Source organism: Penicillium canescens (genome assembly GCF_028828765.1).
Source record: "Penicillium canescens strain IBT 15451 chromosome Unknown utg000004l_segment0_segment0, whole genome shotgun sequence".
NCBI classification, from domain to species: Eukaryota; Fungi; Ascomycota; class Eurotiomycetes; order Eurotiales; family Aspergillaceae; genus Penicillium; species Penicillium canescens.
Genome location: NW_026703966.1, coordinates 5,896,681 through 5,968,769, shown reverse-complemented (window position 1 = coordinate 5,968,769; position 72,089 = coordinate 5,896,681). Strand labels below are relative to the sequence as shown.

Here is a 72,089-nt window from a genome sequence, read left to right as displayed (position 1 = left end):
AGGGTTGATACAGCTAGAGCAGCTAGTGCGGACCAATGGGTGCAGGGGCAAATTGTCAGGCTGTCTGATCTGCATAGCAGTGACGAAGGCGAGCTTTGAATATATCCGGGCTGGTACCGCAAAAGCCCCCGAGGAGTATGGGAAAGGACATAACACGGAAAGAGGGAGCTAGAGTTGTCGACTACATGAATGAAGTACCTGCAAATTAGTACGTCTTACATTGTTTATATCCGGAAGGAAATTTCAACTGCATAGCGAAGAGGCCCTCTTCTTGGCCGCCAAGTCCGATACTTGGACTCGAGGTGAAATCCCCCGTTGTAGTCTCACCCAGACCAACTACGGAGAAAAGGATTTACGCATTGCTGAATTGATATATTGGTGGGCCATGCAATACGATAAGCGCACAGAAAGCGTAAAAGGGGATGCATTTTAGATGTTAGCAATACCCGTACGGTTTAATCCAAAGTGTTGTCGCCAGCCAAGGATAGGGATGTAACAGAATATTGTATACGCCAAGACACCATCTACAATTGCTGATAAATTGTACCCGTCATAATTCAAACATAGTGCAATCTATTACTATAGAAAAAGCGACATATGGTTTTCACACAGCCCAGGAAACTATACCTGAAGAGTAGGTCCACCTAAAACAACGACAGGCGCAGAATAGACAATATCACGTGGGTAGGCAAGGCAATCGGTCGATTAACAATGCAGCCAGCTCCGGAATGTCTACCAGGTTTCCATCAACCGACCTTGCATTCCACTTTTGGAGATAGTGCTGGATAAAAAACAATCCAACTTGGTATAAGCGGTCTGGGATAAAATCCAGCTCTGTGGGCTTTTGCTTGCACATGATTGTCTTGATTGAACTGTTTCCAGATAATGTCCGATCTTCGAGCTCGGATTGTAATACCGACAGCTGTGCACGGAAGAGCAAAACTCGCCTTGAAGTGCGATGAATAACTCGACTCAGTCGCTTCAACTTGGGCCAGTCTCGTCTCTTGAAGCCTTGTAGTTTCGTCAGAACTTGATTCGTATCCACCCGCTTTACTAATGGTAGCCGATCTTGTTTGAATGGAGTTGTTGCTTTTCCATTTGCCGTCTTTCGCTGCGAAGCTTGTGCAAGCTGTGTTGGAGTCACGAGATTCGTTACCAGGGTCATCTTATCGACTCTATGACCCATGGGTGAATGTCGAGTTTTTCGCAGTGTGGCCGTCACAGTATTTACCGAACGCTCTGCTCCATTCTTGACGGTCGTGATACTGTCTTCTCGGGTGTTGTGTAAAAGAAGTAAAACCAACACGATCATACATCTTATGTAATGTTCATCGGAGATTTGGTTCCGCCTATCTGACGGCTTTGTTGTTTGTAAAACGTTGCCGTGGCTTTGGCAGATCAATTCATTTCCGGAAGCCATGATCTGGGCGGCACAGATTCGGATCTTCCACACGCGCTGTAGATTGTTGGAATTGAGCTCGATCGTGGGTAATTGGATGTACCGCCACTGACGTAGGGGAGCAGCAATCTTAAGTAGTCATTGACTATGCCACGATAACACAACGACGTGGGGGCAGCACATTACAATATGATGTCGGTGAGAATTGCCAATTTTTTGAGATGACTGAAAAAGTTGCGGGCTTCGGTTCAATCAGTATCATGATGGTCTTTATGCCAACCAGGGGATTTGTACGCTAGATAGCTCGCCCATGGGGATAGCACGGCTCTCTCCATTCCGGACTCAGTATTAGGAAAGTGCGAACTCACATTCTGTATACCTGACCGAACCGAACTACGTCGCGTTCACCAAATTTTCCATCTTCGCTATCTTCACCATCATCACCGTCTTCATCGCCATCCGCCGAGTCCCATTGAGTCAGGTCAGGTGGTGTGCACGTCACAGTTCAATGATCATTCTTACTCAAAGCCGAACTGAAAGACCTCTCCGCGCTTCGGGTCATCATTATCGCAAGCTAGCTAAAATTCTACCACTACAGTACATGTGCGCGATTAGGGAAATCGAATTTTCAGAAAGAACCATTGGCTAGGATTATCAATATCAATATCTGGAGAGTTATTGCAAATCGTTGCTGAGAATACGGAGTCACCCAATGCCAAAAAAGATGCCTTTCAAGTATCCACAGAAAAGTGGGAAATTTCCGCTCTCTGAGCTAATCCCTTGTCACTTTTCAGATGGGAATCTTCGGCTTCCGGTTGGAAGACAGAGGTAGATCGCCAAGCGCGCTTACACAAGTGGCGAATGATTAAATAATGTAGAACAAAAATCCCGATAAGAGCAATACTGCCCCCAAGGGCACTGCTGAGTATCAATACCATTCCCTGTTTTGAAAGCCATGCTGATATGTTACTGCCATAGATTGCCGTGTCTTGCCATTCATGGTTTGAGGGTTTTGTGGCTGATGTTGGTCGTGTCATCGGCGAACTATTTTGAGGGGTGGCCGTTTCTGCCGACGTCCTTGGCATAGTTTGGCTTTTATGAGTAGATATCTCATATATAGAATGACCCTTCGTCCCACTAGTACGACCGGCAGTATCAGACTGCTCGGTACCAGAAAGTCTATCGCTTGTGGTCTCCTTTTGTGAAACCTTCCTCTTCCCAGTTTCCCCGCTCGTACCATTTTCGGCATACTCCAGGCTCGTCGAATGATCTGTAGGCGCTGGGTAAGATTCCGATGAATAGTCAGCGTGCAATGCATCCGAACTCTCCAAGATTTGCTGATGGGTACGATCGAAGGAAAGCGGCGAAAGGGTGATTTTGCTAATGACATCCTGAAGCAGGGGTGTAGCGTCGCTCTTTAAATCTCCTTTCGTCGAGAGGCTTTCGCTACTAAATCCAGTGTCGATGTACTGTTTGCTTGTGGCACTATTTGATAGACCTACAGCAGTAGCTCCTTCAGCGTGCTCGAGTTCCATCGCAGAGCCAGATATGCTGGGTGGAGAGCTGGAGCATGATAGCGAATCACCAGAACATAATGGTCGGTGCAATATCAGTGAGGAGAATTGTTTCGAGACTGATTTTGTGTGAAGTGGTGAGTTTTTCTCAGGTAAGACCTGGCTTGTCCGAGGACCAGTGGCTTGAGTCAATAGAGGCATCCGTGAAGCCAGCGTCGGCTGCAAATCCTTAACAGTCAGCGATGGTGACCAGAGAAGCAGAGTCTAACCTCGGGAGGCCGTGGAAAACATAATAACGGCGGGTATAGAGATATGATTCATACTTACGATTGCTGAGGGACAGTATTCTCTTTCCATTGCAAGTAGCTTCACAGCCTGACTGTGCATCAAGGATGGGAAGTCCAGAGGGTATAGTATCTCTCCGCCTGATATAAATTGAACTGATATTAGGTCTGGGGTGAACTTCTGATACAATTAACATCAAGGGTTATGGTAAGAAAAGGACACATGGAATACTAATATTGTTGTCTCATCTGGCGATAGAAAATGCCAACAATGGCACGTCAATTTCGAGCCGCATATTTTGACCCCTTGCCCGCACTTTTAGTTGTAACAGGTGAGGATCGTTGGAAATTTCTGGGGATGTGGTGTTCGTCGTTGAAGACGCTAGGTTCGACGATTTGCCCATAGCAGATCTCCAACATAAATAAATGCTTTAACCGGCCATGGCGGGCCACTACTTTGGTCGCAGCAAATTAGTCTAAAAATGGTGCCCGCCCTAAGCCGTGTCAAGCGAGAGCAACTCCGCAAGCGCCGCAATAATCTGTTACGGCGCCATAACGAATTTTGGCTTCTGTATGGGATGAAAAGCTGGCTTATTATGGAACTGCCTGATGGTCAAATCTTTACGTATCACTCTCATCCCGATGTCCTTCCGCCGTCCAAGGAAGATATGGTAAGACTATATTCACATGAGATTTAATGATTGACCGCTAATTGGCGAAAGAACTCGCGCTCCAAGCCCACTGTCGTTCGAACACCTCGCGATTATAATTCCACGGCCATTGCTCAGTCAGTCGGAAGAGACCTCCCTGTCCCCTACGCTCCAACACGTGAAAACAAAAAATGGGACGCTCTGGCGCAGCACTTGAAAAATTACCGTCGCATGGTCTCGTAGTAGGACGCACCTTTTCATTGCTGATTGGTACATGTTGGGGCACAGGGGGTTCCTGGCCCATTCCGAGCATTAGCAGAGCAGACGTAGTCGCCAGAACCAAGGAACTCGGTTCAATATAATGGCATTTCACTGTCTTCAGCCATTTTCGCAGAACTGTTATGGCTTCATACGGTACATGTATTTTGTGGGTGTAGTATTAAAAGACAGGGACAGATTGGGAACCCTTCGTCACTCTAGTAAACCGAGGAACTCTCAATCTTAAAACACCTCTGTGTGGCACATAATAAAGACCAAAGCTATTGACGGTGCGTAATCTGTACTTACGTCCACCAATTAATATCGACTTCACTATGCGTCGCCTCAATTAAACAGGTATCCTTCTACCAGGTAGCTATGTCGAAACGCAATCGTTACGGTACACTAGCACGGGCATAACTAGTTGAGTACTTGAGAGTCTAGTCTAAATACTACAGCTGCAGAATAAAAAAGGGGGTTGGAGCTTGTAAGGTCGTCGAGAGTCTGGCGATCCTATGGGGATGCACGAGTAGAGTTGCAATCCTCAGGGGAAAATGACGATCGCAGCCCCGGAAAAGTCATTTTCCCGTATGCGCTCCCACTACCTACGTGTCACGTGCCTTCGGCGATGTCCGTGGAGTCGACCGTGTTTTGCGCTTGGATCAAGAGCAACTGGAGAGGTCATAAGTGAGTCGATCTTTTGGAGAAGGGGCTGCAGTAATTACCGACAGGTCCACTAGACAGGTCGTGGTTGCGTCTCACGTTGTGGGCTGGTAGACGGACAGGCGTCTGCGTCGGAAAGAATCAGCAGGGTAAATGCTCGCGATACAATACTACAAGAACAGCATTACTTACCATTGGTTCTGTAGTGAACATGATCGCCCTTAGAGGCCTGGAAGCCTGGTCAAGACTTAGCATTTCGCGAACTCGCACTGCAAAGGAAGGGTCATACCACTGGAATCGTGACCAGCACGACGCTCAGAATGAATACCACCAGCGCAATCATGTTATTTTGTTCAGAAGGTTGAAATTATTGCGTAACAGATAATGGGGAAGAGCCTACTGCTATATAAGCGGTGCGATAGGCTAATCTAAGAAAACAAGCAAGATGGTGTTCGGTATGAAGGAGCGACGGGCCGCTGTGAAATTTCAACCTATAATGGAACAGTCCGCAATAACCTGATGCAAGTCAAAAAATGAGGAATGTCTTATACCGCTGAAACAGTCATTTCAATTCTACGAGGTCCATCGTCGTGGTTCCTCGTGGTCATACAACGATATATATCTCAGGAAACCTCCCGCACGCAAGCTTCATCTGGGTTCGTGGATCTCCAATGCTATCTAACCCACCACCAAAGGGCTGAACTGCACAGAAGCTCCGATTAGCTCTATAGCCCAGAAATATTTGCTATATGAAGGTATGTCGGATACTCCATCATTGATAACCCAGTGGCGATAAGTTAACCATTTTGGACAGGGGTAATGGAAAGCATAAGCTCATTACGCGGATTTTCGGCTGGGTACATTCCCTTTCGCGCTCAGCACCAGATCCTGCAGGTCATACAACGACAACTCGAAATTCATGCTTTCCGTTTTATTCAAGAATGGCATTTAGCAGAGTCACTCGCGGCTGGATGGACGTGCGCCGAGGCCTTAGAGTTACACAAAGTCTTCCGGTTCTTGAAAGCTCATCGAAAGAAAGTCAAGGATGAATGTTATCAGTTAACTCTGAGAGCATTGACCCGATGGCGTGGCGTGATCGCTAGCATCCGCCACGCGGCTGTTCATCGCATTCCACAGGATCGAAAATCACTACTTAAGCTAATTCGCGTTGCCATTAAATTCTCGAAATGCACTGTTGGCTTGGAAGATTCCGAAAGTCTTTGTCGCCTTCAAGCGTTCATGAAGACGGCGCTTTCAGAATTCGACCATTTGACTACCAAACTAAAACAAAAAGCCAGCCTACAAATCTCCTTGTGTAAAGCCCGCCCACATCATTTGGGCCGGCGCTTGAACTTGCTTCCAGAAGCTGTAAAGCGAGTCCTTCAGTGCAGTGAAGATGACTTGGTCTGCAAAGTTGAACAGTTTTTAAGCGCCGAGTTCAAAGATTCGTAGGAGTCTTCGCTTTATTCCTACAACGACAATAGCATTTGGAACTGAACTGTCTCTCTGCTGTGACTAATATGGGAAAACACTAAGTGAATACTCGCGATGACTTTGAAGATTCCGGTGTCTTATTGTTAACTTTCACTTGGTATAGATCTCAGAACACTCGGTCAGTCTTTTTCCTGATCTCAACTAAAATTTCTGCCCTGGATTATCTGTCCTGATTAAAGCACACAATATGCCTCAATTGTCAAAACCATCGGAGTGACGACTGTCTAGCAGAAGAGTCCTTCCACTGCTGCTTCCACTCCTGCTCTGCGCTGGCTTCCTCGGCTCGGGATCTGTCAAGACCCACCCTCAATGAAAGTATAGCTCGAATCAAGCGCGCTTCCCTGGAGGGGTGGTTTGCAGAGTTGAAATGATACTGCAGAGCCAAAGTTTGGGTTGCGTCCATTGTGGTGCTGACGGGTTTGTGGAAGCTCTCAAAACACTTGCAATAGAAGTCGTTTTCAAGCCCCTGTTGAGTATGTTGCTGCAATCGTTCAGCCTTCAATTCTGCAATTGACATCTCGGGCTGAGTTTTGGATTTCCTCAGTCTCGGCCGTGTGGTTTCCAAGGCCATTGTAGATCCGCGAGCCATAGAGATTTGGTGGTCTAGCAGATTTATCTCAGGGAGAGATGGCTTGATTTGTAGGGTAGTTGGTATGGAAGTCATAGGTATTGCATCTTTGGCCGTGTCGGAGGATCGACTATAGATACTGGAAGTGTTATCGCCAGAGTGACCGGGAACTTGTTTTCGGAATGGGTTCATGTTGGTTGCAGACGGACTACGTCTCGTATTTTTCTCCTTTACGAACTGAGGTTGGGATGGGGATGGTCGCTTTATAGAAACGGAAAACTCATTGCATGGGCGAAAGTAGTGGATTGGTGTTCTTGGGCATTTTTCGAACGTCTCCCTTTCCTCACATACTCACCGCCGTTGACGGACCCCGGAACTTGTAGTCGCAGGCCAGCACCAGCATAGTTCCAAGCTAGTCTGTTGATGAATTAGCAATGCTTTTCGGCGCCGGCTGTACTGCAATCCCAATAGGCGGTAGATTGGAGACGGCGCATGTTTTTTTTTGTCATCCAGTGACTTCGCGGCGATCTTTTTTTGCGTGTCCCTTCCTCGCGCTTTCCAGGTTTCACGAACGGGTGTGACCATAACATGTGCACATGGCACAAGTATAACGAGATGACATACCGCAGCTCGGATTAAGACTATCTAATCAGAATAGAATATATTTCAAATTGTCCCTATTCTTGCCAGAGTACTCATACACCGTCTTTCATTCATCGAGATACCCCGTCGAGATCTAACTGAATATTGTTTCTACTTATTAGCTGACTTAAACGCTGAGCTACAACTGCACCCAGCTCATAACCGCCGCCTTTTCTGCCCTAAAGTAGGCTCCAGGAAGTGGACTACTCGCTTCGACCCACGATAGCAGTAACAAGATCTCCGCCGCGGCCATTCCAGATTTTGATGATCTGCGCGACCGAACTGAGCGTAAGCCTTTTGCTCATCGAGAAATTCCTGCGCCGATTTGGGGAAACCACCGATCTTTTCGCGAAAGGTGTCATTGGCAATTTCAATTGAGAGCCTCTCGTCAAGGCTGGCGACCCGAAAAGCAACACGCTTTCTGAAGTATCCACAAGACTGGCAAATGTCGACTGGGCCTATGCTTCCTAGATCATGGTCCTGACTAGACTGAAACCTTGCGCCGGGGAACTCCACAAGAATACGCTGCAAGATCTTGGCAGGATTTGGCTGTGAACAAAGAACAGATCCTCGACAATGGAAGGAAGCATTGCCCTGCGTGGGGGACTCATCTAACTCAAAGAAAAACATGGCCGACGCGAGAACAGTCCTCACAAGCTTATCTGGCGCTGCAAAATCCATATTCGACATGACTTCCAGCCAGCACACATCGTCTAATTCAGGGAGTGTTCCATCGATTTCCTGGTCCAGTCGGAAAATATCCGGTGTCGATAGATGCGGTAGGTAATTCAACGCTTCCAAAAACCCTTGCTTTCCGTCCATAGATGGAGAGGACATCATGGCCCGAAACAGTCGAGGCAGAGCACCCTCCCAGATTCGACCCAGAAAGCCCGTTGGATCACTGAGAGTAGATGTGGAGAAGCCTGTTCCGACAGAGAGGAGAAGGTCGTGTCGTTTCGCCATGGGCCAGATGATGCCCGACTCTCGCAAAGCAATGGCGAGCGGATTGTTCGCACGGACCCCACCATCCTGCAATAGACCAAGTCCTGGCAAAGTCTTTGTCTGGAAGTAACTAGCGAGTGTCAGCGTGTTACAATGTCTCAGTGATTGGACTCACAAGGGTGCTGCAACACTGCATATCGCTCTGCCAAAAAACAAAGTGTTAGCAAAATCGACTACGACTGTTCAAGTTGGGTAGGTCGAGGGTCGACTTACGCTTCCCATACAAAAGGATTCTCCTGGTCGTCATGTGGCGCCAAGAATTGGTACGCAGTATTCGCGGTGCGCGGGCCTATTCCTCGGTAATTGGCCAATACGCAGGCTTTACCATCGGATGTGCGACTTGCCACAATAGCGATCCGGCAACCCGCAGGGCTGGCCGTCGCAACGTCGAACATGCGACGACATGGTCCAATAGCAGCTTTAAAGATTTGTGACAGCCCTTTGGAATCATAAAGTGCATCTGTGGTCAAGTTGAACGCCGAGGCAAGCCACCGGATACAACGAGGAATTGGAATTTTTGATGCACGACGAAAAATGTTTCGCGCTAGGTCCGGGAACGCATTGAAACACTGCGTGACCGAAGTTTGATTAAGGACAAGGTCAATCGCCGACAATGCCCCTGAAAGATGAGGCTTGTTAGTCTACCAACAACCATGAGAAACTCGGCCAGTGGTTGTACGTACCCACACTAGTTCCAGTGCACAGATCCGGCAGAGACGCAATCGGAACGCCAATGCGCTTCTCTAAAGCTCGTAACAGCCCTAATTGAATTAGGCCGCGTACCCCTCCGCCATCTAGACTAAGAATCACCGGGTGCTTGGTCGGAGGTAGCTGGCGAATAGTGATGTTGAACCTTTCATCGCAGATGGGGCATTGTGTAATGTCGAAATGGTACTCTCCAAGCGAACTTGAGTTCCCAAAGATCACAACACACGTGTCGCACAGTGTATGTTTGCAAGGGAGCATATGCTCTGGTGGGCGACACAGACAGACGAAACAAGTAGTGGTAGAGCGAAGTCCACCACATCTGCGATACAAGCGATGCAATGTCTCTTTTCGAATGGATGCTGATGTCCGAATAGGGCTCAACTCTGCAAAATATTGGCCGAAGCAGGATGATACGCCACCAACATAGTGTTTGAAGTCACCGTCCCAGATGCTGTGGCAGAGTTTCTCATAAAGTGTCTCGAACATCACGGTAGGCGAAAACCCTGTGAACATTAGCACTGGAATCAGGTTAGAGAAAACGGTTTTACCATGCATTCCAGGGGGATAAGCCTCCATCAAGAAAGCCGAGGCTACAAGATCTTCAAAATCCTCCTTTGAGTAGCCGGTGGATGTTGCATTCCGCGTGATTTCTCGCAGACAATCGCGCATTGTTTCATTTGTCGTAAAGTCCTTCCGGGCTCTTGCTAAAAGATCATATGGTGGTGCATCCAGGATCCATTCGTGGTTTTGTAAACGAGAGCTCCAGAAAGCACAGAGATGAGATGCTGAGAAACGTCGATAACCTGACACTTGCTCTGATTGAACTATATTGAGCTGGTCAAGGATCAAGGTATGCAGTGGTTCAAAAGCGACACTGTCGGACAGTCCGCCACGTGGGCTCAGATCGAGAACAGTGACTGTTCCAGTCTTGGTCAGGCTTTGGAGCTGTGCGCATTCCTGGACGAAGGCTTTGGTTGCTTGTTGGCCGTTGGTCACAACAATGGCTATCCGCATGGGAGATGGAATCAATTTACCGCCAATGGTCAGCTGTCGACGTGGTTGCTGCAGCAAGTTTCTTGCGGCTTGGATGTCTGAGGTGGAATCGAGAAAAAAACACAGGATTTGGCACCATGGCAAAAGAAACTGTCTCTTGACTTCTTGCTGTAGCTTTGTGGAGGACAACTTCCCTTCTGCACTCGCCACTGAGAAGGTTCGATGTTTTGCCATTGAATGCTTCAGCCATTTTGAATCGCCCAAGCTTTGGTCGAGGCAAAGACTGCTTTCAGCAAATAATATAGGATTCTGTGTATGGGCGGTCTTGGTGCTAAGATGGAGACGGACTAATCCTCCAGGACCTTTTCGCGTGATATTATTGTAGGGAAACAGAGCCCGTAAGGCCTTCATGCGGTTTGAATTTCCAGTAAAGTACAGCAGGGAGGGATATTGACATTTCGGATAGGGCAATTCCTGCACTAGTTGTTCGAGGCGGTTGGTATCAACTAGATTCCATGCTTCATGCTCATTGACGAGGTCAAGCCAGGCAGCCATTAGATATCTTGGGAGATCTAAGAAGAAAGAGTCTACCGGGGACTTTATAGGATGGCTCCACACCCAGATTAAAGTTGGCATTTTCTTGTCCCGCCTCAGAATCCGATCTGAACAGAAAACATGTCAAGCTTCAAATTCCTCCTGGCAGTGAATTTGTAGATGATGGCCGCTTAAATCAAGTACGCAGCAACTTTCGTGCTCTGGCTGAAGCCATTCGTTTTTAGCTTTGAAATCAGATCACGCATGGCTCACCGCAAGTGAAAAATGCGACTTTTCTCACAGTAGAACCTGTCGAGCTAGCTGTAGCAAGCTTTCACTACCGACCATACAAAGTGCTCACAATGTCCCTGGTCGGACTTGCTCTCTTCATATTAGCCCTTAACTTTCTCGGTCATGGCGTCTGTTGCGGGCAGCCATACATGTATGCCAGCTAAGATAGGATCGAAAAAGATTGCCCTTCTTGGATTGAAGCCCGCGCTTCTTCCATCGCGTTCAGCTTCGAGTGGAACTACGGGGCTGTGTCGAGTCAACCAGATCCACCACGCCAACGAAACTACGTATGCCAGAATGCTCAGAGAAGAAGCACAAATGGATATGCGTTTCAGCATCACGGTTGGTGTGGCTAACTGGGCGCTGCTTGCTGGCTATCTAGTCGTTCCCGGCACGTTCACATCACTGCAGACTTCGAGCCAGGTTGAAAAGACGTTGCAAACCAACAAGGCCGGCCGTACCGCTCTACATATGATCCAGAACCCCCCGTTACTCGCTATTGCGTGCATACTTTTTGTTAGTGGCACTGCAGCTCTCATGTGGCTGATGCACGTCCCAAAGCTCAGAGGAAACTACCCCTGGCTGATTAACAAAGTGTTTGTGTAAGTGAGAAAATCCGATTTGAGAGGGTGGAGAAGCCAGATCCAAGTTTAACGCTGAACTAGTCCCCTATGCCTGCATGCTGCTGCCGGACTGCTGACCACTGTCATCAACGTCTGTACGTCGCAAGGTGGGAATTGGTCGGTAATGGCTATTATAACAACTGCTGTTACTGGAGCAACTCTTCTGATCTGTTCAGCACTTCTCGCGCTTTATAAATTCTACAAATTGGAGGGAATTAGAAAGGAAGATGAGGATATCCGACGTTCGCGAGCCTCGATCACGTCTGATACTTGATATTAGAGCTTTTAGGGCTGTGAAGGGCATCTCTATCGCTATGGAAATGGGATTGCTCTTTCCCTTTATCCTTCATTTTAGTCTTACCCCTTATTTTGGTACTCCAGAAGCCCTTTTGCTTCTGGAGTCAAGTCGTGAATTCCGCAGTCTGAATCTGCATGTGGCTTTTATGTATTTCCTATATCTCGCTCGTTTACAATGTCACGCAGAATGAAGTCTTGTTTAGTTTTCCAATCCCAATACAGTGTTCAGCATACACTTCTGTCTTGGAGTCATGAAGCAACATTAGTCTGAGGGCAAATGGCGTAAAATTGCATGTTTAACGTAAAAGAGGGCTTCGTTCCGAAGCTCTGAATGAGCAGTAAATTGAAGATCGACTAAGTGGCACTTTATGACGCCACTCTTACTCAAGAGCAAAGCCTATTTATGTGAGGTTAGATGAAGTTCCGGGTCAAGTCAGTAATAGTAAAAGAGGTCATTTCAAAAACCAAATGCACACCTGCTTCTGTATGAGTCTAACCACTTGCAGGCCAAAAAACACAGGTAAACTTTGCATTTTGCAAACCGTCGTTTTGCTTGATTCAATTGCTCATTTTGAAACCTATCTAACATAATCAATAAATGAGTCCTTGAGGTCAGCACAATTGGGTCCGTTGAGCAACAGCTTACTGAAAGTCACCGCAAATGACATTCACACGAGGAACAAGGATGCTAAAAATTTCATACATTGATTGCTCAATCTTGCTCACAAAAATCCTGGCTTGATTCAATGCTTGAAGGAAGGGCGGCTCCAAAAGTGAACTTTGAGGAGGTTGCCTCCAGTTAGAAGAAGCGATCATACTTAAAGCCTGAGTTTTAGACCTCACCAGAGACGCATAAAGCGTGTGCCATCTAGCCCCTTTATTTTAAGGCAGGAACTCAACGAGCTAGAACACAAATTCATGCTCGGTTGCGATTACCATAATGCCAATAAGATTGAAATCAGAGGCCGACGCATTTACTTGTACTTCACAATCATATCCCGGCCCTATGTCGTGACTACGGTTTGATTTGATATCAGAAATGCATAAATACCTGCCATCAACCGCGTGAATTCTTTGCTTTTCACGGAAAGGATCAGGCCTGGTCCCAAAATGGCCTCCAACAGTGGAGTGAAGAAAAGCAAGGACAACAAGGACAATAAGAACAACCATTCCAAGCTTGTTGAAATGGAAGAATGGGCAAACGACAGGGCGGCCTCTTCTGAAAAGGTCAATAGCGCAGCTGCTCAGGTGGAATTCCAGCAAGGGCCTCGTCCATCCGACAAATCGTCAGACATACACGATAGCGACCAGCCTAACAACATTGATCCAACCGACCAAGCCAATGCCTCATTGCCATCGCATAGCTCAGTGGTAGAGTCTATCGAGAGAGACGACTCTCCGATGCATGACGCTGGCTCGGTACATCAGGCTGGAGAGGGATCAAGCTCGAATATTCATGAACGCCCCTCTATGGTCGGTCATCCACAAAATCGAACCGATCTGTCACCGGAAGCACGAGGTGCTAGCGAGTCCAGGGACCCAGAGCTTTTAGCCAGCCTTGATCCGTCAGAAGATGACGAGGAAACCGACGCGGTTGTGGATGGATGGGGAAAGCTGCGAGGATCAACCTTCGTCATTCTCCAGTATGGGCCTCGTCATGGAGCCAGATACAAATTCCAATACAGAAATGGATATACCAATGACAACATGAACGACATTTCTCAACGAGAGTTGCGGATTTCCCAGATCAAAGCTAGTCCACGGAGCAAAGTCTGGCGGTATACCAAACACAATGTTGTCGGGATCTACGGGATTGTCTCGGAAGAAAGAAAGAATCCGGATGAAGAATACAAGTCTGATCCATGTTCTTGGCTGAAGATTAAATGGAAGGATCTGGAGTCAGAGGATACCGACAACATGCAAAATTCTTGTTCTTGGATTCCGAGATCCGATTTCACTCGCTTCTGCAATGGCAAGCGCGCAGCAGACGCAAAAATCAAAGAGGTCTGGGACAAACAAGAAGAACGCTATCTGCGCGTGCTCCAGAGCGATGCTGGTAGAGGCAATGAGGATCGGTCTCCCACGCCTTGCCCATTGGGCTCAGCAGCGAGGCAATCACCAGAGCGACAGCCTGCACGACGTCGCAATTCACCTGCAATCCAACACTCATCTGCAGGCCAACGTGAAGTGCCCCCTTCCTCCACTGCGAATTTGCATCCGGGACCTGGGTCGCCAGCCAACCCAATCAACCTTGACGGAGATGAGGCACCTCACAATCCGGTTTCCTCCGGCGCTGCTTTGAACTCGAACACCAACGCGGTGCAGAACAAGTCCAACCTGGCAATTGGCCAAAGAGCCATACGCACGGAAGCGGAATTCATTGCAGAAAGGGAGAAAGCGGAGGGATGGCATGATCTGGATGATATGCAGAGAGAAAGACGCCTTACGGTTGCGAAAGCCATGTATGACCTGTACCGGGAGACAATTGCCCAGAATATGCAATCCCAAGACGCGGTCAATACTCCAATTGGCCAACGACCAGGAGCAGCAGTCGCTGCCCATTAAGGCCTTGTTTTCGTCTTGGCTGTGAACGTTAAATTGGGGGTTTGAATTTGCAACAGATTGGTAGATGTTAAACTGATAGATAGCCTTCTTTTGTTCCAAATTGACACTCTTTGTTTTTCAATTTAATTTCCCTTGGCAGGTCCCGAATCAAAACAAAGCGGCCCGTGAGAAATGGTCGTGCGTGACTCATGTCTCCTGAAAGTCCCTAGGCGTTTGATCTCATCTTTCTGTATATCAATACCCCTACTCCATGACTTTACGTAGCCGCTAGTTATGAAAACTACGATGACCAAAATGAGAACCTTGGCCAATGGAAGGTAATACGTTCTTACATTTGATATCAATCTTCTATTCCTATATGGAAAGATTTACCTGATTGTACTCTAGTAGTGACTAACTCGATTTCCCAAGCTATCTCGCTTTGATGCACAACAGAAGCAAACAAATGGGACGATAGAATCCACCAGGGAGTTAAGAGCCCATCATGGCAACATGAGAAGGTGAGAGTGGTGAGACAGGTGAGAGGTGACAGTGGTGAGGTGACTAGCTTCCAAATACATAGCACACAGCATAGCACACAGTTGGTATAACAAGCTCAACAACTTGAATGCACCTCAGGGGGTTTGCAGACAAAGTTCATTTTGAGACCTTCTATTTAGCGCAGCGATATAGCCTACTGTTGACGTCCATGCGAAAGGGAAAACGGTGGCTCAAGCATTTCTCCTGATTTGGTTTAGAAGTGAAGGCAAATTAACAGAAATAACAACATAAATATGAGGCCATTTTTCTTCTCGAGTCCCTCACTTTATTCTCTTGGAATACCTTTGGTTCCTCGATAATATACACAGATCACGTGAAACGCAGGCCAGTAACCAGGTTTCGCCAGAGGCCAAGGTAAGAAATTCCACACCGATTTCGTTCCCCACGATGTCTCTAACAGCTTAGGTAAGGTCTAGGTAACGAAGCCGTACCAGTGTGTAGCTGGATCAATTGAAGCTGGTGCAACTGCCCTGCTGAGCCAAGTCTGAACGCCCATCAGAACTTCTCAGCCAGCATCACATGCACAAACTCAGTAAGTAGCTTGCTGTAAGCCAATCACATTGCTATGTTCCAAAGTTGACAAGTTATAGTATCGAAGACTTTGCAGGCGATAACACTCTGAGCGACCGTACCACTGACGCTTGGGGCGGAAACAAAATGGCGACCGCTCAAAGCACGAACACAACCGGGACGATAGCCTGGAACAATGCCTTCGTGCCATTGACTTTGATAATCCCGACATTCACACTGCCAACGGCTAGTACGGTGGAGGCTGGTACAGTATCTGACTTGCCAGCTCCTACACAACTTGGTCCTACGAGACCTGCGGAAGCGTCTGGAAATGTGGCATCTTCGGCAGCAATTCGAGGACTGGGCTTATGGTATCTGCTTCTACTCATCGCGATGATTATTTGTGAAAGCCTATGATTCATGTGGGGCCTTTAATCAGTCTGCAGGATAGGACCCTACCGGTGAGGATAAAGATGCCCTGCTTCATTAACTGAGAATCAGAGTGCTATTAGATTTTCCCGAGCCTGTGGAAAAAGTGCAACTCTAGGAAACACCTGCTGCGTCTTTCTGAATGGCCAAATGCGAGTTCGTCCTATTCAAATTCCAAGAGCATAGAATTCGTCTTGGTGATGTTCAGACTTTCGAAAAACGTCCACTCTACCGTAGGCAACAGCCCCTTAGCAAGCTCGGCTTTTTGCGAATCCTCCTGGACGTCGAGATACCTCGTGGCCTGCAATTTTAATGGCATCGTTACTCGCCATCGCACCTGCCCTGCTGTTCCATCCTTGTAGTATACTTCAAAGTCCATGCACGGGTCATTCCACGGTATTGAAACAACGTAGCTGCCACAGTATCTGACAAAGTGTTTTATGGACCTGTATGTATTAGAATCTAACAGTAGTGGCTATGGAGGTGGTTAGCAGAACTCGAAGCTGGGGAACGTAAGTGGAAAGTACCTGTGGACGACCATCCAGAACTGCCAGGGCACACTCTGTCTGCTTAGCCAACACCAGTTCCTTGAATTCATTCAGGATAAGCAATTGAGCTCTTTGCTGCAACACCAAGTCTGACAGCTTGCCAACCTCGCTCGAGTACGCATCGACATCTGCCATTAAGCTTTCGTTCTGCTTGATTCGATTGCGACGCCTTTGTGATGCCTGAGCCTGGTTCTTCCGCTTATTTGCTGCGGCGGTTGAACCGGAGTTATCCCATTCGAAGGGAATCCTCTTCATATTAGCGGGAAGGGCTGGCTTCTCCTCTTCAGGATCCGCGCTCCGAGTCGCAATGGCTGATTCTATAGATTTTGGGGGCTCAGTTGTCCATTGCTGCTGTCCGGCAGTTTCTGGGGGCAGCAGTAGGTCTTTCATCTGTCTACCAAGTGTTAGCGGCGGTCAGGTATCTTCCAGGTATAAACTAACAGTGCTCGAGAGATGAAACGCTCAGATGTCATCTTGGAGGGGTCTGATTGCTGCTGAGCGTATGAGATCAATCGGCTCATACGGAGCAAAAGAGCACTACTTATGTTACAATCCGCAGAACAAACCACACACTAAGTATAGTTCAGAGCCCTCCTTGTAATGCATAGACTCAGCCCCACAGGTGCTCCTAGGAATTGAGGAAGCCTTGTCGTCATCTCTCAATTACTTACTACAGCAAGTCTCCATGCTTTTGTGCTATATACGTTTATCCCCACACCATAAGAGCCTGCGCAAATAGTAACGAATGTGGGTAACATCATATGTAACCATGGTATCTGAAGGAGTGATGCTGTTCTTCGCCACAATCATGCCGATGGACAGGAGAGTGTTGTTAGCAAGCCAGGAGACCCTATGCCGCGTAGCTCCTAGGATATACCGGGCAATCCATAGGATAGTGATTCCACTTCTTAAGACACTTCGATATACACGCGACTGTATTTGACCTCGTGTAATTGAGGCTTTGGGATTCTTTTCTCTTTCTTGGGAGTAAACATGTTTGGCCTTATTCACGGCTTATATTAGGTATGTGCAGAAATCCTGGCCTTGCCATCACTTAAAGTAACTTGGACGAAATGCATAATCTTTCATCTGAAATAAAAGAAGACCAAGGTTTGAGCGCCATAAAAGACGAATGGTTGATTCGTTGGGGGCAAATACTATTCAAGAGATATTTCTTGATGCAAAGCAAACAACCCAGCAAAATTGTTAATTGTCAACTGAGACAGATATAGTCCAACAACCATAGGCTACTAATTTGAGGGGTATCACTTTTCAGTCGCACTGACGTGATAATATGATGTCGCGACCAACAGACCTTCGTGATGTGATAAGGGCTAAAGAGGTACATGGAAACCAAGCTTTAGAGCTATAAAATCCATCTTCCCCCTAGGTCTCCCACTGTACTTTCCATAATTCGCCAAAATCACACACAATGATGAAACGCAATCGGGACAAACACAGCCGACCGCCCACCGTTTGGATAGATGAATCGACTTTCCACCAAAGCCAACTAGATTCAAAATCAACTGCCACGGCGGATATGAATGCATCGCCGAGTCAGATGAGGAACGCAACAGCAATCGCCCTCGGATCAAAAAAGCCACGGCCCGATCCCCCGGATGCAAGGATTCCCCACCTTAACCAGAACCCATGGGATATTTTCGAACCCGTTGCTGCATTGCAAGATCGGTCTCTAGTATTTGCCCGACATAGGGCAAATAGAGGAACGTTGGTTCATATTCAGCAACTGGAACAACAGATGGCTCCCGCTGCAGCCTTACTAGAACTGATGGGACATATTTGCCATCCCAGCTTTCCAAAACTGCTTCAATATTACCACCATGACACATCATCTATGTTGGTGTGGGAGCCAACTGAAGTGTCAGTCGATCACATTCTAGCCTCCAGCTGCTCGATCACCGCTGATGAGATTGTTAGCATTGTCAGACCGGTATGTCAAACAATGCTTTAGGATCATTCCCCACTAATCCAGGAAAGGTACTAGAAGGCATCCAATATCTACGCGGGCTCGGAAGAGCACTCGCTACCCTGGGCCCGGATACGATTCTGCTTACCCAGTCTGGTGATGTCAAGATTAGTGAGATACCCCCTGCCTAGTGAATATCGTTCGATAAGAGACTGACGCTCACTAGGGGGCGCTGAGAGTAGCTGTCAAATCAGTCAATCGGAAATGAATTCCGCCACGATGAAATTATGCGCTCTAGCCGATATCGTCACCAAGTTGATGTTAAAGAATCGTACCTACGAGTGGGAACAGGAGATCCAAAATTTACCTCGGCAGCTGGAAAGTACCTCCATTGAGGAACTATTGCAGGTAGGTTCATCCCGATGCACATCATGCCATCAGCTAATGTGACAGAATGAGACATTCACCCGAACGTCCAGCGAAGGGGAGTTGAAGTTGTTGGTCAGTATAGCGAACAAGACTGCATATCACGGTATCAAAACTTACTATACTCGTTGTTGAGCTACAACGCACTGAATCGGGGGTGGCTCTTTGCGTGGAGGCATCACATTTCGAGAAAAGGTCACAATTCTATGTTTCCTGCTGGCTAGTTGATGAAAGATACCAAAGAAAAAGGTGCACACGGTATAGCAGGAGATGGCCTGTTCCGGCATACTGACTTTTGGAATTGTTTCACAGATTCCCACTCAATAATTGTTTTGTTTTCTGTTCCTCATCAGGTATTTAGTTTGTATTCCTAATCGCTGTCATGCTTCGTTCACTAGAATCAGATTTGATGTAGCACGTTCAGTCTATTCGCTTGATTTAATTTTGAACACAATTGACCCGCTATAATCTGTTTACTGCATGGCGGTAAAAGCCCACCGCTCACCAAGCTCATTTACAGAGCTAAGTGCCATGACAAACACAGCAGCTAGGATGTGGCCCTGTAGCGATACAGTGGTATCGTATCTACATATGGCGTCCTGGTCATTGACTCGATAGTGGCCATTTGTACAATTCCCAGTTCATACCGGTTTGTCGTTTTACGGTCAATTTCTGCTGTCGCCGGTAACTTATCAATACTTCCGGGACAAGAAGGCGAATGTCTACATATTCTTTGGCAGCGCTACCATCTACTCTGGCGAGTAACACAGCAGAAAATGCAAGCAACTCTATAGGCGTGTCCTCGGACGACTTTGATGGCGACTCATTCACTTGTAAAGGGCGCGCATTTTACGTACATCTCACAATTGCCGACACGGTTAAATCAAGCCCAGACCAAGGCGCAATTCCGGGCTGAGGTTCGGACAGCTAACGGCCAATGGAGTGGAATACTTCTTTCCTTATCGCCAATGTGCATTTGAAATCGAAAGTTACTTGAACTGTTAAGACCGCTTAGGATTTTTGTCATCACAAAAGTACCGGTCAGCTTAATTCCGTTGTTCTTCCTGCTCATAATGATGCTGCAGAACTTCACGATGCGTAATTTGCCTCGGGCCTGTTTGATTGCATTGTTTAAATGAGCGAAGTGGTGAACCGATAAAAACCTTGAAGTTGACAGAAACGAAGTGGAAGACCTCGATCAACTTGGTTGCGATGATTCACCGTTCCTTGCATGGTGTGGCATGAGATCAACGACGAAGCGGATAGAAATGGCTTTCTGCGACAAGAACAAAGCTACTAATCTACTGTTCTTGCCCTACGTTCCCTTAAGAATGCAGAGCTGCTATGCGACCCCATTGATCTTCCAAGTCACTACTACAAAACTCGAAAATCGGATGTCGGTCTGATTTTTCCTCGACTCAACACTGCTCTCGGTAAAAACGATAACCCCAATTATGGCCACTCAACCAAAACCGAAATCAAACCCAACAGACGCGGTTAATCAAAAAGCGCGCAGGCGAAGAAACACGCTTTTCAAAAAAGTCTCTGAGTACACCACGGAATGCGATGCCGACATTCATCTCATTCTTCGCATGAAGAAATCTGGGAAGATGTATGTTCTGACGTCAAACTCAACAAATTGGCCTCTCTCTGACAACCAGTTAGTAAGTTCCTCTTTATCATCGATGTTGTCGCTATGAAGATTAACTCGATCTTAAGATATCGTATCACCCTACACCAATCCTGAAGGTTCTAGATGGCCCAGAGTCCAAATCGTGAGACTTTGTCATGTTATCAATAAATTTCACCTTCAATTTGAATGTTCTTCGTCAGGATACCTCGCGAATTCTCAGTCGACCATCTTGCAACTATGATTTTTCCCGAAATGTTTCTTTTGTTTGATTCTTTCTATTTGCTATGAGAAACGGTTGATCTCCCACGGATTTCTCTTGCACTATGGCTTCACTTCGAAAAAGGGACTGTCTGGGGTACATCCCAAATAAGCACAGGTTTCTCCAAGCAACCGCGTTATTGCTGCCTTGGCCAGGTTTTGAAGTTCCATGTAGATGTGGTATAGCAATGTACGATAGAGTTGGTCCATGGATTGCGTGATATGAAAGTACAGGTTGACGAAAGGACGTGCAATAAGTTCGCCGTCTCACATAATAAAAGCTGTAACAATGAGTACCCTTTAGTATTTCGCATTTGCCTCTCACCTACCATATAAGAATGCTCTTCATTTGATCTAGTGCCCATGCACTAGTAGACAGAATAGCATTACATGGCCATAGCCGGGCAGCTCGGCCAGGCTATATCCGGTCGGCTGAACCGGAAGGATAATGCCAAATATCGTTTGAGGCCAAAACTGGGTGTGAAGAGAACAATTATTGTTTCTAATTTCCTGTCTCCACTTTTTCAGAGTCTTGTATATTACTTTTTCATTTCATCCCGTTCTCCATGTCTCTCACTGGCCTATCGCTCCGACATATTGATATCGACCACATTTCACCTAGCAAGCGCAGAGTCACGTTGCCTCCAAAATATTCACCAGTTACATCGTCTGGAAAGACTCCAAATCAAGCGTCACAGCCGAGCTGTCGCTAGCTAGCTAGCACGGTTATTCCTGATCATCCACGTCCACCACCAGTCCGCAGCACGCTGCTCAGTCCTTAGCAAGTTCCACGAGACCCAGCCCGCATCCTTGGCAGGATGCTTAGACATCGAATTTGGGCGAGAATTCAGATAGACGTAGTTCCAGTGCCGGCAGAGATTCCGATGATTCAGTCGTACTGGTACTTGAATGGCTCTCGGGGAATGTTTCTGAGTACGAACTGTCTTTGGAGGGAATGATCCTCTTGCCGGACAAATAGCTCTTCGCCCCGTGGTACCTATCGACCAAGTTTGGCAATTTGAAACGACGCTGTATCTTTTCATAAGTCGACGCAGATTGCATTGTCCTCTCTGGTTCCGCAGATGACCGTGGAAGGTTTCGATCAAAGTGATTCAGATCACATGATCGGCGCTGCTCCCTGGATCCACTCTGGCAGGTGCAGGGGACGGCCACCGAGCAGAGACGGTTGAGCACAGAAAACTCCAACTTCAGCTTGACGCTGTACACCACCGTCTTGAAGCTCACTTGAATGTAGTGTAGTTTGTATTCCGCCACCAGGAGGAGAATATTCACGAATACCACGATGATATTGATGCAAATTAGATGGATGATGGCGTTGCGGCTCTCACGACCTCGGAACGCGCTGATAAGTCTGAAAGCACGAACTGCTTCGTATATGTAAATGCCGCAAATAACGAAATCTTGGATGCAGAAGCCCGTCAATTGGATTCGGTCGAATATCGCGGCAGGTTGAGCAAAGCGTGCGTTGCCGTTGTTGAGGCCAAAGAATAAGACGGTCATTGGAATATGTAGGATGCAAAAGTTCGTGAGTATCATCCACAAGACCCAACGCACCTTTCTCACATCGGCGAAAACGAGATGCAGGCGCGAGTAGAGGACGAGGGCTTGGCCGGTAACCATAGCGTACCATCCAACTATGAAGGGAATGGATGTCGCGAGATTGGATGACTGAGACAAGAATCGTGCCATGGCAGGAATGGCGTGCACAAGGATGCCCCAGGATGCGAATTGCATGCTCCAGAAATATAGGCTGCGGTAGTGTTTGAACGTATCAAATGTGACGATCCCCGTCTCAACGGCATTGTACGCGCCGATCGAGAACATGGATACAATTTGAATGATGGATATATTATCCATAAGAATGGCGCTCACATTGGGGGGAGGCTGGTGATGACTGTATCCATGGTCTGATATGATTGTCACGAGTACTAAGATGTCTCTTTTGTTTGAATTGATGGATGGGATCAGTAGCGGGTTTTAAGGGTTATTCCATTGAACCAGGATGTGAGCGTGCTCATATTGAAATATGAAATCATGACACAATAGCTATCTAAGTTCCAAAGTTCTTAGAACACTTGTCAACTAGGATTCTAGCCTTGGATGCGTTGGGTGGGTCGCAACAGAGTTAACTATACCGTAGAGCTACAAAGCATATGATTGAACCTCAATCCCAGCCCAGTCATGTTGGTGGGAGGGCTTTTTTTCCAGTCTACTAATGGCATGCTATCACTTAACTGGAACAAAGGTTCCTTTCCATCCAAGTCATATCAATGGTTACTATCATAACAACCGTGGAACGCAGAGCAGGATCCACGGTCGGTGGCCAAATGTCAAACTATCGTGACAAATTATTTTTCTATGGATCACGGAACCGCGTGTTTGGTGGAAGACGGCGATGATCCATGGCAATTAGGTTTTAAGCTCCGATCTAGATCTCCCGTCCGCTTCTCCACTTACTTTTAGGTCTATCATGCTTACGGCTGCCGCTACAGTGTAACTGATTTACTGGAGGAAATGGACCGCACTCATCACGATTTCGGCTTTTGACATAGAGTATGTGATGAAATGGCTACGATGGTGTTTATGAACATTATTGGTCGCGCGGTCCTGAGTATTAACAATGTTGGGGAAAGATGCTAAGAAAATATTTCCAGTTCATAGAAGTTCAGGTGCTCCACGCTGACTCCTTTCATTTCCAAAGGCCAATCGGTTTCTCGGCTTTTAGTACAAAAGCCGGACTAGGGAGGAAATATCGGATAGGGAGGTAGTATGCTTATCTGCAAATGGTGATGCAGAGTGAAATACACAGCTTCTAGAACGTTCTACAGCTCAAAGATGAAGAAGCAGAAGTGACGGAAGACCGAAGGGTTCTAGAAACAAATGACCACGCATCTTGTTGGCATATCACTCTGTTCTGGAAAGACTGCATGATATGCAATTACCTCGCCTGCCCAGAAGTTACATCCTAAGCAACAAAGCCATTCCACCTGCAGATTGTGTCTAGAATTTTGCAAGCCCTTCCAATTTCTTCTGAGTGCCACAACAGAACCTCCTTGATCTACTGTCCCATGGTTCATAACTGGGATTTTCACTGCAGAGCTGTACCAGCCTCCGTCCATATTCATGCTCGTGATTTGATTGGTCCAGCTGGTGCTATTTGTGTTCACGGTCCCATCAGGAGTGTGATAATAGCGTTGCAATCTCGTGAGCGGGGTGGCGATTGACAAGGGACCAAATCGGGAGCCATGGTAGCTGAAATGGCTCATATTGTTGTCCTGGAAACCAGGCCTTGATTCTGGCGACAGTGGAACTGCTTAGAATTTAGGTCTTGTCTCCGCTATAACTGCATTCATTAATGAGGACCGAGTCAGGGAGGATTGTTGTTATTAACAGGATGGCGCCGAACATGTAGAGTTGGACAAGAGATATTAAGTACATTATATCTAAGTGCAAAGAGTCCTCCTTGGGTGAAAGAGCGACGGGGAAAATTCAAATGTAGCGTGTCGTGAGACACCACTGATTGCATGGACTTAGTGCGGGCCGGCCGATCACTTCGTCCACAGTGGACCGGCAGGCTTTTTTTTTTTTGGTTCTTTTTTCTACTTCGCGCTAGCACCCCGTGGGGTCCGGTGTGCAGAATTTGCTAGAGGTTCTCTGCTCATGGACCACATGCTAGCAAAAAAGACTTGGCAAGGGAACAGCGTTTCCACCTCCGTTTCAGGTCTTTTCGTTTGGCCTCCACCTAGCCCTTTAAAGTCTTTGTTACCCAGGAGGCTACTGCGATTCATCCTACTCATCAGTTTACCCGCAATCCACTGGAACCAACAACAATCTCTCGACCGGAAAGGTTCAGTATGGCAAATGCACCCAAGCCCTCTCGGAGTGCGGGACGTGGTGCTACCAAAACAAAGTCTCGTACTAGCAGATCGCGTGCTGGTTCGCCTGGTTCTGTTCGGTCGACAGTTTCTACGTCCAAGGCGGACCGCAATCCTCAGAGCCTTGTAGCGAAGCTACACAAAGACCTGGTATGTCATTCCCTATCTTGTCTTCGGTTATTCGTATCTTTCTGTACCGACAGACATTATGCGGTCCTCCCTGGATAATGTACTCTTGGCTGACGAGCGTTTCCAGGGACATTCTATGACGAAAACCGCCCGGAGGCAAGAGCATGAGGCGACACATCGACAATGTTTGGATGTGATGGACCAGATTCAAGAAGAGTTTGAACTAGCTCTTGGGAAAATGGACCATGAAATATCCCTTCAATCTCAGTCGATGCAGCGTCTACAAGCGGAAAAGGCCGAAGAGTCTTCGAAACTACAGCAAGCTCTCGCAGCAAAAGACAAAGCCTTGGAAGAAAACCAGAGGCTTGAAAGAGAACTCTGCCATATCAAGCAGCAGCATGAGTCACTTGACGCCGCCACGCAGGATCAGATCTCAAGGAACGATATTCAGCCGGCCTTGCATCAGACGCACTGTGAGCTGGTGTCGGCGACCACTCGGCTCTGGAACACGATTGACGCCCTTCAGAATCGTAGACCGACATCCTGCCTTCCCGGCTGTGAAGTAATTCACGGAGCTTGGCCTGAGCAGGACGGTCTTTGTGGGAATTTGGGTCAGAATGCCCTACCCGGGTTCTCCGGATCGAGTAACTATTACCCGCTTGTTACTCAGCCGGCGGCAACCCCAGCCAACCAGTATGAATCACTTGTGTGAAGCATGACAGATTCAGAGCTAGGAACAGCTTTGGCTGTGGCGGCACCGCAATTCGATATAACCATCACACAGATAGATAGCTCAAGGCATAATGATAGCGGCACCACCGTCATCCCAGGATAACAGTAAGAATGACAGTAAAATATGAACCAGATATATGCATTGGTTTATCTTCCACTATAGTAGAAAAAACTTCACGTAAAAATATACTGGGACGATCGGACTTTTGCTCTGCCAATTGGACGGCAGAGGGAATGCTCCATGGCCGCTGAATATGGGGGCCCACAGTCCAAGTGGGCCGTGATCGCCCGGTCGTTCATCTCGTCTATATGTTTCTATCGACGCTTTATCTCCTGCCCCGCAGCGCTGCGGTTATATATAGCTTCAAGCGAGAGTCTGCAAAGGTGAAATATAATTGTTCGCATAGCGCAACGTAATAAGAATACCTCAGTTAGGGGCTGACATCCGGCTCTAGACTATAGACTGTCAGAAATATGGTGGATCTGCGTGTGGATTTCTGGGTATTTACCCAGAATATCTTACGACATCAAATCTGACACCTCACATAAAAGTGCATATTAGTCTTTGTCAGCATATCCTACAAAATTGTCAAGTTCATAGTTTTTAGTTAGAGAGAGTTTAAGATTACCGTTAGGAAACCCATACAATGTTGGTCACTGATTTCTGTTATAGACTTAATTTCATCATATTTCCGGTCTGAATCACTGCTGCGACCGAAGCGATCGTCTAGATGTATCACCCTCAGTAGCATTGTTCTCCCCCTTTTGGCCCTCATTTCAATAGCCGTCTCCACGACAGCCAACCGACTGCGGATTTCCTCCAGATCACTGCGAATATTTCCAATCCAGCTGTTCTGGTTATTCAATGACTTCTGCATGGACCTGCAAAATAATCAGCCTATGTTCTTTCTCTGATGGGTCGCACGACTGACTTTGTTCGGACATCTAGTCTAAGCGTTGTAAGTCAGCATATCACAAAACACCATTCCAAGGGAGCGGATTGACACTCACTCTGCCAGACATTGGAAGGCGATCATATTGCAGTTCTCGGAGAGATCCTGTCCGGGTTGTTCCAGTTCTTCGTCTGGTCTCGGGCCCGTACTGCAGGTGTGCAGAGGACTTTCCTGGCCATCATCCACTGTGATTCCATTGCGGTCGTTGCCAAAAGAGTCGTCCTCCTGAGAACACTCGTCCTCCGTAGTATCCCCCGCCGTGGATCTGGGCGGAATCCAGATATCCTCAGATCCGGAGGATGACAGGGACAGTGCACGTTGTAAACGGCTCCGAAAGCTTTGTCGTTGATCAGTAAACGGAAGTTTTCGAATTCCACCCATAGCTGAATCTGTGTCAGGGTGAGATAACGAGTTTTCGAGTCGGATGTTATAGGAGAAGTCGCTGAGGCTTTTATGAAGAATTTGCTCTCCAAACCGGAGTTTGCGATAGGGTTTGCAAGGCGCACTATTTTCCATCAGTACGTACCGCAATCGTCGCTTAATTTGGAATACATTTTAGCCAATCAGGCACGAAAGTCATTCAACTTTAGAGGAAGGGACTTCGTCAGAAGGCAAAGTTTTTGCCTCTGAAGTCTGTTTCATGTTACCTTAATACCCGGTGGGGCTCGGTTTAAGAACTCATTACTTTTTTCATTTCCACAGACAGTCATTGTGTTCGAGATATTGACAAGTACTAAACTGAAGGGTGGTCGTTCTTGTAACTATGATTGTGTTCGGGCGCTGGGAGTCCGGGGGATTCTGAAATACGGAGTCGATAGAGTACAACTCAGACTGACCGAAGCGACTGTCCAGAGTGGTCCATGATCATGCCACATGCCTTCAGAAAATTTCAGATGAACCAAGGATACTATCTCAGCTTTTACTGGGACCTGGAGGGGATTAAGGCTCACCTTTCCCATCCATGCGGAGTTCAAGTCGTGCCATTGCTCAAAAGGTCTCTCTGGTTCCTGTTAGTTCATGCGAGCGCTATGCCTCCTCGAAGCGAGGTAGCCTGGTCGGACTGGGAGGAGAAGAACCTTCTCTCCTGGCTGGATGCCCATCGGGCGCTGTCGTGGAAAGCCCGCTCCGACGCATATTATGAACAATATCAGGTGGACCGAAGCGTTGAGTCTCTACGAGGGAAAATGTACCATATCTTGCGCAAGCAACGTCGCTCTGGTGCCAGATCGCCTAAGCATTCAGGCAATCGAAACCGAGCAGGAACTGTTCGTCGCTCGGTTGGCCGCAGGGGTTCATTGGCAACCCTCCCAAATAAAAGGCCTGCGCAAAGCAACATTGAAAAGTGGTTTCAAACAATCTTAACAGCCGAGCCTAGCCATATCGACAGCAGTGAATCAACCAAGAGGGAAGGCTGGAGACGAGGTATGAGCTGACCTTCTTCCAACGTTTGTTACAAGCTGATCATCAATCACAGGCCGCGCGATGTCATTACTCCCTCCGTCACGGCGTAAAGAAACGCGATCGTCATCGCAGATTTGGCACTACGTACATCGTATCTCTGCAGCCAGGAAGATGAGATACCGATGCGCGGAACGTCCATGCTATCAGCAGTTCGCTGGCATGCGCGCTACATTGTGATCGCCAAGCAACCATAGTAACTATCTCGATGAATTAGTGTTGTTGGATGATGCTACAAACGGAGGATGTGGCAGCTGAACAATCAAGACGCAGCATGATGAATATCTCAGTGATTGTATGTATGAATTCAGCTACTTTCAAAATATAAACAAGCATCATTCTCTGGAATTACAACAATACCGAGAAAGTTACAAGGCCATGGTTTGAGAAATGTTATCCCAAAGACCGTGGAACATGACCGGGATCGTGGATCAATCGCTGAACCCTGAAATAGAATTTCGATGAACCATGGAAACGGTCACACGGTGAGAGAATGCGGCTGTCATGAATGATCGACGAGAAAAGCTTATCTACAAATTCCTGCTCCACGTGCTTTCTATGCTGCTCGTGATTAAGTCCTAGAGCGTAAAAGAGAAGTCCGGAGAATTGGCATAGAATCACCATAGTCTCAACCTGCTCGTACAGGACATTGGACCAGCGCGGTACTAGAAAGATTCTCTATCGCTGGAGTCTGAAGATGCGGAGGGCGATTGCAATAAAGTTCGGGGCCGCAGGAGGGCCGACCCACAGCGTCAATGCATATCCAGGAGCCAATCGGTTCTTGGTTTTGGTGCAAAACCCGGAGATATTTTTACGTTAGCCCATTCTGTCCATGATTGGCATAGTTTCTACAAGCTCTCTGCTAGACATATCGGACTGGTTATTGAATGGGGTTGATGATGGGGTTGTGTCGGATTCAACGAGAGTATTCTCTTACGCGAAGCTTTATGCAGGACAGAAGACATAGCTTCTAGAACGTTCGACAGACCTGATAGACAAGGAGCAACTTGCCACTTGACAGGAGAATTATTCTCCTGTGACAGGAACCAGGAAAGCATAACCACGGATCGGGATTTAGCCTACCATTCTGTTGCCAGAATTCCGCGTGGTATTCCAAATACCTCACCTGCCTGGACCGTACCTCGGCCGTACCTCCTAAGCAACAGAGTCCTTTTCGATCGGTCACTGACGGCCGTCAAGTTTGGGCTTGTGGATCGGTCTGGACCTTTGCAAATCCTTCACTTCTTCTCCGGGCCATAAATAGAACCTCCTTGAACTAGTGTCCCGTGGGTCGTCGCTGGGATCTGCATCGCAGAACCGTACCTGCGTCTGTCTAAATTCGCGCATTCTGTTTGATTGGTCCGTCGGGCGCTATTTGTATCCAGAGTCTCATCAATGTGATAGTAGCGTTGCAATCTTGCGAGGGGGTGGCGATCACGCGAACCTAGCTCGTGGGCCTGGTTGCACATTTCACATGGTTGTCCTAGGCTCGGTTTCCTATGGAAACTTTCCAATAAGCTCTGGGCTTTTGTTTATGCCCTCCCGAAGAAGGACAATCCTCATCCTGAGAGTATGTCAATATCTGTGCGGCCAGGGAGTAGAGATTCTAGTAAAAGCAATATTAGCTGGCTACGAGTAGACAGGGAAGAAACAACGTTCAGCGGCGCGGGGCCAAGGATGAGCAGGATTGATTCGAGCGAGACCAAAGGATCCTCCGGCCAACCGCAGGTACAGTCCAGCGTTTCTGTCAACCAGAAATTTTCCAACCTATTATTTTGGCATCTGTTGAAGCACATCAACCCTCATGAAAGAGACGGTGACCGTGGCTAAACGGGCAGATGTAGGGTGCCACCGCTTGAGCGATTTAATTGCAAACTCAACAATATGTAGGAATCACATTTTTGCGGCGTTGCTTTCTTTCAACAGTTGATGAAAGCGGTTCACCATACTCAACGCAAGATTTGAGAGAAATGGTCCCAGGTCGAAACATGAATCTGCGGGCCACAAGGTGTCCAGACACCGTTTCAACGTCGTTCGACTTGCTTCAACGCCAACCAAAGGACAGTGATCTCTCTACCCTCGGCGCAATGGTTCCATGGTAGAGACTTGACCGAAAAGTTATAAAAGGGGCCGGATTCCCAGCCCAAAAAACTCAGGACTTCGGTCCTCACACTTTGATCCTCACACTTTGATGCATCGTAGTGTCCCTCTCTTGCCTGCGGGCTCGAGAGTTTCCGTGACCACGGCTGTCGCTGCCACGAGCCCAGCGATGTAAGACTGTGCTCCCTCGCTGCCATGAGCCCCGCGAGCGTAAAAAGGTGCTTCGCAGGATAGGTCTGCGTCAACAACAATCCTCGCAGGGGGGTGCTGCGAAAACAAGACTACCTCGCAGGGGGCGCTGTGATGACAAGTGAGACCCGCAGGAGACCGCTGCGTTAACAAGTTATCTGCAGGAGACCGCTGCATTACCAAGTTCTCCGCAGCCTAGGTCCTGCGTCAACAAAGCGCCTCGCAGGGACATCTGCGACACCAAGAGTCTCCGCAGGATGGGCTCTGCGTGACCAAGTGTGCTTCGCAGGATGGGCTCTGCGTGACCAAGTGTGCTTCGCAGGATGGGCTCTGCGTCAACAAGTGTGCCTCGCAGGATGGGCTCTGCGTGATCAAGTGTGCCTCGCAGGATGGGCTCTGCGTGATCAAGTGTGCTTCGCAGGATGGGCTCTGCGTCAACAAGTGTGCTTCGCAGGATGGGCTCTGCGTCAACAAGTGTGCCTCGCAGGATGGGCTCTGCGTGATCAAGTGTGCTTCGCAGGATGGGCTCTGCGTCAACAAGTGTGCCTCGCAGGATGGGCTCTGCGTCAACAAGTGTGCTTCGCAGGATGGGCTCTGCGTCAACAAGTGTGCCTCGCAGGATGGGCTCTGCGTGATCAAGTGTGCCTCGCAGGATGGGCTCTGCGTGATCAAGTGTGCTTCGCAGGATGGGCTCTGCGTCAACAAGTGTGCCTCGCAGGATGGGCTCTGCGTGATCAAGTGTGCCTCGCAGGATGGGCTCTGCGTCAACAAGTGTGCTTCGCAGGATGGGCTCTGCGTCAACAAGTGTGCCTCGCAGGATGGGCTCTGCGAAACCAAGTACTCCAGACCATCCGTGACCACGGCTGTCGCTGCAACGAGCCCAGCGATGTAAGATTTGCGCTCCCTCACAGCCAATGAGCCCTGTGTATGTAAAAATGTGCTCCCTCACAGCCAATGAGCCCTGTGACTGTAAAAATGTGCTCCCTCACAGCCAATGAGCCCTGTGTATGTAAAAATGTGCTCCCTCACAGCCAATGAGCCCTGTGACTGTAAAAATGTGCTCCCTCACAGCCAATGAGCCCTGTGTATGTAAAAATGTGCTCCCTCACAGCCAATGAGCCCTGTGACTGTAAAAATGTGCTCCCTCACAGCCAATGAGCCCTGTGACTGTAAAAATGTGCTCCCTCACAGCCAATGAGCCCTGTGACTGTAAAAATGTGCTCCCTCACAGCCAATGAGCCCTGTGACTGTAAAAATGTGCTCCCTCACAGCCAATGAGCCCTGTGTATGTAAAAATGTGCTCCCTCACAGCCAATGAGCCCTGTGTATGCAAAAATGTGCTCCCTCACAGCCAATGAGCCCCGCGAGTGTAAAAATGTGCTCCCTCGCTGCCCTGAGCCCCGCGAGTGTAAGAGTGTGCTCCCTCGCTGCCCTGAGCCCCGCGAGTGTAAGAGTGTGCTCCCTCGCTGCCCTGAGCCCCGCGAGTGTAAGAGTGTGCTCCCTCGCTGCCCTGAGCCCCGCGAGTGTAAAAATGTGCTCCCTCGCTGCCCTGAGCCCCGCGAGTGTAAGAGTGTGCTCCCTCGCTGCCCTGAGCCCCGCGAGTGTAAAAATGTGCTCCCTCGCTGCCCTGAGCCCCGCGAGTGTAAAAATGTGCTCCCTCGCTGCCCTGAGCCCCGCGAGTGTAAGAGTGTGCTCCCTCGCTGCCCTGAGCCCCGCGAGTGTAAAAATGTGCTTCGCAGGACGAGCTCTGCGTCAACAAACGTGCTTTGCAGGGGATTGCTGCGTTAACAAGCCCTCTAGCAATGTGCAGGCACCTCTTCGTGGTGTTAGAGACCAGTATTCGATATTCAACAGTATTCGAAGAAGCAAAGACCTGCCCAACCTCCTCATAGTCTGTTTCTTTTTCCGAACGATCATCATTGGATAGGTAGAATGAGCACTAGATAGATCGTCCCAAATTCAATGGCCAACATTATATAACAACGAAAGTGTCATTTTTATCAAAGGGGAGGTTCCCAAATGTTCTGCACTGATGGTTTGCGGTCCGATAGCCCTTTCGCGTAGTGAAATTGACACCCTTCATTCAGGCGTAGGGCAAACATGTTGGTGAGAATTGGTGAGAGTGTTGATGTGTTGGTGTTTTGATGTGTTGAGAGTTGAGAGTTGATGTGTTGATGCGCGTTGATGTTTGATGTTGATGTTTGATGTTGATGTTTGATGTTGATGTTGATGTTTGATGTTGATGTTTGATGTTGATGTTTGATGTTGATGTTTGATGTTGATGTTTGATGTTGATGTTTGATGTTGATGTTTGTGTTGATTATTAAGTGATGCTTCAGTGTTCATGTTATTGAGGGGAGTTGATTGTGTGTTGTGTTGCATGTTGTCTAAGATACAAGTAGGCTGGTGAATAGGTATATATGTATTCACGTGATCCCAGCCTCATTATCTCAGCAACCGGGATATTTCAACAGTTTGATGTTGATGTTTGATGTTGATGTTTGATGTTGGTGTTTGATGTTGATGTGGTGAACGGTCGGGCGGTGAAGGGAGCGCTGGTCACCGTCTCACAGAGGCAACGTAGTCTCTTGCCATGTCCCCCACATCATAGAAACTTCAATTGCTTTTTTTTTTTCCTTTTTGGCCCTGCAAAGCAATTTTGATCACGCAACATACTGTACACTTAAGATCAGAACTACGAAGTGTAGAGCCATGTGATGTATCTCAAAAATCCAAATCATGGATTCAATTCAAGATGATTATGCGATAGGCTCAGTTTCTTGCGTCGCCAAAGAAATTGCTTGAGATGACTATTACTACTCACTCGAACCTATTCTACACTAGAATGCCTACATCATAGAGCGATTGCGAGAGTGAGGGTTTCTTTCTCTCGAGGTTAACATGTCATTGGTAGCTTTTGTCTCGGGAATATCTGACCCGCTCCTTCTACATGTAGGAGCCGTCGCAACTTTGTGAATAATACCCCGCCAGTAAATCCAACCAATCTCTCGTAGAAGTCCACTACAGCGATGAAGAAACGGTCATTACCTTCTGTGAGGCTTATTCCCCACTACATGCGATAAATCATGCTCCGCTGCTGATATAGCATGATTGATTTCTGATCGGGGCCCAACGAGCCATCTGAAATCAGAACTGGTAAAGACACTCTCCACAATCACTGCTCGGGACCTGGTGATTTGTACAGGGGTGTTCTCACCCACATGTGACCCTAGCAGGCATCCGCTCAAATCCTCCCCAAGCAAATGTAACATGAGCGCTTATCGGGGTAGATAATTCGTATAGGCTGTACGGGACATTCAGAGGTCCTACAACCCGAGGGCTCTTGTGATGCTGTTACAGACATCAAACCCACCTTCACGGTGAATTGCTCAACAGTGATATGCCAGATATCGCCTTGGGCGCGGAGAAATACATCATAGATGGTCAGAGCACAGTGAGCTCGGGAGGTAGAGAAGTCGATTTGCTGGCAAGACCTGCTTCCCCTCCAATTGCGTTATGTTAGACAGGTTCTCAATGGACAAAGGATACTGGATGGCTTGACTGACCTCCAGCTGCTCTGACATTCAAGGTGTATGGGCTGTGCACGTAGTGCTCGGGCATGGATAGAAAAACACAGGCTTAGGAATGAAATCACCAAGCTTCTGTCTAACAGGGAAAAGCAAACAATCCTGATAGCATGCAGCTCCGTGTATGTCCGAGTTGTTCCCGCTCGCCCGTACATGTCCAAAAGCTCAGCAACCCGGAGAGGAAGAGGAATCAAGATGACTCTATCAGACGTAGTTCTTGGGTTATGGGTCCTCTCAATCGTTTGGCCATCCGCGTCTTGTCCATCGATTCGAAGCTGACATGGCTATTGTTAGTTGATTTGGCTAAAAATGACGGGATGTTTGCCTCACCTTCTCCATGCAAGCAGTCTCGACTAACAACCTCGCGAGTACGAAAATATGGCTCTAGCTAGACAAAGCATTGGCTGCGTTGGCTTCTCCCGGTTTCTTAGGGGTTTTAGGCTCAAAAGACGCTAGACGCCATCCAAGAACAACGATGGCCACCCACTGGATGCCGGGGATCCAAGCCGCAAGTAGGGTATCCCATGTAGGTGTTCGAATGCCGACAGACAGACACTGCTATGCGCTCTGTGGGGTCTTGCATCAGGTAAGCATACCAACGCGTGATCTGATGAACCAAATCGACTAGAACGTCGAGGGAGAGACTCATCGATGCCACCGGTAGTCATGAGGAAGAAACAGAGCATGCGATGGTGTTGGTGCAGGGTTGAGCAGACAAGACAGTTGATCGCTTCGAATTCGGGTGTGGGAATATGAGGGAGCCTCCTGTTGTGAGACCCGAGTCAGCAATTGTTGATCCAGTTGGACGAGGTGTCGTGCTTTACGTTGTTCATGAAGAATTCCCCGAGTGTACGGTTGAGACAGATGGTCAATTAGGATCGTCATCATACCAGCTTACCAACTAGATCACTGCCAATTCTGTTCTGCAATGCAGTCACCAACACGCCATGTTGTATCCATGTTCGTCGCACTCTCCGGCTGTCGCTTCGAGAAGCCGCGCTGGATGCACGGGCAAGTTCACAAGACGGCAAATGCGCGTGACGAACCCGCCCATGACAAGAAATTGTACAGTCGTAAAGGGAGACCGCTTCCCATAGGCGGCGAGAGGCTGAGGCACTCAAGTCGTGTGAAAAGGCGGTGAGAAGGGGGAAGACGCGATGGCGCGTCGGCTCCTTGGTCTTATCTGAGTCGGCGGGAATAGGTAACTCGCCACGAGACCTTGCGCGGTTGGCGATGGGCTGCTCCTGCAACGGCATGAAGATGTCAGGAGTGTTCGTGTCTGGGGCACAGACTTGGCACAAATCATCGGACCCGGCGCATCAAGAGCCGCGATATCCACTCACCTTACCATAGAGAACAAGGTTCTCGAGCTTATGCGTCCTGTTGTTGGCCCGCGCCTTTGATTTGCAGTATTTCACATAGGACATGCTGCATGGTTTGATGTGGCAGGGCTAGAAATGGTGTGTAAGCCATGACCTTGCCCGGAGCACTGACGGCGCCGCTGGGTCGGACTCACATTAGGGCGCTGTCAACGGTCTCCTGTCCATCATTAGCTTGTCGACCGGCGAGACATGTAGAACTCAGATGTTCTGAAAGAAGACACGGAAAAGGGCTCCGTGGCTTTGCGCGTGCATTGGATGGAATGGAAGGATCCAGTTATTTCGCATCGTCTTTGAAGTCAGTCCAGTCTCGGAAAGGGTCGCTCTGAGATCTACATACCTGAATAGAAATCCCTTTTTCGCATCGATATATTCAGGGGCGGGACAGTGGTCCGCTGCTATGGTGGACAGATGTTCGCATACTTTGACCAGCTAACCCAAATCTCCTTCTTTGATCGGCTGGCATGGGGCTGATGGGAATCACTTTCTCACAAGCCCTTTCTAGCTTGTCGGCCCACGACGTATCCATAGGTGTCAGTATGGTGGAAATATCAGTAGGGTTGAAGGGAAGAACTTATCAGCTGCCTCAAACCGAGGGCCTGCTCGACTCTGCGCAGCAAGTGACAGTGTTGTAGAACAAATTGCTGGGGGGAAGACGAATTTATAGGTTTGTCGGCTCCCGTCGCGCACGTGCTCTATTATAGAGCAAACGTTCAAGGACACGACGCTATCCTAAGTGAGGTCTGTTGCAATTCATGCCTTTGTTCTACCGCAACTATTCGCAGCGAAATTTTTGGTGTCATGTTAGATGCCCACCGACTAAAAATGCTAGGGTCATGTTGAGAATTAGTCAAAGTGAGTCGGTTAAGAAACGTTGGCTCACTGTTGAATCTACGGTCCTAATACTGAGGCAATGGAAGCTGTTCGTTCTTTGATTTCACCAAGAGCGCTCACATTTTCATCCAAGGAACATGAAAATTTTCTGGCCTTGCTTGAGTGTTGATTGTCTGAGCTGTGTGTGGTTCTGCCCGTCTAGGCTGCGGAAAGCGTCAGGCCGTGGTCGCGTGGGCACGGGTACTCAACCCGTCACCCGTTGAAGCTTGGCCGTCCTTGTTGGCGGAGAGTCAGCTTTTGAACCTGTGATCCTGATTGAGATAGATACTTTGTTTTTACGGTTTTCTTTTTCTGTCCTCTAGATTTTACTCTATTTACGTTTGGGGTTTCTGAGCTCTCAAACGAATGTGGAAAATGCGTTGTGATTGAATATATATCTTTTGGACCGTTCATCACCGGAAGCCACTAATATGAGGCACATTCACCAACCATCAACACCACGAGACTGATCACCAGCACCATCATCAAACGGACTGCTAACAGAGTGCTGAGATTGAAAAGCGATTGAAAAGCTGACTACGCTGATTAACTTTCATGGTGAAATGAGACTGAGTACCTAGCCACCGATGTCTTCTAGTCTATAAAAACCTCCAAGAATTAGTGGACATACTATTGCCCAGATACTCGACTTTCCCCTGCGATCAAGATGGATGCCCTTAACAGCACGCCAGACCAGGAAAAAGAAGGAGAACAACAGCCCAGTGCATTGCCAATCGTTTCTGAAAAAGAGAATTCGCAGGAGGCTTCTGATCATGTCCCTCCACTGGTAAGTAAAGCGGCTCAGCTTCCAATGCTCTTGCTGACCGTCGCAGCTCTCTCCCTCGCAACAGGAAGCAGAAACAAGACATACCTTGGCGACCGAGCCCTTTCAACCTATTTTGAAGGTGCTAGCAGACCTCGAACGCGACGATCCCAAGTTTGCCTTTCCAGCAGGTCGAATTGTCGGACTCTATCGACGCCTATGGGAGTCGTGCGTGTCCAAACACATCGATGGCCAGAACCTAGAGCAGAGCAATGGGATCTTGAAGGAGGCTAGCAGACACCTGACTAAAGAGAGGGATGGACTTCAGCTGCGCCACGACAAGCAGCTGTCTCGGCTGTGCTTCTTTGAGCAGGCACTGGAATCATCTCGGGGTCGATTGACTAGGATCCTCGATGGCTGGGATCACCCTTGCAGACTCAATCTACCAGGGTTCTTGGACAACGCAAGAGAAGAGTGAAGCATTGCACATTTATATCTGTCCTATGTCTTACTTTAACAACTTGGAGATAATACGACAGAGCCGCAATTGAAAAAGAATTACCGCATGGAAGCATTCTATATTTGGCACGTATTTACAGAAGAAGGGCATGAATAGCCGTCGAGGAATGCGGTAAAAGCTCCATACTAGGCGATAGGGTCATGCGGAAGCTAATGGCTATTTCACCAATCCTATGTCGGGCGACTGTGTCTAGCAACTGCCTGCCTGCGTACCCGACACAGATTCCCCAGGGCCGTTTCAACCCAGGGAAACAAAGAATATATGCTCTCCTATATTCTCGCCAGATGTCGAACCAAACCGAGCTAGTCGACGCTCTATCTATTGCACCTCTTCGGGGGAAAAAAGCGAACGCTGACATGTAGAAATTATCGCTAGCCTGAGTAGAAATGAACGGAGAATCTGGACCCGTCCACTTGAAGCCGGAGAGATTGTCGTCATTGGGTTTAAAAAACATTCATTCAAGGGAGACCCCCGGCGCCATATTCTGCAGGCTCGGTTTCATCCTAGATAATATGTCGTGGATCCAGATCCGTGGCAAGACATGAGGGCGTTGTCGATATACCAGAAGACTTCTGCCAGATAGCCTGAAGGTCAAGATCGAAATCACAGTCACTAATTTTAGCACAAAACATGCATTGAAGAAACATGTACGGACAATACTCGCTCATTTCGTCCATTTCAATTCAGGATCTGCTAGTGGGAAATTACAGAAGTGCCTAAAGTAGCATTTGACGGGTTGGGAGGGACAAGATGCCGCAAGCTGAGCAGAGATCTTATTTATCTTCAATTATAGAAGACCAGGGCACGTTAGGAGGGCTTTACGGCCAGATCCTAAGGCCTCGAAAACCAAGCGCTTGAAATATCAACAGCTGTGGAACGTTGACACTTCGTCACAGAACCCGATTAATTTCATCCGCAATTGCATTCGCATTCTCTATAATCAGCGAAGATAACTGGTAGAGAGCACCAATACATAGCAGAAATATCCAAACGTGTCCTTACCCAAGCGCGTCAAACAATACTGAGACCTTATCAATTCCCATCAACATGATAGGCTTGAGGATCGCTCGCTTGCAAGGCTGAAACCACGCCGTTACAAAGGGCCTGAACTGCTCGTTTTCGATCCCACAATACCAGTTTCTGTTCCTCGCAAAGCTGCAGAAGGATGTCAGTGTCGCTTGCTAGCCACTCATTCAACTCTTGAAGCTGTCGCTGCTCATCCTCAAGTCGCATCTTCTCGGCAGATTTGACCACGTAGCATTCCCATAGGCAAAAGTACAGGTCAAGCAGTTTCAGGGCTGGCGTAGCGAGGGTGTCATTATATTGCAGAATTTTCATAAACTCCGCCGTCAGGGCACCAGGTGTAACTGGGATCTGCAGAGTATTAGTGTTTCTGTTCGTTTCCTGCCGAAGAGGTATGACCGACCTTGGGCTCGACGATTGTGCCATTTGAAGATCCTTGCGGGTGGTTTTCCAATTTGGACTCATCTTCCCCATCTTGGGATACCCGACGCTGTCTCTTCGCTGGCCGATCAAATGGAGAAGGCGAGGTGGCATGGTCCATCGTGGCTGTAGAAATGAAATGGAGGAAAAGTTTACTCGAGAGCCTTTTATAGACCGGCAAAGTGACGCCAAGGCTGCTTTGATTGCACTCGTATCCCCTTAGGTCTGTTTCCAACAGCGTTGAATAGTTCAGTAAACTGTTACTCAACTGTTGATGCTCGATCTCACCTGTTGTTCACCCAAATACTCAGTTATATGAGGAATTGGGCGACAGGTGAAGCCTTGCAACATACATTGTAGATGATATCCCTAATGGTGGCCTGCAAGTGTATTCCTGATGCATTGGATCCTAAATCGAGTAGAGTTCGTTGAAGTTAATTGTAACGTTATTGTGACTGCGAACCATCTGAAGGACGGTGATGCAGACTTCGATTTCAGATAGCGCTTCATATCACGAGATTTACCTAAATTAAATATCACTCGCTTTTACAGTCCACGGCCCATGTGTCTCCCTGGCAACGGCGCCAAAATCGTTTGACCGGAGTTATCGTCTTCTATCCGGTTCCCAATAATCCTTCGGATGTAATAGTCACTTCCCAACTCTAAAGATCTCCTCAAACTACCATTTTGTCAGTCTTCTACACACTACAAGCGCAAATACAATTGGGACTTATCAAAAAAAATGTTCACTTCTTGTTTCCCAAAGCTTAAGCGAAAGCTTCAAAATTCATCCAAAATCTTTTCTCCCTGTCGATCAAAATATCTCCCAGATATCCCTGCTACTGTTTCTGAATCCGAACGCACGCGGCGATCAGCTGCCCCATCCCCAGAGGTGTCCCCAACAAACATAAAAAGCCATGGAAAAGAAACAACAGACACCTCGATTGACTTGCAGTCCATCACCACAGAGCGTCACAAAACAGAGTCAAGCTCAACTCATGATCTGACTCAGATCCCGCGAGGAGAGTAGCAGGCTGCAGGTGGGTTGTGCAAAAGCAAAAGCTTTCGGGTGGCCACTTCCGTGGGAAACATGTGACAGTCGCCAGAGAACATCAATCAACTTTCTTTATCGAAGAACCCCGTGCTTATCACTGGAGGCATGTAACGGATACAGCTCAACTGAAGGGGCTTCTCGTCTTGAGAAGATCCGGACGACGGATTTTCACGGCTCCGGCCAACCTAAGCACCGCTCGATTTGCCTCTTCGGGCAGTCTTTCCTTGTTTTTGAGAATGCTTCATTGGGGAACACGGCCATGTCAACGCTGTAGGGCATGCTGCTTGGCCACGCATGTACCAATAGAGGCGAATCATGAATTTCCGATTGACCCATGACATCTTTGGCTTGATCCAGGCGAGCATCTAACAAACGCAAAATTTGGTCGGCCCACACCTTTCGTCGAGAGCTATGGCGTCTGCACTCAAAACAAAAAAGTTGCTTTGCAGCCAAAGATAATCTTTGCGCTAAAGGATATGCGAAAGAAGAGTTCTGGGAGAGCTGAAAGCACAATACTCCATTTATCCGGGAATCAATCGGCACGGTGTTTTGACAGTGATCCCATATGCACCGCTCACGGTGCAGGGGATCGCCCAATGCTTGGCCCAATACCCGTTGGAGATGAGTAGGATTCCAGGCCATGATGAGGAATAGCTGTAAATGCCTCGGGGCGATTGTGAGATCTGGGGTGTAATCTTCCGTTTGGAGACTTCTATTCTCGAGTGGTATCTGTGATCAAGTAGGAAGAGTGCAATATATAGATGCTTGAAAAAGCACGTAGTAGGACTTTATTCTCGCTGGGCCCTTACATGCCTGAGCATGAAGTCTGGGCTTATTTGGCCACCGAAATTTCTCGTCTCATTCCTGGAAAGACGGTGTTAATTCCTGGGAGCTCTAGTCGCATTGTTCAAGGTTATACATGAAGCATACTCGATGCGTGGAGAAATGATATGCGGGACATGCATCCTGGCTCCCTTGAACGCGAGGAAGCAGAAGCGGCTTTCTCGCCCTACATCTTGTAGTTAGAGTCAACTATATTTGTTCTTAACATTGATAGTTCATCTTGAAACACCATCCATCTCTATGTATACGTGAGACCCTCACGAGGACAAGGGAGATACCAGGACTAATATGTGGATTTCCACGGGCTGATACAGCCGCCAACAAAAATATCAATGGATCAATAACGTCCTGCAAGCTTCGTACAATTTCCTGGCTATGTAATTCCTGGATGCCTCACATGTTTCCGAAGTCAGCTTTGTAAAGTCCCTACACATACTGTACAACGGTTGACGAAAATTTATACACAGGTGATCGACAGCCAACATGTCTTTTGCACCAAGCAACTCCAGGATGAGCGTTAACGTGACGACACTGCTGTAACATCGGCCATGATCGGTTGGCTAGTCAAATCAAAAGATGAACCCGCATTAAATTCAGTCAATCAATCTAATCCTTGGGCGGTCTTAGCAATTCTGTAGTGTGTGGCTTTCGGTGCGGCTGAATGATGAGGCAATAACAAACCCCGAGGCGTCGGAAATACAACTCCCTTCCACACGTTCCTATTCATGACCAACTATAATCTGGCAGCCATGTTGCTCCTGGGAATATCCTTCAAATTAATTGATGGCTCGGGCTCCATGTGGATACGGATATCCTTGGTCCCATCATCGCGTTGGTGTATGTACCGCGATTGGGGCAACATATTGACATCCACAGTGCTCCTAGGAGGCGGTGCTGATAACGCTAACCCGCGACAAGATAACTGTGAATATACTTTTCAAGGTTGACATGACCGCTTCTGCCCACAATATTTAAAAGGTCATGATTCTCCTTATGGTAAATTCTCTCAAGTTTTTCTTTCCCTACAAGATCTTGTCATTACAATACCCGTACTAGAGGAACCAAGCAATTATGGATTACAAATTGTCACGGGTATCGAACAGGCCCATTACCCCAGACACAGAAGGTCAAAATGGACATACATGGCAAGCTGGTATCATCCTTCTAGATCCCCTTTCTCGAGGAATCCGTTGGCTAACAAACCTGTTTCATGGAGGCAATGAATCGGATGAAAACTTTCGACGGGTCGTCCGCCAATTCATCCACGGGGATCGCGGCAACGCAAGCCAGATTTTCCAACCGTCCGTTGACCCGTCCCTGCTTGACTCTGTAGCTACATCTGTTGCTACCTCTATTGCTAGCTCAAGGGGCTCTACATCGCCTCATAGCGACATGAAGGCTGAAACTCAAGACCTATCCCCTCCGGAAGGGAAAAAGAGAGCAGCCAAATCCTCAACCCTCTCACGAAAACTGGCAACGCAAGAGATGCAACGAAAAAGACGTCTAAGCGTTACAGCAATCAGTACAAACATGGTAAACGATACGATTCAATACCTACAAGCGGTATCTGATCATATCTCAGCTTCCGACACCATTTCATCCAGGGAGTGGGCCACGATGCACCTCGCCACACAATTGCTACTGAGCAGGTACGAAGAGATTATTGTGAGGGAAGGATTGGAAATACATGCTGTGTCCGGCTTTTGTTCTGCACAGACACAGCCAGAAGACAAGTGCCGGAGGTGTGCTGCTGCGGATGAGGAACGGCTTTATGATTGAGAAGCTCCTCGTTCTTCTTAGCTACCCTTGGTAGCATGACTAGCCATTGCAATGGGTTGGACATGTAACTCAGAATTGTTGATTGAGAATCTACTAAGCCACAGATCCATCAGTCCATGGACTATGGGACCCCAGGTACGACGATGGGTTGAACAATTTATTGTAGACAATGTAGTCCTCTCAGTAAGCCGGAGCAATTACGAGACTCGGTCGATAATAACCAATAGGAATAGAGGCAACGGAAAAATGCCGTATCCTATGGTCTGACATATCTGAAGCCTTGATACTTGAAAGCAGACAGCATCACACCCTCAATGTTTCGGTCATACAAAATCTAGATGTCGTTCGAGGATAACAACCCTTAGCATTTAGTACTGCTATGGGCCAAAGAATCCCTGAGGTAGTTAATTTAGAGGCCAATATACTCAGCAGTCAGGCCATGTGTCGATTCGTGTGAAACTATACCTCAGTTGACTCGAGGCGCCATGTTAATGAGGGCTGAACAGCTGATCATCGGTCGTAACACGCAATATGTGCCGGTGATAGTGTTAGGTGGAAACCGTGGCTCGACAGCCTCATCTTATGGCAGTCGATCATAGCGGCGATCTCCTATCTTTGAGCAGAGAAAACAAGAAAACATTCAAATTATCGAAAAAGACATCGGGGTTCCGTATAATACGAATTCGTATCACTGCGTGTATAAATAAATAGGATCACACTTCCCTTTGAATGCTTGCGCTGATCAAACTGGAAGTAATACATTTCTCACATCATGTCAACCAAGCCATACACAGAGAACATGATATGTGACCTTGACACTATCAAAGCCCAATTCCAGCTCCCCACCTCAATGTTGGGACCCACCACCTGCGAGGCTCAAACGGCTGCCGCCACGAAAGCTGCCCGACTGCGCCGCCATAGTCAATCGAAGGTTGTCACTGGGTCTCGTAAGAGCCTTTGCCTACCACGCTTGTGCGGCGTTGGAGATATTGCGTCCGTCTTGATTGTAAGACAAGAGTCGCCATGGGATACCTATCGGAAGGTAATTACATATGAGATTGCCGGGAAAGTTACGATTGCCACGCGCCGTACCCGTCCGTCTCGCATGGTTGCCATCCGGACATACCGGAGGCAGAACGCTCAAAGATTAATCCACAAATTCGGGCGTCTCGAGCATAGGAACGTCCTCACCTTGCATGAATGCTATATGCACGACGAGCTTGCGTTCTTTTTGGTTGACGACTTGCCGTTGACCCTCGCGCATGTTGTGATTACTCCCACACTTTATCCCAGCGAAGCAGAATTGGGATCCATCATCTTCCAGGTTTGCCCGTCGTAGTCTGTTTGATGAGCTGTCCTGACTTTTTAGATCCTCGACGGTGCCTGCTATTTAGCATTATTTGGCCTTGCGCATCAGTCTCTGGCGTGTAACGAGATACTGTTCGGGATTGACGGGACCATCAAAATAGGTCTGTTGGTGAACCTCTCTTGCTTTGTCTGGCTAACAAATGACAGCGTCTCTAGAATTTTGTGTAGATTGCACGTCACAGCAATCCGAAGCTGCATATATTGCCGCGCTTCCGTCAATTACGATGCGGCTCATGCAGAAATATGACAAAGATGAAGGCGTTGTTGGCGTGAATGATCTAGAGCGCTGGCCAATTGATTCCGCTGCGGTGGATTTCTTATCCGCCACCGAGACGGCAGGATCGATTGATTTTCTAAGAAATGTAAGTTTTGCTAACAACATATCGTATTTTGCTAAAATCCAGTAGCAACCACTGTTGGCGGCCAAGCATCGCCCGAGGGATGATCTAGTCATTCTCGCAAGAGCTGCTCTGCTCTCTTGTAGTGTGAATTGCGTTTATAGCCCCGTATGCAACAAGTGTTAAGAAACCTAGACATAGCGAACCATTCTGCCCAAGCGTGATCACGTCTATTTCTCGTAGCTCGCTGGATCTTATGGTAAACAGCATTATGTAAGGCCGCATATTATTCAAGTTGAGCAGATTGAGATCAAAGAACATTATAGTCTTGACAGAGACAAAATACAACCACACGTTCTAAAAAATTCCAAAAGAAAACAGAATCTAAAATGTTGAACTTGAACAGTGAGTACATAGGAATTTGTATTTGCTATGTCTTCCTTGAGCACCGAGGCTCAGGGTTGGCTCAGGGTGAGCTCAGGGTGGGCTCAGGGTAGGCTCAGGGTAGGCTCAGGGTAGGCTCAGGGTAGGCTCAGGGTTGGCTCAGGGTTGGCTCAGGGTTGGCTCAGGGTAGGCTCAGGGTAGGCTCAGGTAGGCTCAGGGTAGGCTCAGGGTAGGCTCAGGGTAGGCTCAGGGTAGGCTCAGGGTAGGCTCAGGGTTGGCTCAGGGTAGGCTCAGGTAGGCTCAGGGTAGGCTCAGGGTTGGCTCAGGGTAGGCTCAATGGTGGCAAAATTGGGAGTCAACGGGAAATTCTGTGATTACCCCGCACCGTATTGTCACACTTGGTTATTCATTACCGGCGAAATATCTCTGTGTGTTTTGTATGGTAATCTTCACCATACCGGAATAACTGTGTTGTAACACACAGTAATCGTGCCACACACAGCTTTCAATACCAGGAGGGTGTTGATGGGCCTGGCGCGATTACATAGACTGTGGATCATTACAATAGATCATCAGGTCAATTATCTTATTATCAATTGGTCGTCCTCAATACTACAATTTAGTAGTTTCCAGTATCCGGGCAAACAACGTTAAATTGTCCGTAAGGTACGGGGTGTATAACGCCATTTGGAAGACGCCCGGAGACCGATGCCCGTTTTACTTGTCGCTTGCAATCGAGTTCTTAGCTGTGATACCATACTACAGCTTCATGATTCAGACTCGTAATTCGCGACTGCTTATAGGCTTCAAAGATAGAAGGCAACCCATACCAAAGGCCTAGAAATAAAGCACAGACAGGTGCACTGGTGGCCTCGTCGGTCCGTCAATAACATGGCCTATCTCTAGTTTGAGGCCCCAAGGAGACTGTGGCTCGGGAAAATAAAGGGAAGACGCGGCCTGCCAGGAGACGACTCTTATGCTTAGAACGGCTACACCCAGTAAAGAAATGAAGACCACAACACGAGAAAGGTGATACAGTACATGTGGTCATACCCCGTGACTACAAAGTGTCTTTTACCCAGGATTGACCAGATTCGTGGAAGCGAAGATCAAACATTCTTGTCACACGGCAAAGACCAGCTCTACCAAAACCTAAATAAGTCTATAAATCCCAGCTGAGATAACAAATATCGCACCCATAACCCTGAACTCCGATAACATCTTCATGAAGTGAGAAAACGGAGACTATTTCGTATTTATGCCATACCAAGAGCTGTTCTAGAAGAGCGGGAGACGGTTCCATGCACCCTTTCTGCATGGTTCAGTAGCGCAGACTTCGACTCCAACTTCTCTCCGCAGATAGAGCACCCAAAACGCATGTCATTTGGAAACGGCTTGATATGCTTGTTGACGAAGTGTCGGCTCAGAGATCCAGAATTCTTGTACGTTCTCATGCGATCGCTTTGTGGCAGCATAGGGCTACCAAGGCAAATAAAGCAGATCGTTGGTCTCTCTGTTGGAGATTTGACGCAAACCGAAGCGATAGCCTGGGAAAACATATCGTCGCTCTTATGTGAAGGGATTGGATTCTGCCTTTTAGGCAAAGTGGCAGCCGGTGGCATATTGGCAGCATCGGCGGAGCGTTTTTGGGTGACACGAGGCCGCGAGGGTGCGCCCTCTTCTGCATCACATACCGCAATCACTGCATTGATTGCAGCAATTCGACGCTCATACTCTTTCTCAACCGTCGTACCCGGCATCGTCAGGACGGTGTCGATAAGGGTCATATGCTGTGGTGTCATATAGCCGGTGCTTTCTAAAGCGACCTTTACTTCTTCGTCGACCATCTTTCCGGATAGTTGCCGTTCGCTGTCGATCACCGGTTGCTCGTTCTTATACCGCTCCAAGTTCTCACGAATCAAGCGATTGCGTTGTCGTCCTTTTTCGTTTCGCAAATCACGTACAGCAAGATTATACTGCTCCTCTGCACGTTCAAATTTCTTGCGTAACTTGTCCACTTTTTTGTTTTGCAGTACCCATCGTCTGTGGAGTTTCCGCAGACGACGAGAAACTGACCCTTTCTGCGGAGGATCATCACCAAACTCGCGCTGGAGAGCGAACTGAGCATTTTCAAACGTTCGTCTTTTCACGTCCCGGGCCTGCTCTCGTGCTTGCTTGAACTCTTCCATGGCAATCACACGCGGGATTTGATTGACAGAGCTCGAATCTTCTAGCCTATATGGCCTGCGCGGATCGATAGACCGACTCATCGAGCAGGCAAAACGCATGAGCTGCTTCTGAGCGGGCATGCCTCGGACAATTGCCTGAGCATCGACGTGGATACCAACACTGTAGTGCCGAACAAATGTGTTAATGCTGGCATGCTGGAGCATCACATTTTGTAGTTCATTTGACACATCCGCTGTATAGTATGGACTTGTTAGTCAAGAAGCGCAAAGTCTAAACAAAGGCCACTCACGACTATCATTGAATGCTTTCGCCGCGCCGTACCGGAGGCCATAGGGCTTCGTGACCTCTTCAAAGCCCGTAATTTCGCCCCCACGTTTCATACGATAACGTAGCCAGCCGCCTGACAGATTCTGTTCCAGGGCAATTCGGATCCCATTGGGTTCTCTCAATGCGTGACAAAAAACATATTGATCAAGGATTTCCGGTCTCAACTTCAACTCCTGCTGTCCAAGTCCATTCAAAACCCGAAGACTATACAAATTTTCTGGACAGTTCATCACGCGACCGTCTTTAGAAAGCGTCTTGAATGCCCCGACTCGAAAAAGCAAGCCCAACAAGAAAACGTGCGGGCTAAGGACCAGCGTAGGATCAAAAATGACCTCCGGGATAGGGAAGGTATTCCTATTGCAATCAGCTAAGCTGACCTGATTCGAGCTCGTATCGCTGTGAGGAGGGTAAAAGAGGAATGGAAGGACAACGACAGGGCAAGGTGAATAGAACCATGGATATAAACGAGGGATTGAGGGCTAGGGGAATATTCTTACGATTCCTTCTTGCCAAGAAATGATTTTGTGAACTCCGGTCTCATATAAATAAAAAGCCGAGGAAGGTGGCCATTTGGATCTCGTACCAGGGTCAACATGAGGTCCCGGTAACGAAGGTTCAAGAGCGCTCCAGGCCGGCTGCCAGTGATGGCGGCCAGTTGACAGTACAGGAGGAGCTGCACCCGGTACCAGCCACAAGGGAAAGTCATCTCCGTCGTAGACAGTACCACTCGAGCAAACTCGGCCACATCTTCAATATACATGGTCGCTTTCGGTCGCCGATCGAAGCAAAGATTTTTCTCAGTAGCAACTATTGCAAGCACCTATGGGCTGTTAGCCATAAACAGACCAGTCTGACAGATTAGCGGACCAACAGACTCACATCCTCGATTTTGACGATCGTATCTTTACTAAGTCCATGTCCGACTTCAGCCTTGTAGACCAGATGCCACCATTTCCAGAATGTCTCCAGCGAGCTTTTATACTTCAGTCCCGGCGTGTGTCGCCCGTTCTTCCCCCTCCGCTGATCACAGCGCCAGGAAAAGAGAGCTTTCAAAAAACGGATCGTCTCCTCTGTGTCAGAGAGCCAGAAGAAACATTCCACCGGGTCCCGCTTTCCGCCCTCACAAAACCTGGAATAATTAGCCAAATGCAATTGGAGAAACCATGGGGGTGGCACGCTCTCACCTGTCCCAATAGTCCCGCGTCTCATCCAGTTTGTCTTGGGTTCTTGGGCTGTAGCGTTTTTGCCGAAGCTGGGAGACATCGAGACACTCTGCCTCCTGGAGATAGTGCTCCGGTGGAAGCTGCTTCTCTTCGTCTTCCATGGGAAATTCATCCTCCGACTCCGATTCATCCTCGTCATCACAATATGTGGTGACCGAATCGGTTTCTGAGGCTTCGTTCGAGAAGATCTCAGGCAGTTCTGAGCTCGCGTCGCTCTCGTCGTCTGACAAATCAGGACGTGAAAGGCAAGTCATGATGTGGGAGCAGTGTCCGGCAGGGAATAGGGAACTGATCAAGAGTGTATAGAATCCACTCGAAACACCAGGGTTCTGCCGGAGAAACAGATTGGACGATGAGAAGATCGCTGGCGAGCGGGAAGAATGAAAATTCGGGAGCCATGGCGGTCGATATTTATGGAATCTAGGGAATAAAGGTGCTCAAAAGGTGCTGAAAGGGGAGACAGAATGGCTCCTTCTTTCCGGACCCTGGTTGGAACGGGCTCGCAGCGGCAGTATCACGAGTGGGACCAGGAACGGCCGGCGCTCCAGTGAGGTCGCTGCGGGGCTAGGCGCCATGCAACGGGCAAAAGAGAGTGAAAGTGGCAGTAGGTCACATTGGCTGTGTCCTTAGATACACGTGACGCCAAGACCGTCGCCGGTGAATGGGAGGCTTAAAACGGCCCCCGAAGCGGCCTTTTCTGGCCTGCTATTCACCGTCTCATTGTTATGTGGAGTTTACGAGCCTCCTATAGAAGGAAGAGGAAGCATAGAATAGAAAACTCATTAGGACTATTTTTCCTTAACACGGGCGAGAAGAGCTGTAGTGCCTTTACTATAGTCTTCCTACGTATAGACCGTCTTATCGAAGTTTAGAAGTTACTAGATATAGTACTCCGGTAAGTGCTTATTATTAGTGAAGAGTAAGCTCGTATCGCTAGTATTATATAGTTAATCTGCCTTATCCTTAGGTTCTATTAAATTAGTATCGGATCTATAGTCCGTTGTGCCTTCTCGCTTAGAATTATCGCTTTCGCTAGATAACTCGAAGTTTGCTTTACGAGAACGGCGGGCTATAGTTAGAAAAGTTAGGGATCGTGGTTACACGAAGGAACCCGAGTCGTAGAACTCTAAAGGCGACGTCTAAATTTAATTGTAAAGAAGTAGGGTTCTAGTGTTTACAGGATAGAGCCTGTCAACTAGGTAAGATGAAGATGCCTAGAAGCGAACAATATATTGGATGAATACAGAGACTGATTCTTAGAGAACCGCTAGGTTCTCCGGAGCAGATTATTTAACATAGGGGATCAGCGTTACGGTGAGCCAACGCTGACGTGTCGACACCTATATGGTGTCGATCCTCTGGAAGTGCGAGAGATCTGTGCATGACTTCGAGGATTCCGTTACATTAATAATTAAATCCTATTTTAAAGTAGAGGCCAAAAGAACCTCGTCGCTAAGAGCTCACTAGAATAAGAGAACAAGACAATAGGGGAGGGAATCGCTGCCACTTTTAAATAGCACGATTCTTAAGGGACCTATTTTCGGTTTCCTTAAGGTCTCGGAGTTTTGGAAGGCAGGGGGATAGGGGTAAGGAAAGGGGAACTATAGAGTGGAACGAAGGTACAAGCTAAGCCGCCGCTGAGGTCCGGTAGAGGGTGCGTAGGTGCAAATGCCGAGGTGAGTAGAAGAACGGTTGGCAAATGGGCGGCCAAAAAAGGCCTCCAAAACGGCCATTCCTGGCCGTCCATTTGCCGTCATCTACTTTTAAGTAGTATATTAGAAATGAGCTGCTTTTTCCTTATTGATTAAGTCCTTATAATAAGTGGTAAGCCGCAGACGTAGTCTACTAAACCCTTATACGTACGTAGAAGCTAATCGGGTAGTCCCTCGGGTGGTAGTAAAGTGTAAAAATACGCGGGTGTAAGAACCGGATACGTCGTAATCTATTTAGTATGGCCTACCATAGATAAGGGGGCGTACTAGGGTTACCGTAATAAACCCCGTCGGTCGCACCCTATCAAAACTATTCACCTAATTGTGATCATCAGCCACACCACCATTATTAGACCGATCAGGCTTAGATTTTCACAGTCCATAGAGTAATTCGTTAAATAGACCGTGTTACAATTGTAGACGGATCTGACCACTAGATAGACCGTGGGCCCGGAGTAAGTGTCGCACCCATAGTACTGTAACCACCCAACATTGTACAAAAGACGTACATCATGAAAATATTTCAAACGCGAATATCTCGAGAACCATAAGGCTGTGCAAGCTCCAACGAGAATGGGAGATACCTCACGTATACATCTATAAGCCGTGAAAGTTTCAGACCGATCGGAGTTAACTAGACCTCAGTAGTTAGGGTGGCAAAAGAACCTGTAGGGTGGTCCGTATTTTGAGGTACCATAGTTAAGACCCAAGCCCTAACCTCTAGTCTGCCAGAGTACAGCACCCCCCGTGGGATAGGGGTTTCAGCCTGTCATACATTGATACCTATTGAGAGCAAAAGTCAGATTTGACTTATATAGTCCTCGAGATATCCCACAAGAATTTCAGAATATTCTATCTCGTAATGTATTCTCCTAGCTACCTCTCATTCCATCTCATTCATACTCTGGATCAATCTTATAGAGTGCGTCTTCCCCCTCCTTCTCCCACACCTTCGTATCAATAATTTCCGTAAAGAAAAACACACACGTCTCTGTCGTGCTCGGATTTTCAGCGATCGTGACATGGGTTTCTGGAGGCTCATAGTGGGATTGACCAGCACAATCAATCGTCGTCTCCCCATAGTTCAATTGGAGTTTCACCTTGCCGCTAACGATATAAACAGAGATAGAGCCGTTTTCGTGGGTGTGAGGTGGAGTCCAGCCGCCTGGAGGGTACGAAGCGTGAACACCCACGATAGTCTTGCCGGGAACCTCTTTCAGTGGGAATGCATATACAACCTTCGCGTCTTCTCTGGGACGGCTTTTAGGTCTGTCAGTTACTGCATTTCGAGGTTGGCTATATTAAATGTTTGTGACATACGTTGGCTTGGATGGATCATCAGACATTTTGAAAATATTTCCAGTCTTTAATAAAACTGTAGATAAGGCGAAATAAAATGAGCTAGTGATTAGATATCAACAGGACAAATAATTCTGCGCCGTAGGGCTCTTTATAGTTACACAATCTCAACTTTGACCACCATAAAACCCTAAGCCTAAGTCTCCCAAATTCCAAGACTAGAGATTTAATCTTACATGCAGTGCTGCCATAACGTCGTCATATTATTATGCAGTGCTACCATAATGTCGTCATATTGTCATGCTGTACTACCATAATATTGTCATATTGTTATACTATGCTATACCCTCTTACCAATATTTGAATGTCATATTCCATAGCTGACCGTATATATGATATACTTAAATCCTAGCCCTTGTTATCAGGTCCTATATGATCTTATACAATTAGTTGACAAACACCAAAACACCAAAACACACCTAATCATCTGATTCTAAGATATTCACTATACTTCACCGCCCACGTACTTTTGTACATGTAGTGTAGTGGGGAATCCTGTGCTTCCTACATGGGAAATACCATACTGTATCTTTGCACTTGGCAGTCCTTTCAGTACGCAGCTAGACGCATATTGGCAATGCACATGTAACGGAATCCCCAGGAATCTTGCGCGGATCTCTCGCAACTACAGAGGATCAGCATCGTACAGGTGTCGACACGTCAGCGTTGGCTCACCGCAACGTTGTCCTCCCATGTTAAATAGCTCCTCTCAGGAGAACCCAGAGATTTTCCAAGGATCAGTCTCTGTATTCCTTCAATATATTGTTCGCTTCCAGGCATCTTCGTCTTACCTAGTTGACAGGCTCTATCTTGCAAACACTAGAACTCTCTCTTTACAGCACACACCTATCCCTCTCTGATTGTGCTCTTACACGTAGTCAACAGCTTAGGCTATTGATTTATAGGCAATATATTTGTTGAGATGGTTGTTGACGCTTTATCAACCTGCGTAGCTGACAGTTTACTAGCCATTGAGCGTTTCCTTATTCAATATATAAATAGGGATTATCTGAGAAGCTTACCGGAGTTAATACTATATGCGATTGTGTCATAATTGATATCATTTGACTGAAATGATTTGGCTTAGGCTATGCACGACTACCTAACCATTTTGCTGCCAGTTGGTCGTAGGGCCCATAATGCTTGAGCCCGAGGGGCTCAACGGAGTGGTCCCTTGGGTAGATACTTCGTGGGTTTCATTAAAGTTCTATGCTTAATTTATACTTTATACCTGAAGAGTGCCGTCTACTTTTACCGCTTTGAACAAAGATTTCACAACTATCCGGACAGAAACGGCGTATTGTCTCTCTGTGTATTCTTCCAATGACTGCTGATCTATTTTGAATTACGATCATGTGAATAATGTGATGTCGTGAAGCGGTCTATTGAAAGAACAGATATCCAAATGATAAGAAGATCATCGTTAGGAAGGGAAGAAAAAGAGAAGAGAGGGAAGCTCTCTTTCTACATCTACTACCAAGTAAGACTGGTGGGGCTCTATAGCAAAACCGCCTACTGTCTTCCTATACGAAACTGTATCTGTTACCCAGATACCACGCCAATCGTTCCCTATAGCTGTACATACGTTAGGGATAATACGTTTCGTCACTGAAACTCTAGACACTCAAAGGTTCAGGCTCTATATATTAAACAACATTTGAGCCAAAAGAGCCCTTATTGGTCTATTCGTTTCCCGGTAAGGGCACACGGCATAAAGAAACACATATTTCAGATGATATGGCTTCCATTACAATCCAAATGATTCATCACCGATCATCCTCAATATGACTCGGAGTCTCCAATTCATCCACCAAGGCTAGATAATTGCATACACTATCAAGAGGTCAAACCTAAATACCGTGATGATGATGATGATGATGATGGTGATGATGATGAATTCATTTGCCCGATGTAACTCGCTCTAAATATATGCTGCTATGCGGGAGAGCTATCAGGCCTGCCGACAGCTGTACAGTGGTCGCCAGCCCACTGGGTGACCGTCAGGATACTCGCAAGGCGACCTTCCTGATCAATCGTCCTCGAATGAAAAGATTTAAACGAAACAAAAAAAAAAAAAAAAATGCACGGATGCAAACGTGATAAAAACAAAGAAAACCAAAATGAACGTCACTTTCCCCTGGTCGCGGGTGGGACCAGGGTCCCGCCTCACCCAGGTATATACTACACCATTCTCACGCCCTCATCTCCGCGACCCTCCAATCCGCCGGCTCTCGCTCGCGCGCTAGCCTGGATCGAGGGAGTACAGTGGATCTGGCACTCCACTCTTAATGGGCGCCTCCTTCTTCTTCCGTCACACTGTCCTAGGGATCAATATCTCCGCTCCTGTCATCCCCTTCCTCCGCGCCGAAAGCCGTTGGGTCGGCTTCCTGAAATTGGCCTAGTAGACCGGTCTTGACCATGAAATCGGCCACGATTGTGCGAGCCTCCAGTCGTATCAGGGGTTCGTCTCTATGGAGAGCGACTACGTGGTTACAGAGAGCACTTCTCATCTAGTCTCGCTCGTCCTGGTCTAACGGGCACTCTAGGAGGACGTGGGTTACTGTTTAGCTGCTAAGGTCGCAACTGCATTAAGACCGATATCGTCGCTTTGCACAAGCCCGACTAGTATTTTAGCGTCTTCATCGTTGGTAGCTCAATTAAGCGTTTCGTCGGTCGACTGGTTGTCTCCTTCCCGCACATTATCTGCTATTCCAACTTCGCTTCGCTGCGGATTCGCCGTTTCACTGCAGCTGCGAGGCATATACCTCTGTTAAGAGGGTTAGGTAGCCCGCCCGGTTCCTACGCTGCTTCTTTCGCGTGTTGATCCGCGAACTCGTTTCGTATCACTCCTTGATGTGCAGGGATCTACCGGAGTTCTGTCCGGATGCCTCTGTCGGCAAGTCGTCTGATCAAAATTCAGACATCCTACTAGGTAGACTTGCCCCGACGGCATCCGCGGTCGACCGAGCGCCCTCAGTGTCGCTTGGCTGTCTATAAAGATGACGACCCCGTTCTTCATCTGCTCAGCCCATGGCTCTGTGCTTTCCAGAACCGTTTCGAGTGCGATCTCAATGACTCGAAGTTCTGCCCCATACACGGTGGACGTACTATCGTCTCCCATCTGGTTATGACGGTTGACCGCATCTTCTCTGTCCTCGATGATTACCTCTTGGCGGCGATTTCCATGGTGCCTGAATGCCTTTCGACTCTCCTTATTTCTCGTCAAAGTGCCCGGGGAAAACGTGAGGCACCCGCCCGTCTTCCAAGTTTGTGTCTCCATCGGCGACCATTTAGCCCAGTCTCTTTCGTCCACAGGTCTACGTTGCAGCATCGTCAGTGGAATAGCGTATGTCGATCTTGTCAATAGTCGTAAGGCCATTTCCATCACGAGTCGATTCATATAGATTGCAATTGGTGGTAGGTGCAATTCTGTGTTAAGTGCCCCCGCTGCCGATGTTTAAAATCCTCCGTTGATTTGGCATGCGGGCCGTTTCTGGATGCTCACGAACGGTTGACTAATTGCACGAGCCTTGGTTTTACTAACGAGAATAGGCTGATACCATGCTGAAACTCCAAAGAGCATCTGCGGAATAATCACTGCTTGATAGATCCAGTACATAGCAGAGAGAGAACTTCCCCGTTCCAGCCCGCCAAGCTTTATAGCGTTTGGAGGGACACGTCTGCCTTTGCAACCGCTTTTTCGCGGTGGTGATGGAATTCCAGTCGGGGGTCTAGCCAGTAACCCAGATAGTGTTTGGCCGTCCCCATCGCAGGTACTGTATGCCCCTGTAGAGATAGCGGCGTGTATTGTGGGACAATCTCTCAAGTGTTCACGAAGTGCACGAGGGCATACTTTTTCGGGTCAAAGATAGAGGCATGTGTTTTGGCCCAGTGATCGGCTTTCCAGCATGCCGCTCTGAGTTTCTGAGTGGCCTCGCGCTCAGTGTCTCATTTGGCCATGAAACAGACATCATCCACCCAAACGTTGCCAGTTATGCCGTTCCCGCAGTTCTCGATGAGATCTGCGTTGTAAAGGAGATAGAGAGCCAGCGAGATTGGCGATTCTTGAGGGATTCTAGGGATCTCCAATACAGCAATGGAAACAGTGTTGTATTGCTATCTCAAAACACAGACAGAGAGAACAAGAAGAAGAAAAGGGAGAAGAGAGAGAGCAAACTATCTACCCTACGATCCTATCCCATGGGTGGGTCACCGGAACCCCTCCCCCAACAGGGATGCCCCGTTGGTGCCGGAATTTGATGGGAGATACCCTCAGGCATACGAATACTCGTGGCCCGAGTAGAAATGAACGCTTCTACCCAGGACGCAAGTTGACCCAATCGTCGCTTCTGAGATTATGGCGCAGGCGGGTGTGAGAGACATTATCGTAGGTTCCTGATACATCCGGCATCAGCAGTGACACCACCAGGTTACCTTTTCCCGGTTTTGATTCGGTCGATCATGTGGTGAATCGCCTGGTCAGTCGAGATGCCCATCGACCACCAAGGTGGGCCTTTGGAAGCAATCCCTCGGTTTCCACGGCGTAGCTGATTCTTCTTGCGATCACTGCTTCCAGGAACTTGCCAAGGGAATTGAGCAACGCTACAGGTCGATAAGGCTTTGTTAGTTGGTAGTCGAATTTTGCCCTGCTTTCTGAGGACAGCCGTGTTTGGACGTTGAAAGTGTGTTGATTTTTAGCCGACGCGGACGCACGCGTTAAACAATTGACCCAGAACCCACAGGATGACAGGTACTTCGATCAAAGTTACCACGCCCCGCAGGAGCTCACACTCTTGCTTCGCGTTACCTGGGGAGGCCTCCCTTCTCCTGGCCGACCGTGTCTTGTAGAAAGCCCTCACATACCCCCCATCCGGCAGTGCATGTTGGTCGCTCTCCACTAACCAAGCTTGGTCCCCAATGCCTGAACTGGATCGACGGGTTGCCCGTGGCAAAGCCGCAACCAGTTCCGTCGGTGGCCGAGCCTTAACGAGGCCCGCAGTGCAGCATGTCTCAAAGCCTTGACGAGTTCGAGTCTTAACGAGGTCTGTCCAAAGTCAGCTTGACTCCCTGTGTCACCGGTTCACTGCCACCTCGCCGCATCTCGCAGGATGCGATATCAGACCGTATGCAAGCTCAGGGGTGTCCTATCTTCTTTGTAGGGCGACACCACTTTCACTGGTATTGCAAAACCAGCTTCTGGGTCTGAGTGCGAGTCAGGTAAAATGAGGTCGGGTGGTTGTCATATCCATATCCCCTGATTTTGGTGTGGTTGTGCGGTCGTGCCCCGCGCTGACCGCACCGGGCCGGACCTCTCAACCACGGCGGATTCACTTTGGTCTTCCCAACAAAGATTAACACCGGTTACCACGAGAAGGTAAGAATCCATTGTCCCAACAGCATGGCTGTGGCTGTTGCCCAATGCGAGCTCACTGGGGGCTCCTAAATACCACGTGATGATACTACTCAGCAGTGTAGACCAACAAGGGAGCCAAGCTGAACTCATCAAAGTTTATCATTTCTACCTACCACGTTAATGGAATTACAATTAAGTTTATTTGATCTGCTACACAATTTCTCATAGGTCACACAACTAGACAAGAACAGAGATTGACGATAGCATTCAAAGTATTTTCTATATACGTGGTAGCTAGTTCGACATACCAAACTACTTGCAAGGTGATATTTCGAGTAGCATTCACCCTATATGACAATAGTTCAACCTATTGAAGAGTTGGAACATTGGTAGGCTACTACACCCAGCGGTGCAAAGGTCAGTCCAACGCATAGAACCATACCAACCAACCTTCGAACACCCCACACACAGAGTAGATAGATCCTAACCGCCCGAGGCATTAGATAGGGGTCAGATAGTAGAGGTGTAGGATGATGTATTATGGTACTATCTTAAGGAGCGAACGTATGTCAGCCGGCTGGAGGCAGTACCCCAGGCGGAGACAGGTCAGAACTTGCTAAACACCGTATACCACATTACCAATGTAAGAGGATTAGTCCTCAAAGTATAATAAATAGTATTGCCCAGATAAAGGTATCCCACGTACATCGAAAGCTCCAAATTTTGAAATTTTCAACCTCTCGAATGGTTCTTCCGCACGCAAGACATCTGGAGCTAACTCCCATCCCAACTCAGTTGTATGGTGGATCAATCTTGTAGAGTGCATCATCTCCCTGCTCGTCATAAAGCTTCGAATCTATAACAACCGTAGAGAGGAAAATAGCTGCCTCCGTTTTGCTCGGATTTTCGCTGAGCGTGACATGGTCTTGTGGAACCTCAAACCAGGCCTGGCCTCCATGGAATATAAACGGCTCGCCATTGTTCAATGCGCCTCGATAAGTACCGCTGATGACATATGAGGTGATAGAGGCATTTTTGTGGGTGTGAGGTGGAGTTGCGCCGTTTGCTGGGAGTATAGTATAAATACCAACGACGGTCTTGCCGGGGACATCGGGTAGCTTGTATGAATACTTGACTTTGGAATTCTCCCTGGGGCGACTTGTTGGATTTTCTCAATGTTAGTCATTCCATTGGCCGCTTTATAGTGGATTAGACATACGTGGGATCGTATTCGCCTGCCATTTTGGAGCAAGATTTATAAGTTGAATTTGACCTAGGTGAAAAGATTTCAAATCCGGATTGATGGATGATCTAACGCGCCTTTATAGTTCACACATCTTCACTTTGACTTCAAAACACGTATAGATCGTTCCAGGCTTTGTAAATGGACTATGCTGTGTTACCACGATGCGTTACTATCTTCTCTGGTCAACTTGCGCATTCCACAGCTGAGCATAGCTGCATATGACACACCAATTGTCTCAAATACTAGCCATATTTATTCAGACGTACATCGATGGCCTGATGTATTCAGTTCACAAGTACCTCCAAACTGTATATCAATATCTGGTTCTGTTTTGTCATACTTCACCGCTTAGGTATCGCTGCATATGCACATAGATAGGGATGATGCGAAGGCTGCCCGGGGGGTTCGTCATGCATGCATATATAAATTTGCGTTACATCTGATGTCATACATGGAATTTATTACGTGTGGGCTATGCACCAATGTCCAACTTATTCTGCAACCGGTTGGCTGGGCCGTCAGCCTGACGTGGTCAACAGAATGTTTCAACCTTGAATTCTCTAACAAGCATTCAAATCTAGCTATCACTTATTCCTCGTGAAAGAGTGCTGGACATTATCTCTATTTTTTACGGTCTATCAAAAGGATTCTAATATGTAAAGTTGTCCCTGATCTCAAATATTGTCCACGAAAGAACTTGTACTTCTGAAAAACGACGAATAGGCGGTGAGAAGACTCAGTCTGTGTATTAGTAGCATTTGTAATTATACTCGCTTATCCGAGCCCTGCCGACGAACCTAGCATTGACTAGTCTGCTCTTCCCGTGTCCCAGCGTGAAAGAGGTTTGTTGGCACTGCTGGAGACTCTCCTGGGTGTGGAATACCAATATGAAAGACTGAGATGAGTGAGCGGGCTGAGACTGTCTTTCCACGGCCTTGACTCCTGGAGTGACCGACACATTGGGTGGCGACGCCCTGCGGGAAAGTTTTGTTAACATTCATTTTGCAGGTACAGAGATGGCGGGAGATAGATGGGGTACACGGAGGGCGCCATTTAAAGTAGAGAGCGAGCTTCTACATGTTGTAGCTCAGAGGCATGTATGAGCCTATTCCGTATCGACACTTCGGAGCTAATTCCGACGGTGCGGCTTGGTTCCTGACCTGCACCAGCTTCATCTCACAACATCAAAGATCATGAAAACATGCAATTCTCGCGTTCTGGAATACTTCGACAAACTTTGACGATACTAAATTATGTTGATCTACTGTGTGGATTGTACGTGGGATGCTGGATTTCTCTCCACATGGCGCTTCGCCGCATGATTGCCTGGACTTTGTTTGTCCTCCCGGACAAGCTTTTCGAAGCAATTTGGGGCGGGGGCCCCAAGCACAAGTCATCTTGATATTACACGAATAGTTTAGCCGAAGCAGCTTCGGTAGCCTATTCATTAGGGGCGTGTACATTCTAGCTGGGATTGGCGGGATTTGACTTCTGTCTTCGTGGTATATGCTGAAGCTCAGCCGCCGATTTACGGCGGCATGGCTGAGACAACACTCTTTTTGTTTTGAGAAGACTTGGCTCGTAACAGGGTATACCTTGGAGCCCGGGCTACCCGGGCTGAGCTAGGCTAGGGAGCACCCGGCATGAATTGACTAAACATTCGTGAAGTACAAGTCTATTCAGCAGTTTAGGTAACATTTAAATACTTACTTAATTCATAACCCTGAACTATATTAGGCCCGACTCTTACATATATAAATATCACATTTTGGCCTTAGGATTCGAACCAATTAACGAGACTGACTCCACCTTGACTTTACTTACCATGACTGGAAATTTCGCTTCTCTTCCCTTACTTCTGATACGTAGCCTAAGTTTCTGTCGGACCTTGAGGATACACTTATCAAAGTTGAATTCTTATACTTGAAAAACCACTTGATTCCACCTCAAGTTCAACATGACTTGTTGCAAACTTAACAGGAGTGATTAGCCTATCGGCGGAGCATAAGGCGGAGGTCAGCATGACCAATATGAAATGATTCAATGGACATACTAATGGGCCTGTCTTTGCGCTTATCCTGCCTAGTGCTTAATCCTAAACTTACATGAGAATAATATCAAAATACGCAAAGAGATATATATTTGATTTTTTTCTGCTGCTGCATGTCCCCTCTACTCTAATCCCATGAGAACCGTCTCAAATAATGCTGTTTGAGGCTCCACGAATCCCCTGGGTTTGTATGGTGCAGGTGTCCAGCCTATCTACAGTCAATATGCTAAAGATATTGTCTAGGGATCTCCAATACAGCAATGGAACTTCGGACACAGAGATGTATTGCTATCTCAAAAACGCAGACAGAGAGAAGAGGGAAAGGAAGAAGGGAGAAGAGAGAGAGAGCAAACTATCTATCCTACGATCCTATCCTATGGGTGGGTCAGCTGACCCCCAAAATATTGGTGCGAAAATGTACTTCAGTACCTCCGATAAGAAAATGCAGTTCATACTTTACTAACTAACCTCAAAATTCGTTATCAGTATCAAAAGACACTACTAGGTCATACTATTGGCATTATCCAGCACTGCCGCTTTGTTTCAGTCTACCGTGGGGCACGGGGGCCTTAATAGGGCTGCCCGCTGCATTTTACTGTCATTATAATATACGCAATCTCAAATTGACCAGCTTATACAGGAAGTGAGGACAACAAACTTCATCTCTACCTATCATCTTTGCCATAAAGCAAGTGCACAAATATCACCTGGTAAACGCCATCCTACATGGCTTTAAAAGGTTTATATTTGTGAGGTGTAAGGCCTGTCAACCCGGTAAAGATACGAACGAGATAAGGTACCGAAAGGGCGGCGAGGAACAATGATATTGTCTGTCTTGGTACAAGACTGAATCTTGAAAGAATCAGGTACAGGGGGCCGCAGTGGGGAACATATACCTCTCTTGGGTGACTAAGGTTATACAATCCCGAATTCCTTTGTATGGGCTTGAACCCCATTACAATGGCACTAAGGAATATTGCAAATATCCTCCAAACTGATTTCCTCCTGGCGCCGACGAACCATGATCTCAGCCTCAGGATCCGCTTGAAGAACGCCTCCATGTCTTCTTTGTTTAGGAACCGAGCCTTCAGGTAGCTTGAAGTCATACTTGACCAGAATATGACACAGTGCAATCTTGATACTGTTAGAGGCCATGAATCGACCGGGGCATGCGTGAATTCCAAGACCAAATCCCATATGCTCAGCTGCAGGCACTATCAGCTGTGCACGAGTTTCACCCCCAGGTATTTGGCGCTGCTTCAAGAACCGGTAGGGATCAAAAGTTTCAGGGTTCTCATAGAAATTCGCGTCCCGCATCCAATCAGTAGGAATGAAAAGTGATGTCCCCTTGGCAATCTTTGTCCCATCACTAAGTTCAACGTCTTCTTCCGCAATTCGTCTCAATGTGGCTAAAAAATAAGTATATCTCGTTGCTTCAAATGATGAAAGGGTTCTCACCAATATTGAGTGGCTTTAATCGTTGAGATTCCTTTAAGAAGCTATCCATCAAATGTAGCTTGTTAAGTGAAACTTTCTTCCATCCTTCCTGAGAAAGCACCGTGACCACTTCCTTTCTTAACTCATAGATTAGGTCTTCCTTGCCACAAAGATCAAATACTGCCTGCGTGATCATATCCGCTGTGGTGTGTAGGGAAAAAGTAGATAGGAGCAACTGAGCTGCTGTAGGATCATAGGGTTCTCCTTTAGATGCCTGCTCCATCCACTCTAAAGCGTCGTTATAGACTGGCGGTGGTCTCCCCTCCAGTCTGGCGGCTTCTCGAATTTTTCGCCTCTCTTTCAAGACCGGCTTAATGATATCCTGCGCCCCTTGGAAATCTCTTTGCATTTTCCTGGTAGAGTCCAAAACTCGCACTAAAATCGGGTGCAGAATGCCTGGCCAGTCTGGGAGCTCCTCTGCTGCTCTAAATGAATTTGTTGTATAATCGGTGGCTATACGAAGCCAATCAGGATTTCGACAAATCGTTTCGCCTAAGAAGACCCTTGATGACTGTTGGGCGATCTGTCTGAGAAGGCTAGGCGCTAGAGGGAAGCTGTGCCAATCTACATTCGTCGTTAATGCAACCTCCGATTAGAGTTCTTGGGATTGATTCCTACCTGGGTTATTCGTCCAATTATTCTCCAGTGCGAGTGATGCCTCTTCAGAAACAGGTTTTGTCACGCTTCCTGACTTAAAGTTTAGAGAGGGCTCTTATGAGTTTCCTGAACGTGTACCAACCAAGTGCTTGTGTCATCTTTTTCCTCACAGTGCCTTGAAATACATGCGCCCCAGCATAGATGAACGGATTAAACCCCTTAAGGTGAGAATATAGTTCGTGTTCTATTACCCGGTCCAGACTTAATGCTTTGATATTCCCGATTTCGGTAGCGTATTTAGGCGACAAAATTGTCAATAGACCTTTATCACCCATAATCCGGAATGAATCAGCCTAAATTGGTACAGTCAGGTATATCAGCCCAAATTTCCCAATATCAATTCCGATAAAAGATATCAGCATACTTTAGCCAACCCCGCTTTAATCAAGGCGGGTGCATCGGAAACAAATTTCCTGACCTCTTCAGCTTTTGACGCAGATATACGCTGTTGCCACAAAATGATAAAGTAGAGATTCAATAGTGATGCAGAGATAAAGCCCAGCGCTTTCAGTAAAGTCAACGTGCAAGGCCAAGGTGCGTCATCAAAATTGGCTAGCATATTGTCGGCGCTTTATTATTTGGTAAAGTTTGGAACCTTAATGCCAGAGCCCTGGTGTAGAAATTGTTTGAGAAATTTGGATAGTTGAAAGATCGCGCTCCTTCTATTTAGACCTGGGCAAAATCATTCCAAGAATGGGGTCGTACAAATCTCTCGGTAAAAGATTCAATTGAGCTAGCCCAGGGCATATGCAAGGCGACGCACGCTACATGACAATTGAGGTAGGTATACATATTGTAATGGTGAAACACGTACCATATAATCTAGGTAACACTGTATGTACTGGTAGGATGATCTTGTACCACACGGGATGAGAGATCGACTTATACATTCCAAATACACTGATTACAGGGCTACAATCGGTCCTATCAAGAAAAGCAAGGCGTGTGTAGCTTCCTACGTTGACAAAAGTTTGAGATATGAGCATCATCTGATGCAGAGTGACACCCGAGTTGATTGTCCTTAACCAATAAGATAAGAGCCATAATTTCTCCGTGGATACACCCTGGCCAGCAATAAAAATGTCGGTGAAAATATATTATGCAGGCGAGGAGCCATGACGAGAGACCAGAGGGCCACGTCATGTCCGCTGAAAAGACGAGCAAGACAGCCGTGTGATTTTACTTTATGAAGTTTACTATTAAGGCTGCGTGGAAGCGGGTCGGATAAACGGAACACTGGAAGGTCCATTGATGCCGTCCACGGGTGGCGCTTAGATTTACCTCAAGACGTGGAAAATTTATGTGAAAGAAGTTTAAAGCACACTATAGATCTTGATCTTTGATTTCTTATGTTGCTTTACAGAGACAAAATTCTCTCCTGAATGTGTAATAGCGAATTATACTAAGGTAGATTTCCAGCGATCCCCAGGACTACTCGGAACCCCCCCCTTTGACTAGTTCTAGGCCCAGATGATGTTACAGCGCTTTGAGGCCGTGCGTAATTACTTGGGGTCCGTGCTCCGGCATTGGATTGTTGTTTGTGGATCTCTGCTAGCGTCTGCATTAGTATTGGTTTGGATTGACTTCTGAAGTACAGCGATGTCATAAATCGGGTCACTCATAGCTGACCACCTAGACAGTTCTTGACACGTCACCGGGCATGCATGTAAATATACTAATTGCAACTTTGCCAGAGACTCAGCTGATGAAGTCATTCCGCCTGGAAAAACTATGGTTTGGAGGACACAACAAAGACCTGCAAGTTGTTATTTTCTAGTATTGCTGCATTCTGCGTTGGATTATACCGTTAGAACATCCCGAGCTACCTTTCTCTCATCGATTCACCTTTGTACAGAATCTAAAGTTCCTAGGAAACTGATTTGGGCTAGTATCTATGGTGCTATTTCAGAAATATTCTTCGAAAAATTGAGGGATTTTAAACTAGTACGTACGTTAATCTAACCGGAAAGGCAGTAAGTACCTTACAGCCCAATGTCCTTTGCCTCAAGCGCAACAAGATGCGGGAGCAGCTCAATCAGCTTCGGCTGGTTAGGCTCCCAACCAAGCAGCTTCCTTGCACGAATAGCATGGCCACGAGAGTTCGAACCCCATGCAATCCGACCCATGTCCAAGATCTCCGTTGTTTGCTTACCATCCAACGACTCGACCTCAGGAGACTTGATATACTTTTGATCAAAAGCAGCTTGCGCTACCGCACGACATATGTCACCCCAAACGAAGGAGCCATTTTCAGCAAGGTAGTACCCCCCATCGTTCCACGTAGCCTTACCGCCACCCTCGGCAGCAGCCTCACCTAGAAGTAGGTAGAGGTCGCTTAGATCAGACACATGAACTTGATGCCAAATATTTTCACCGTTTCCGACCGTGAAGCCTTTGCCGCGCTTGAGTACGGCGGCGACGAGAATAGGCACCTGAATACTTCTCTTTCCGACGGGTCCACGGCCTAGCCCGTAGATTGTTGGGGGACAGACGATGGCAGTGCGAACACAAGTAGGCGTATCTTTACCCGCTTTGATTATTACTTCGTCCACGTCACGGTGGGATGCTTCCGAAGGGAAGCTCATAAGTTCGTTGATGCCCTCCCAGTCGTTATACACCTTTGGGCGCTCGATACCGTATGTATATGCGTGTTGGTCTTCTATAGTCAATATACCAGTTCCTGAGGTATGAATTAGCCAGAGGGGACGCTCAGGAGTGTGATGCTTGGCCCCTCTAGCGATGGCCTCTGCAGCAGGAACATGGTCGCAATCAGCGAAGTCTGAAGTCAATTCATAAGCCTTCGTGGGTGGTTCTGAACACTGAATTGAACATACGGAAGACGATATCTGCCTTTCTCACTTCCTCCTCAAGAAGGTCGTAGGAGTCTAGATCACCATATACGACGCGGATCTTGGGGTACTGGCTGGAGAGCACAGCAGCCTTGTCTTTGCTACGGACGAGAGCCGAGAGCTCCCAATCGGGGTGGGCGTTGGCGGCGATGAAAAGCCAGTCTCCGCCGATATAACCGGTGGCACCAGTACTAAAGAGATGATCAGATAAAGATGTTTAGCTTTGCGTGGTGGGGTGATATACATGAAGACCTGAAGAGCCATAAGTCTCGCACGATGGATGTGGAATGTAAAGCGGAAACTGAGCTAAAGCATAGGGAGAACACAATGAATCAAAAGAAGCTTGAACAGTTCACACTGACCTGAAACGCTTTGAAATCAACAGTATTCGAATCGAATGAATCACTATGACCAATATGGATCCGAAAGTGGGCAAAAGCGGGAAAAGTGAGGGTCGTCACATTCCTTCCGTTGTTCTCCACTCTTGTCGCTGCATTGGACAGGGGCGAAGCTCGTTTTGACTCGCTCAATACATCGCGCCTACACCCACCAGCTCTTCCGAAACTGGATTGAATTCCTCCTACTTTCGGTAACAGTACCGTTACCTTCCTGCAGACACGCAATCACGTCATTAGATGAGTCGATCTGTGAGAGGGGGGCGTGCACGGTTACACAGTCTTACTCAAAGTACAATACGGCGTTGTGTAATACGGTAATCCCATTGCCTGGGTATTGGAAATTCAAATTCATCAAACATATGTATGTCCGGCATGCCCAGTAGGTTTCGAGACTTCAATGTTCAAATCGTAGACTCCACCCCCAAGTGCTGCACTTGCTCGCTGCATCCACGCCATTGACGTGTATACTGAATAGATTCATATAATTGGTCATTGCAATCCGCATGTATCTGGTACATTATTAGGCGTTATGCATTACTAGGAGCTCGTGTCTGCATGTACTCAATGTTCGCCAGCTGGCTCGATGTGTGTATGTAGAGGTTTATTACTAGCACGAATGGGGAGCAACACCCGCACCACGCTCTTCAATCAACGCTCGTTCGCGACACCGAATTGTGTCCTACGTGGAGTCCTTCCATTCCTCGGCCGTCCGTCTACGGAAAGGATATTATCAAAGCTTTGCCCCACAGTATCACCACTAAATGTGCTGATTCCACCGGCGTTCAACCTCGTGGGCACACAGCAACATCCTACCCATTCAGCCCGTGTCTATTCGCACGTGAACATGTGAGCTGTACTGCTCTTTGAGATTTGTCATGACGCAAAGGTCCTTCCGCTGCACCAACAGAGGCTTTTCGGGCTCTTTGGTAGGGAGCATGAACCAGGCAACTACGGGATCAGCAGCCATGAAGGCAGCAAGCAGAGCGCATGGGCCTCAAAAGAGAAGAGAGGGGAAGTGGAGTTCTGGAGTTTTGGCCAATGGGAAATTAAGTCAACTACTCACATTTATCTATCTGATTGTGGGGTTTCTAAACTGTGACGTTTTCTAGGGATCTCGACAGCAAGAGATCTTCAGATACAGGGTTATATTGCTATCACAAAAGGCAGACAGATAGAGAAGGAAGTAGAAGAAGAAGTACAAGAAGAAGAAGAGAGAAAACAAGCTATCTACCCCTCGATCCTATCCCATGGGAGGTCACCTGATAGGTCACCACCCCAACAACACCACTCTTACTTGTCTCTCTCGCTGAAAAAATGTCGCTGCAAATAGTGACGGTAAAAATAAGACGTGGCTTTCAACATGCCTCAATTAGGATAGGTGTCTTCAATGCTGCCTGCCCAGCTTGTAACTGACAGAAGCCGAGAAGCCTATAAATTCGTCCTCTACCCCCGGCAATTTGCTGTACAATTTATTCACTTGATTACACAAAGTCGAGCAGGCTTGTGTCTGAGGTATTTTATACGTTCTCCCCTTTGATCGAGTACTACAATTTTTAATGTACTAACATTTATAGAATACATCGTGGACCCGCAAGTCAGGCTGTGTCTATAAAAAGCCTTGTTCTCAGCAGATTCACTATGCTAACCAGCCAGCCGATCAAAGAGACAAGATTTAGCCTAGCGGTCCAAGTGTCTATACAAAGATTTCTCCGCTATAGCAGCCGACTAAGCTGATCTACTGTGCGGCCTCTGTGTGTATTCCCAAGAGAAAGCGCGAATATTCACGACGTAGGTATGTGCATCTTAGCCTGGCCTGTCTGGAATTCTACTGATCCTGAGGATTATGCGGTTCCAATAGAATCGGACACATTCGACCATAATGCACGAGCGTAAGGCACATGGCTCTTTGCCGTCTCTTCATTCCTAGTCTTGGCCACCAGATAATGTGAGCCATGGATTATCTCATCAATCTACAAGCTAATGAATGATAGTAAACCATTGACATCACAACATAGTAGCCCCGAACATACAGCATCCTGTTAGCGCCCAATACAAAGCCATGGCCTACATACCATTCTGCTCCCGTCGCTTCAAACCGTGCAGCATTTTTTGGGCGAAATATTGCGAACTTCGTTGCGCAGAAGCATGAGATATTCATGGTGAAAGGTCGATCAATGGATACTCAGTGAACTGTTCAGCAAATGGGAATAACCCGTTCTCAATTGGCTATTGATGGGTGCTAAGGATAAAATTAGAAGTGAGGGAATCCCTCGGAAATCCGCCTTCGGACCGGAATTACTAGAATCATCGTCTTCGGATTCGGCTTTGAGGATTCGATAAGGTCGATCACCATTCGTTGTAGTCGTGCAGGAGAATCCGCAGGTGGTGGTGGCTCTTCAGCTCCATCGCTCGATGGGTTTTGACCTGTCATCAATGATAGCCGCAGAGCATGGAATTCCTCGAGGATCTGGTGGCAGATGTTACTATTGATGATCACCTGCCTCTCTCGATCCGGGGTAACGGCTTGGCCCTCCGAATCTTCATTAAGTCGAGCACGCGCAAAGTTTACAGTCACACACCTGTGTACCAGCCAGGAATACTCAAGTAGCCCAATGTGGAGATTTGGCGTGATCCAGCTTCGGCCCTAGGGTAAGTATGGGTTAAGGAGGAAACAAGTAGTTTCTTTGCCTTGGAAGATGTTGTTGGCAACTCTTCGTCCACCGTTCGCTCGCCAAGACCTCGTTGCGTCCTCTCAGCAAAGGATTCAAGCTCCTTCTTCATCACCTCGGTGATCTCTTTCATTCGCTGCTTCTCTCTTTCTGTCCACTTGATATGCTGCCCCTCACGAGGGTCAAGCAAGGGCATGTCATCATTGAGTGATGTGAAATCAACCCAATATATTGGCGGCACCTAAGCTTCAGTGACGTTGACCGGGGTGAGGATCTTTCCCAGCACGTTTGGGACGTCCGTAGTGGGTGCTAACAGCGACGGGGCTCCCAATTGTGAGACCCCGGAAGATCCGGTCCTAGGTCTGCAATAGCACGCATGCGCGAGGTCTAGAACAACTTATAGCTAAATTCAGCTAGGATCTGGTCCTCTAGAGTTCAAACGATGTTATAGTATCGTTTGAATAGAGCAAACCGCTTCTATAGACTCTGTATAGAAACTCCCATATTAGCAGTCACCCAGGAAACCAGGTCCGTCACAGGCGATACCCCCGAAAATTCAGCGGCATCTAGATATACAAACACCTGGTTCCTATGCTCTCCCGCGTTATCTTCATCTATAGCTTGGTCACTAAAAAATAAGACATCGTAACTGACTTCTTGAATTCTGTATTAACGCATAATTCGCTCCTTGGATGACCTAAGGGACGCTCAGCACGATGTCGGCTGTTATCCAATTGTTAGACCATCCCGTATTCCACATCTTCCCTATTTTATTAAACAATGCCGCCTTTTTCATCTTTAGGATTACCCCTGCTCGCTCTGGGAGGTAGTTGAACTGCTGGAATTCGGTGAAAAATCGATATATTTGTTATCAAAAACAATCTTCTTCGCGGAGGTTTTCTAAGTCACCCCTTTCCGATCCACTTCCCCGTATAGGTTCATCCGGAGAATATACCACCGTTTGCTGCATGTGTTTGGCTTATACGTCATCATAACAAGTCTTCGGTAATGCAGTCGATCCTATTTTTGAGCCCCCTTGCCGTCTGGACGATAAGTCCCAATGGGAAACCCCAAGTGCAGTGGGCCCACCTTGTCGTGACCGAACACTCGGTGGTCGAGTTCCCATACCGATATTTTCATCCGGTATTCGTCCCCGCACTTACCCCCAGGATTCAGCCCGCATCGATAGCTGCTTTGGATTGCAACCTTGACTCGGTCTGGGGTGCTGGTGGTTACCGCAGGTTTCCAGCCTTGCCCTCGTACCTCCATTATGTTTAGCAATAGATCGTCCGGGAGGAGTTGTGGATGGATCATCGTCAGATTCGCCCTGCGCGTGCGCCTCTGTTCTTCTGGTTCCTCCTTTTCGCAATCCCGCTGGATTCTGAGGAAAATTCGGTGAAATCGGTGATGAAAATGATGAAAGGGAAACAAACGGGGCGTAAGAGATAAAGGAGTGATAAGAAATGGAAGAGTACGAAGTGAGAGATCCCCGAGAAATAGACCCACGAAATTCCGAGGAGTGAGAAGAGACGGAACAACGTAACCCCCTTTCTCTCCATACTGATACAGTGCCGATTGATGTCATACATTTCATCATTGTGTTTCCAGTCAACCAAACCGGAAGCCTTGTTTAACGATCTAACCCTTCTTGATAAGGGACCTATTCCCGCCATCCCTAAAGGTGATCCCGAGGGTTTTCGGGCCCTGCCTAGTGCTTCCTCGATCACTTCTTTATCTTCCGCGCCCTGCTGCCCTCATTGACTGCTGTAACGCGTCCTAACAGCATTCGCGGTGCAATTGCGTTCAATCGGCAAGCTTCCGAGCTTCTTCACGGGCTTTAGAGGTGCCGGGAACAAATCTCTTCAGATGGGCAATGGACTGTACAGTTTGCTGGTGGCAGTTGCATGTCGTGGCTACATGTAATGATCATGGTGAAGAACGCGTGTGGTCGAAAGAACGTGTCGTTGGAAAACATGTGTTGGGTGTGTCTTTCGTAGATGAGTCTCTCGTGGCCCTACAAAGACTACCTGTAGAGAGATTTCTTCCTTTTTTTGTCTCTTCTTTATCTTCGCTTTTCTCGTTGAATGAACACCCTTTTTGTTTTGAGAAGACTTGGCTGGTAGCAATAATAACCGACCGATACTATCCTACCTAATCCTATACCGCGTTGCTAAGCCGTTCGGCGTATCCGAGCTAGCGGAAACAAACTAAATAAATGATTACGAAGCTCTATTGTAAAGTCTATTAGAAATGTTGTGGTATCTTTAGATATACGTTTGGTAGATTGGATGCCAAAGCACGCTTTTTTTTTTATCTGAGAGCGAGTAATATAGGCAGAGGCATTAACCCCTGGATACTACTGTATTGATCAATTAAGCCGAGCGCGTATATCATTCTTTAATTGAAATCATCTTCTAATATATCGCGTGTAAGTAGCTCCTGCTAAGAAACGACCGAGGTCTCTACGTCCATACACGACTGTTATTGAGTAACAGGTATATATTTGTTAGGCCTACCGGGCCTAGAGGACATTTGGTATATCATTGTTCAAGCAGATCCTTTGTGAAGGTGGTATTGATGTCCGTTATAACACTAAGAGCCATCTGGCTGTGGTATCTCTTTGACTATCTCCTCTAACCTTTACTGAAAACTATACCCCTACTTAGTGTTTATGCTATGTTTGCCTTTAGAAGAACGGGTTAGGGCTATGTCTGCTGCGAATCCAAGCCAAGTAGATTACTGCCTGTGAGGCTTTTATATCACGAAGGTCCGTCGTATATGATGGCGGAGATGTCTTTACCATATCTGGTCAAAATGGCGCTTGCTAGCCCCCGATCGGCTTAGACAGTTTATTCCAGGCAGCGGAGCATGTTTGAACGCATGAAAGAATCCCCGCAGTCGGTCTTAAGCCCACGTAGGTTAAATGGAGGGCTGGAGGGAGTGTGGGCACCACCGTTTTCCGTTGCTTTCCTTGAAGTAAGTTTTTGTGTTTCAATCACATCCATTCTTCTTGGTCTCTGCGTTCTCTAGTCTTGGGAATAGGCCTTCCACCTCTTGTTACAGGTAGATCTGAGCGTCGAGGGGCTTTCGCAATCTGACCGTGATATTTCCTCGACTCGTTCAACAAGCCCTTGGCTTCTGTGGGGGAAATAAGTGTCGTATCGTTGGCATCGGTAGTTGTGTCGACAGTATCTAAATCCTCGATGGTTCACAGTGTCCATGAAGTCCTGGGGTAAATAATTTGCAAACGAAACCCTCGAGAAAATCGACAACAATACAACGAAACCCCGCTACTGGCAGACAGCGGGTCCAATATTGAGGCCGTTTGTGATATTGACCAAAGACGAGGTTCGCGGTAGCAGGGTCCCAGTGCCGGTTGGTGGCGCAAAGATGCCTCGGCAGCCTAGAATGCGGATAGGGGCGTGGATTGTGGATCCCCGTGCCGCACCGAAACATTGGCACCGCGAGTAAATCTCTAGAAGTCTATGAAACGCCAATTAGATATGCTGGAATCGAACTCATCATCGTAGTCGTGAACATCATTATACTCTTCCATCTGAGTTTTTTCGTCTGTGAATACGTCAGTGGTTGTCGTGGTTGTCGTGAAAGTAAAGCGATAGTACCCGGTGTAGTAATCTGAGACACATTTGATTAATCTGAGACACATTTGATTGAGATGAATGCAAAAGAATGACCGAGGACATCTTTGTGTAACACCCCTGTGTAGTTGAATGACGATGGTAGATCCATGTTCGCATTCAGAATCGCATCTTAGAATCATGCCGAATGGCCGCTCTCCTGAGTGCGACGCTTTACAAATCTGCTCCGCTTCTTGTACTTTGGTTGGGCGATGTGTATGACGTTCACGCCAGTTCACTGCGACATATGCACTCGGCTTGTTCTTCGATAATAATGTGAAAGCGTCATGACCATCGGACCGATCGCTCAGTTCCTCCTCGCGAGCTGGACCAATGGAGCCCGGCAGGTAGAGACTTGTCAATGACGTATGACTGTA

General features: G+C 47.5%; 6 protein-coding genes across 6 annotated transcripts; 1 reads left to right on the top strand and 5 right to left on the bottom strand.

Annotated features, from left to right (window-relative positions):
* Positions 1-24,631: 24,631 nt before the first annotated feature.
* On the top strand, positions 24,632-25,493 carry N7446_007564 (uncharacterized protein; the record flags this gene model as incomplete). The annotated part of the gene is made up of 2 exons (XM_058516309.1): positions 24,632-24,802; positions 24,909-25,493. The coding sequence occupies 2 exons, from the start codon at positions 24,632-24,634 to the stop codon at positions 25,491-25,493; spliced, it is 756 nt and encodes a 251-aa protein (XP_058373487.1).
* A 25,396-nt stretch (positions 25,494-50,889) lies between these two features.
* On the bottom strand, positions 50,890-51,342 carry N7446_007563 (cupin domain-containing protein; the record flags this gene model as incomplete). The annotated part of the gene is made up of 2 exons (XM_058516308.1): positions 50,890-51,256; positions 51,317-51,342. 2 exons carry the CDS (start codon positions 51,340-51,342, stop codon positions 50,890-50,892), a joined length of 393 nt encoding a protein of 130 aa, XP_058373486.1.
* A 6,157-nt stretch (positions 51,343-57,499) lies between these two features.
* On the bottom strand, positions 57,500-57,950 carry N7446_007562 (cupin domain-containing protein; the record flags this gene model as incomplete). Its single annotated transcript, XM_058516307.1, has 2 exons — positions 57,500-57,857; positions 57,928-57,950. The coding sequence occupies 2 exons, from the start codon at positions 57,948-57,950 to the stop codon at positions 57,500-57,502; spliced, it is 381 nt and encodes a 126-aa protein (XP_058373485.1).
* Positions 57,951-60,970: 3,020 nt separating this feature from the next.
* Positions 60,971-62,433, bottom strand: N7446_007561 (cytochrome P450; the record flags this gene model as incomplete). The annotated part of the gene is made up of 4 exons (XM_058516306.1): positions 60,971-61,413; positions 61,463-62,065; positions 62,120-62,188; positions 62,241-62,433. The coding sequence occupies 4 exons, from the start codon at positions 62,431-62,433 to the stop codon at positions 60,971-60,973; spliced, it is 1,308 nt and encodes a 435-aa protein (XP_058373484.1).
* Positions 62,434-64,140: 1,707 nt separating this feature from the next.
* Positions 64,141-65,271, bottom strand: N7446_007560 (uncharacterized protein; the record flags this gene model as incomplete). The annotated part of the gene is made up of 3 exons (XM_058516305.1): positions 64,141-64,937; positions 64,993-65,198; positions 65,252-65,271. The coding sequence occupies 3 exons, from the start codon at positions 65,269-65,271 to the stop codon at positions 64,141-64,143; spliced, it is 1,023 nt and encodes a 340-aa protein (XP_058373483.1).
* Positions 65,272-67,656: 2,385 nt separating this feature from the next.
* On the bottom strand, positions 67,657-68,270 carry N7446_007559 (uncharacterized protein; the record flags this gene model as incomplete). The annotated part of the gene is made up of 2 exons (XM_058516304.1): positions 67,657-67,943; positions 67,985-68,270. The coding sequence occupies 2 exons, from the start codon at positions 68,268-68,270 to the stop codon at positions 67,657-67,659; spliced, it is 573 nt and encodes a 190-aa protein (XP_058373482.1).
* Between the last annotated feature and the right edge of the window lie 3,819 nt (positions 68,271-72,089).